General features: G+C 41.8%; 5 annotated features.

Moving 5' to 3' along the window:
- Window positions 38152-38692: an enhancer, noted in NCBI's record as "NANOG hESC enhancer chr10:29299789-29300329 (GRCh37/hg19 assembly coordinates)". NCBI's record gives its function as "activates a minimal SCP1, AML or CMV promoter by ChIP-STARR-seq in naive H9 embryonic stem cells {active_cell/tissue: H9 hESC(naive)}" and the evidence as "EXISTENCE:reporter gene assay evidence [ECO:0000049][PMID:30033119]".
- Window positions 57458-57752: a silencer, noted in NCBI's record as "tiled region #2956; HepG2 Repressive DNase matched - State 8:EnhW". NCBI's record gives its function as "represses a minimal TATA promoter and a strong SV40 promoter by Sharpr-MPRA in HepG2 cells {active_cell/tissue: HepG2}" and the evidence as "EXISTENCE:reporter gene assay evidence [ECO:0000049][PMID:27701403]".
- Window positions 57458-58696: a biological region, named in NCBI's record as "CDK7 strongly-dependent group 2 enhancer GRCh37_chr10:29279785-29280984".
- Window positions 57497-58696: an enhancer, noted in NCBI's record as "CDK7 strongly-dependent group 2 enhancer chr10:29279785-29280984 (GRCh37/hg19 assembly coordinates)". NCBI's record gives its function as "activates an origin of replication core promoter dependent on BRD2, BRD4, P300/CBP, MED14 and CDK7 cofactors, with strong dependence on CDK7, by STARR-seq in HCT116 cells {active_cell/tissue: HCT116}" and the evidence as "EXISTENCE:reporter gene assay evidence [ECO:0000049][PMID:35650434]".
- Window positions 63211-64410: an enhancer, noted in NCBI's record as "CDK7 strongly-dependent group 2 enhancer chr10:29274071-29275270 (GRCh37/hg19 assembly coordinates)". NCBI's record gives its function as "activates an origin of replication core promoter dependent on BRD2, BRD4, P300/CBP, MED14 and CDK7 cofactors, with strong dependence on CDK7, by STARR-seq in HCT116 cells {active_cell/tissue: HCT116}" and the evidence as "EXISTENCE:reporter gene assay evidence [ECO:0000049][PMID:35650434]".

Here is a 64694-nt window from a genome sequence, read left to right as displayed (position 1 = left end):
CCAGCAAAAAATGAAGTTTAAGGAATTTTAGAGAAATATTCTCAAAGGACCTCAAAAGACTTGAGCCACAAACAATGCTCTAAAGACACATTCTTCCTACCATTGACCAAACCAGTTGGTCAGAAAAATAATGGTCTTTTTCTTTTCACAGTTAAAGTTCAATGGTCTTTTTTTTTTCATAGTTAAAATGTGAAGCAAAGAAAGTGAGATACATGATAATAAAGGATTAGTCTATTCTAGAAGATTCTAGAAGATTCCAGAAAACTGAAACATCTGTACTGTAAAGGCCATTCCTTTTTTCTGACTTATTGAGATGCTTCAATTTACCAGGCTTAGGCTTAGTGCTGTTAGGACACAAAAAATGAATTAAAACATTCTATTTTCTCAAAGACCTTTTGTGGCAGAAAGGGAGGGAAGTAAATGGCTGGCTGGGGCTCTGAGATAGATGCTTTGATAGTGCAGCACAGAAGAAGATGTAGTTATTTCTACCAGATTACACAGCTTCCCCAAACACTGTTTCTTAACACTTTATGTGCCACAGACTTTGAGCCACTGGGGAAAGCCAGGACTTTTTCCCAGGAGATGCACTCACTTTCACATATAACCAAATTTTGCATACCATGGTGAGAAGTTCAAGAACTTCAACTTACAAATAGAACCTTGCTCTAAGCAGCTAGAAAAAGAACAAGCTTTTGGGTTTTTTGTTGGTTTGGTTTGGTTTGGTTCGGTTTTCTCCACACCCCCTAATTAGGTACAAGATCATGGCTAGAGCCATGTATTGCCTAACTGCAGAATTTTAGTTTGAGGATCATGGTATATAACCTCTTAGTATTTTCAGATTATACAGATAGGACAATGAGTCAGGGTATTGTATGTAGGGCATCTGACTTTCTAGAATACCCTGTTTTTCTTGATCTGGCCAGATTCTCATTGGCAAATATTCAAATACTATCTAAAACCAACCCCAAATCTAGATAAGGCAGTAGCTTCTAAGGTTATTCTTCTTCATGCACAGCTAGGAAGGGAAATAAATGCATTAATTTATTCAGCAACTACTAATTTAGAACGTACTATGTGCACGCTTCGTGCTAAGGGGTATAGTGAAGCATGAAACACAATCCCTGTCCTAAACGACTTCTAGCCGAGAAGGGAAAACAAACCAATAAGCCAATTGCTAAGGATGGATGAATGGATGTAACGAGAACACATACACAGAGGAGAGAGGCATCAAACAAGATATTAGGTTCAACTGACGTAACTGTTTCTTTTTCCCCAGGAAAATGTAAGAAAGTTCATCATGAGTTAAACCTTGAAATGTGAACCTGAAGTTAACCTATTCTTAGGGCATATGGAATTACATGGTGGTTAAAAACAAAGGAGGGGGGTTCTGGGATCACTTTCCTAAACCCAGATCCCAGGCCCACCACTGTGTGTGTGGCCTTGCAGAAGATACTTAACCACTCTGTGCCTCAGTTTTCTTATCTGCAAAATGAGGATGATAATAAAAGTGCTTGGCATATCCAGGTAAAAGTAGAAAGTTCATTCCATTATCAAATAGTTGCTGGTGTGGTTTGTGCAGAATATTTTAGTCTGTCAAATATTGTGCAAAATATCCAGATAATCAGCTGATACGTTTCGATCCCATCCAAAGGCTGGCATTGTATACTTGACCTTAATCCAACTGCAGAGTCAAGGACCGCTTGGAAAATTTGACAGATTAAAGACACTCTCTTCAAAAATGCACATATTTCTGGGGGTTCCTGACCCCTAAAGTCAGAGGAAGAACCTTCTTTTAAAATGGCTTTTGGCTGGGCGCGGTGGCTCATGCCTGTAATTCCAGCAATTTGGGAGGTCGAGGCGGGTGGATCACCTGAGGTCGGGAGTTCGAGACCAGCCTGATCAACATGGAGAAGCCCCGTCTCTACTAAAAATACAAAATTAACTGGGTGTGGTGGCGCATGTCTGTAGTCCCAGCTACTCGGGAGACTGAGGCAGTAGAATAGCTTGAACCTGGGAGGTTGCGGTGAGCCGAGATTGTGCCACTGCACTCCAGGCTGGGCAATGAGAGCAAAACTTTGTCTCAAAAAAACAAACACCACCACCAACAACAAAAGGCTTTTTCAGCCAGATGCATGGTTCATGCCTGTAATCCCAACAGTTTGAGAGCCCAGGATTGAGGATCCCTTGAGGCCAGGAGTTTGAGACCAGCCTAGGCAACATAGTGAGACCCTGTCTCTACAAAAATTTTAATTAAAAGAAAATTAAATGGCTTTTTTCTCATCATGACACTCCAAATATTGTCTTTTGGAATATATTGATTGATCTAGTTGTCTCAGTACTGTACTGTTCTAATTGTTTCTTATTTATTCTAATAGATATTGTCATTCTGTTTACCCATCACCAATAACTAATGTGAATATCACAATTTACAAATAAAAAGGAATAGTGTGGCTGGGCTCAGTGGCTCATGCCTGTAATCCCAGCACTTTTGGAGGCCGAGGTGGGTGGATCAATTGAGGCCAGGAGTTTGAGACCAGCCTGGGCAACATGGTGAAAACCCTGTCTCTACCAGAAATACAAAAAAAAAAAAGCTGAGCGTGGTGGTCCCAGCCATGACGGAGGCTGAGGCAGGAGAATTGCTTGAACTCGGAAGCTGGTGGTTGCAGTGAGCCGAGATCATGACACTGCACTCCAGCTTCTCCAGCTTAGGCAACAGAGCAAGACCCTGTCTCTAAAGAAAAAAAAAAAAAAAGGAATAGTACTAGGACACGTTGGTAAAGGTAGAAACGTACTTGACATGTTATCCCTATAAAAACTTTCAAAAATTAGACCACTGGAAAAAGTACTGAGTACTCTATCCACAAGTTTGCCTCAATTTTCAAAAATATTCATGCACAACTTCCCAAATATTATTTTTTAAACTGTATTCATTCACAAAGAGTTTGATTTTTCAGTGGCGTGCTCCGATTACACATAGTTGAGTACTCAATTTTTGATCATTTCAAGATGGTGGTAAGTTTTTATATCAGTTTGACAGACTAAAAACAACTTAATCAGAGTCATCAAAGAAGTCTATGAAGTCATTTTTTAATATATGAAGAATATCGGCAAAGTCTGTGCTGTATGACATTCCTGAATATTAACTCTCTAACTTGCCATACGGAAACTTTTCACAGTTTGATAAGATACAGATGACATTGACTCCTGAACAAATACACTGGTGATAACTTTGATAAAAGGAGGGTTAAAAAGGAACGTCTTATAATTTATATCTTGAGCAAATTAATGCAAACATCATTCATATCTTTTGTTTTTATATATGTTATCTTCTCCTTTTGAGGTCTCAAATAAAAAGTATTTCTTAGCTTATGGATCAGAGAATAATTCCTTTGGAGTTTCAACATTTATATATGAACTTCTATAGATTGCAAGCAGGAATAATCACGCATCAAAGTGTGTTGTTTGGGACATGCTTTTTTTATTCATTCAGTGTAAATATTACAAGCAAAATGTACATTTTAAGAGAGTGGTCTGAGCCTTTTTTCATGACAGAAACATTAAAATTTAAAAGTACACATAAGGTACATAAAAGTAGATGCTTCTGGGCGGGGCACAGTGGCTCACGCCTGTAATTCCAGCACCTTGGGAGGTCAAGACAGGAGGATCACTTGAGGCTAGGAGTTCAAGACTAGACTGGCCAACATGGCGAAACCCCATCTCTACTAAAAGTACAAAAAAAAATTATCCAGGCATGGTGGCACACACCGGTGGTCCCATCTACTGGGGAGGCTGGGACACAAGAATCACTTGAACCTGGGAGGCGGAGGTTACAGTAAGCTAAGATCGCACCACTGCACTCCATCCAACCTGGATGACAGAGCGAGACTCTGTCTCAAAAAAGAAAAGTAGATGCTTCTTTGAAACGTGTATTAATTATCAGTTTATTTCAGGATGGAAGATGAACTACAAAGTCCACAAGTCATACCTAAGTAGTGTCTTTATCAAACACTACTTTGCTCTCTCCTTCTTCTTCCTAATCCTTCTTTAGTAGTGCAAAATTTTATTTATTGTGTTGATTTTCCCTGTTTGGGGAAGGGCAAGATGGGATTTGTATTCAATGGCTGAGCCTCACCAAGAATTTGCTTTCAAAAGGCCAGTGCAACTTAAGCTGATTACAAATGCAGGTTCAAGGCCCCAAAATTTGGTCTTGTTGTCTTTATCAGACTTTTAAAATTTCTTTTGGTACATTTATTCTAAAAGAAGAGCCCACCACTCATTATCCAAAACAAAGACCAGATTGTATTTCTTGCTGCCAGGGAGAGCTGTACTTATGAGTTACAGTGCCTTTGAATAAAGCAAACTGGGATTCTAACACAGGGTTTTGGGAAGCATGGAGTTCAGAGATTGGCAAACTCTTGGAAATTGAAGTGTTGGGGGATTGGTTGATCTTTAGCTGTGAAAGCCTTTTTGATGGACTGAGGCTGTTCTGACTAGTGGACTTTCAGAAATATGAGTACTGAAGTGAAGTGTTAGTGATGATTGGTAAGAGTTTAAAAGCAATTTTGGAGATGACTTGTTCATAGATTGGGACTATGGCCAAAGAACAGTCAGTCTTTTCCTTTCTTGAATTTAGATGATATAATTCTTTATTCTTACTTTCTAGCTTTCACTTAAAATGTTACATGGTGTTTTCATATTGTCCCTTTTTGACAGCAAGATTAATGTTTTTAAATTTCTTGGTTTTTTGGGTTATTTTTAAGAGACAGGGTCTTACTCTATTGCCTAGGCTGGAGTGCAGTTGTGCGATCATAGCTCACTGCAGCCTCAAGCTCCTGGGCTCAAGCAGTCCTCCCACCTCAACCTCCAAGAGAGCTGAGACTACAGGCATACACCACCACACGCAGCTAATTTTTTTTTTAATTTTTGTGAGACGGGTCTTGCCAAGATGGGTCTTGAGCCCCTGGTCTCGAGAGATTCTCCTGCCTTGGCCTCCCAAAGTGCTAAGAATATAGGATTGCAGCCTTGAGCCACCACACCTGGCAAAAAAAAAAAAAAAAAAGAAAAAGAAAAAAGAAAATTACATGTAAATATCCAAACACAACAAAGGTAGAGAGAAAAATAGAGAAAATGGTATAATGAATTCTTGTGGCCCAGTCTTTCAATACATGTATGCTCTGTTCTACCTGCTTCATCCGAATCTCTTTTCCTGACACAACTTTGTTGTTTTATTTTAAATTAATCCCACTTATTATATAATTCTCATAAATATTTTCATATTTACCTTTCACAAATAAAGACTAAAACATATCCTTATAACACCATTGTCACACTCCACAAAATTAACAGTAGTTACTCAATAATGTCATACTCCGGTTTTCCTGGTTGTCTAAAAATATCTTTTTACAATTGATTTATTCAAATCATAATCCAAATAAAAATGCACATTGCTCAGCCTGTGCAACATGGTGAAACTCCGTCTGTACTAAAATTACAAAAAAGGGCATAGTGTTGCACACCTGTAGTCCCAGCTACTCAGGAGTGTGAGGTGTCAGGATCACTTGAACTCAGGAAGTCAAGGCTGCAGTGTGCCAAGATCACACCACTGCACCCCAGCCTTGGGAACGGGAAGGAAACCCCTGTCTTAAAAAATATACATATACACATTTCACTTGATCTTATGTCTGGTAAGTCTTTTTAAATCTATAATAGTCTCTCTTTCTTTTATTCCCATGCCATTTCTTTGTAGAAGAAACTGGATCATTTGTGCAATAGAAGTTTCCCTTTTCCTCATGGTATTGTTGCTCATGTTCTTCTACCCTCCATAATGTTGCTAACCTGTAAGTTAGATTCAAAGGCTTGGCTACATTGGGGTCAAAGTTTAGAAAAAAATGTCCCATAGATGGTGCTGGGCACTTCTTAATGCTTCACATCAGAATGCACATAATGGTTGGCTTTCCCAACTGTAGTGATGTTAGGATACATCAGTGGGTTCAGGTGCCAGCAAACCCATTTATTATGAAACTTGTCCCTTGATATTTCACTTAATGGCTTAGCTGTTATTGCTGATTGTTGGTTAGATCTATTATTTCATTACAGTTGCACAATTGTGATTTTTTAAAAATTCTATCAGCCCTTCTTCATTTGTTCACAGTAATTTTTCTCTAAGGAAGAAATGTCTTCTGTCAACTGTGTATTTGTTCTGAAATATAGCCCTTACAGGAAAGGCAAGATAAATATTCAATTTTTTTCTGATACAAATTTTAGAATAATAAATTACTGTCTTAACAACCTCCAAAGGTAATCAATGAGTTTCATTTTTAGAGTATTGTTATAACACATGGGTTCTTATATATTTGATATCTTTCCTTTTTTGCAGTCATTATTCTTCTTGGCTCTCTAATTATGCCGTCTTTGGCCAGTGAGAGCCCCTTCAAGTTGGCTCCTATGCACATTTTCTCCCATATCCTCTTGACACAATTCTAGTAGGTTTTGATAAATAATATAAGATGCACTGAGCACAAGTTGTATATTGCTAACCCCAGACAGAAAATCAACCTTTCCTCCTCCTAGGAAGAAATGGTTATTAGAGTTCATAATCTGGGCTCAAGAGGTGCTCATCATTACTGGGCTGTTCTTTTATTTGCAGTAATAATACTAACAAAATGACTAATCTGCTTTCTCCTGCAATTGATATGTAATAGTTTTACAACAATACTAATTCCTTATTCAGTTTAAGTCTAGTTGTATTGTATTTCTGCTACTTTAAATGTGGTGTATTCTCTATTACTTTTTCTAACTAGTTATGCATGTGTGTGTATACACATGTAACTTTGATTTCTGTAGGTGAATTTTATACCTTACCTATGTACTAAAGTTTTTAGAGTGGATTTTCCATTAATTCTTTTGGGTTTTCCAGATACATAATAATATCATCTACAAATAGGAATAGTTTTACCTCTTCCTCTTCAATTTGTGTCTCTAATTGCCTTCTGTTATCCAATTGCATTAGCTAATAACTTCAGCATAGAGTTAAATAGTAATGGAGAGAGTGGCCACTCTTGTCTTGTTACTGACTTAGTGGAAAAGCCTCTGGTGTTTCCCCACTAAGTAAGATGCAGGCTTTGGACTGACTTTTGTTTGTTTGTTTGTTTGTTTGTTTTGTTTTGTTCTGTTTTGTTTTTGAGATGGAATCTTGCTCTGTTGCCCAGGCTGGAGTGCAGTGGTGCTATCTTGGCTCACTGCAAGAGCTGAGGTATTAATATACATATTTCATCATGCTAAGAAATTTCTCTCAATTCTTATGTTTTAACATGGATGGTCGATAAATCTTGCCAAGCATGTTTTTAAAACATTATTGGAGATAATCATGTTACTTTTCTTCTTAGTTCTGTTCATATGATGAATTTCATTAGTTTACACTAAGATTTTGAGTCCTCTAGAAACAGCCACTTCTGAATATAAATCCCCTTGTCTTCATCTGGCAGAAACAGAAACGAAGAGGAAGGAGACATTTTTTTAGTTAGTCAGTATCAGTAATCACTCCTATTCTTTGGTAAGTTTCTGGCTTATTTCCTAGATTTGTAAGCAAAGAGAGCGTTATCTGGCTAGATGTAGCTCGATTATTATGACTGTGTGTGACATGCCATCTCCCGCACTGCTGCTCCCGCCCCTCCCTTTAGCATGTGCACAATCAGACTGCACATTTGAAAAGCAATGGCTTAAAATCCCTGTGTCTTAGGAGACCCATAACCAGTTAAAATGCCCTTCAGCCAGAGCTACAGTGCATATGTTAAGCCCCGTTTCTTACTGGAATACACAAGCAGATCCAAATTAAATGCAGACGTGTTTACGCTTGGGAACCCAATCCAATTCCAGAAGTGAGAGTGCAGCTTTATCAACCAAGCCACCCACTCTCCCAGGAAGATGGCAGGAATCAAAACCAGACTTTTCTGGTGTTATAATTTGACTTCTGTCAGCAGTGGCAACTATACTTTAAAAAATCAAGCTGCTGCTTATTTTCTTAGTCCCTAATGTCACACTCAAGGAGAACTCTGAGTCCAACAAGGTATCTCAGGTTCTGTTTCAAGTGAGAAAACGAAAATAAAAGGCCAAGTATTTCTGATGTCTGAGGTGATTTTATTTTTCATTGTCAGAAAGGAAAGCTTCTGTGAAACTTCTGGAAGGAGGAAGTAGCATTACCATATGGAGACTCTGTCGTCAATGACTTTGCTTCTCAGAAACCCTGTTAAGGGCAGGTACTATTGGTGTTAAGCCTAGTCTATCTTTAATCCCCAACAAGCCAAGAATGAAGATTAAAAGGTCAAACTTGAGCTATGGGCCTCCCTCACACATACTCTGAAATTAATGAAGATGACTCTGCAAAATGGGCAACGAGCTTTATAAATATCTTCCTCTTCTACATAAACACACACACAAACCCTCTGAGGCATGGAGAAAGGAAGTGACATCAACCCAATGCCAACCCTGAAGTTTTCCCACATCCTTTGTCAAAATGAAGTTCTGCCCTTTAATTGGCACTCTTTGTATTGTATTGGTACTCCATCAGAACCTCCACCGTCTCCATCAGCACCTTGACCATCTCAATCAGCACCTCCACCATCTCCGTCAGTACCTCCACCATCTCCATCACCACCTCCACCATCTCTATCAGTACCTCCACTATCCATATCAGGACCTCCTCCATCTCCATCAGCACCTCTACCATCTCCATCAGCACCTCCACCACCTCCATCAGCATCTCCTCCATCTCCATCAGCACCTTCACCATCTCCATGAGTACCCCCACCATCTCCATCAGAACCTCCACCATCTCCATCAGCACCTCCTCCACCTCCATCAACATCTCCACCATCTCCATCAGTACCTCCTCCATCTCCTTCAGTACCTCCTCCACCTCCATCAACCTCTCCACCATCTCCATCAGCACCTCCTTCATCTCCAACAGCACCTCCTCCACCTCCATCAGTACCTCCACCGTCTCCATCAGCACCTCCACCATCTCCAATAGTACCCCTATCATTTCCATCAGCACCTCCACCATCTCCATCAACACCTCCACTGTCTCCATCAGTGTCATTACCACTACCACCAACACCCTGCTCTTGTGCTTTCTCTTGCACCTTCCTTGAGAGACAGTTGTGGTGACCAGGGCTCTAGGGCTGAGTGGAATAACTGCCCAGGGGTCCAGATTGTCAGAAGGGGTAGAGCAATCACTATTCATTGAACTAAAATGACATTTCGGTCATTTCTAGAGCCACAGAGGTATATTCAGGATAAACCTTTTAAAAAAATTTGGGCTCCAGGCCCTGGGCTCTGGGTGACTTGTCACATTCTTTCACCCATAAATGGACTTTACTTTTACTGTCTATTCATATTATGCTTAACACAAATTCTTCATGTTGCCTTTTGACCCCACTGCCTCTTGTCGTGTGTTCTCTGGTGGAGATGGAGCCCAGCTGGTGCCTGGTATTCTGCACAAAGATCTCTGCATTAAAGATACTTTTCTTTGAATAGTAATGGATTGGCCTTCAAGTACTCTTTTCAAGGCTTCCAGCTTACAGATGCTCTCTAATAACAGTGATGAATGTGGCATCTCTGAAGCATTTTATGCATGTTTTGTTTCCCTGACTTCACACATAGGAATTTCTATCTTTCAAAACCTTTGTTGGGATGGGAGCCAAAGAGATTGGAGGAGAAATGCAAGGAACAAAAACGTGCCTCATTCCTTCCACAGAAGTGGTGAAGCTGACCTGCTTCATGGCAGAGCCCTCTGTGGTGCTGAGGCAATTGAACAAAAAAATCAATCAAACTGAGGCTGTTGCCTGAGAACAGTGTAGACAGTCCAAGTTTCCCAACACCCCACAAGCAAGGAGACGCATCAAGATCCATTGAGACACTTTCCCCTTTAACCATTCTCTTCTCCTTACCTTGCCTCCCTGTCTCCACATCCCCTTTCTCTACTTTGCCACCACTTCCCTCCCTCTCCCCTACCATACCCGTACCCCTGCCAATCTTCTTCTTTAGTTCTAGGAGACCCTGAGCCAGGAGCAGGACTAGGCAAGATTATGCCTATGCACTAGGGAAACAGATTATGGATTAGGCAACAAACTTCAATAGATTCTCCAAGGAATCCCATCTGAGTGATCTTACCTTTGGCAATGTTTTCATGTCAAGCATTAACATAATCCCTCATGTGAAGCTCCTCCACAAACGAAAAGCCCATTTTAAACACAAAACAGATGGGAAGTGTCTCAAAGTCAGATGAACCAGAAACTGAGGTTCACACATGGCTTATAAACTTCATTTCCCAAAGGATCATCCAAGAAGCTGATAAAACTAAGAGTCCCTGTCTGCCTGTGTTCCGCCTTCAGGCCTCGGTCACATTATCTTGCACCCAAAGGCATACGGTGGGTCCAGCATGGGAAAGCACGGCTACCAGAGCACAGAGGGATGAGGTCCCTTTACGGGGAGAGCAGCAGCCCAGGCCTGCAGCCCAAAGGGAAAGTGGCAGAATGAATTTGTAAAATTTCCTGAGGATTTTATTCTGATGGAGGAGGGTTTGAGGTTGTGTCTGTTTAAAGGGTAGATTTGAAGATGGCGGCCCTGTAGGGACTAGGATGAAAGACGGAAACCCACGTCTCTTCATCCAGAGATGCAGCATGATGCTCTGCCTTTCGCTAGCTGTGTAGCCCTCTCCAAGTTACTTAAGTGCTATGTGCTTGAGTTTTCTCATCTACAAAATGGGAACAAGCATACTACTTATTAATGCTGTGAAGATAAATATTAAGAGAATGAATATATACAAAATTCTTAGGACCATGCCTGGTAAATACTAAATACATAAATATCTCAATTTTGGACCACAGAGCAAGGGGTAGCTCTCTATGCAAAAGGAAATTTGAGGGATACATTTTTAACTTCTTAGCATTTCTTTTCTCAAACCATTTTTTTGAAAGGTGAAATAAAATTGATATCAAGTCCTTAGAATACACTGCAGAAAAGGAGAGAAAAAGGAAAATGCTCAGTACAGGAAATGTTGGAAAAGTAGTAGCTTACATTAGAGCTTTCCTACAATACATAATGTGGGACAGAGACGAGTTGGAGATTAAGGAAATCGGGGGATATAGCCTTTAAGGCCGCTTGCTCTCAAGTTAGCAGATGGAAAAAGGTCGCTGAAAGTATCATTTTGTTCAGTGCTATAAAAAGTGCCTGATATGGCAAGTAATAAACATTTGTAGAACTAGTGCACTTTTGACAATTTCCTCCTCCTCCTGTTATTCTTTTATGACCGGTTTGCCCTTCAAAAATAAGTGATGGCCAGGCGCAGTGGCTCACACTGCAATCCCAGCACTTTGGGAGGCCAAGGTGGGCGGATCACCTGAGGTCAGGAGTTCAAGATCAGCCTAGCCAACATGGTGAAACCACGTCTCTACAAAAACACAAACATTAGCCAGGCGTAGTGGCAGGTGCCTGTAGTCCCAGCTACTCGGGAGGCTGAAGCAGGAGAATTGCTTGAACCTGGGAGATGGAGGTTGCAGTGAGCCAAGATCGCGCCAGTGCACTCCAGCCTGGGTGACAGAGTGAGATGCCATCTCAAAAATAAATAAATAAATAAATAAATAAATAAATAAATAATGAGCTGTATAGTGAGCATGGCTAGAGGAAGAAGGATGGAGCTGTCACTGGTTTTTTTCCTGTCCCCAATCTCCAGCCCTCAGGTAAAACCACTCTCATCTCTCCCCTGGATTCTGCAGTAGCCTCTGTAAACTTAAAGTCCTAAACCCCCACTCTACCAACTGACTGGACCGCCAAGGGGACCCCAGAAAAAACTTTAAACTGAGTTCCCACCCATGATGGGATGGAAGTCAGACACGTCTCATTATACTCCCCTCGCTTTTGGAGTTTAGGCACTGACTAGCTGACCCCTGGTTCCACCAGCCATCTGGTGTGATTAGACAAGAGACTGATTTCGGTAACTTTCTCCTGATAAGAAACCCATGGACTGGTTCTGTCTGGTTTACAGAGTGTGCACTTGTGTGTCTTCATGTCCTGAAAAGACCTTTTGACATATAGGTCCTAATTGTAATACATTTAAATGTGAAGTCTCCACCCGAAAGTGAACATGGGTTGTATGTTACATGCACGTTTATTCAATACACACATGTCAGGGCCGCCTTCATGAATATTCATAACTCTTTCTGTAACCTGCTGAATATGTATGTTTACCCAACCTGTTCAGCGTAAAGCTCCTACCCAAATCCCTTTCTGTTTGAAGTGCCTGCAGTGGCCTTGGCCAGAGGCACGCCTCCCAGCCCTTACAGGCTATAACCCATATGAAGAAATAAAATCTCTCTCCTCTTCCAAATTTATAGATCTTGTAATTTTTTTTAAATTAACACCTCCTAACTGTTCTCTCTGTATCTATTCTGGTTCTTCTTAGTGCCTTCTCCACAGGGTAGCCAAGGCCATCTGTTCAAAACCCATATTTGTCATGTCACTTCACTACTTAAAACTCTTAGTAGTTTCCCTAATGTCATTAGCATAAAACTCTGAATCTTTAAAATATAAGTAAGGCCCTTGGAGATATCTGTCTAACTCTCCTGCTTCACTGCCTACTAAGCTCTCAGCTCTTCGAATGTGTGAAACTCTAACTTTTTTTGTTTTGAGACAAAGTCTCCCTCTGTTGCCCAGGCTGGAGTGCAGTGGCACTATCTCGGCTCACTGCAACCTCCGCCTCCCAGGTTCTAAGCGATTCTCCTGCCTCAGCCTCCCAAGTAGCTGGGATTACAGGTGCACACCACCACACCCAGCTAATTTAGTATTTTTATTAGAGATAGGATTTCGTCATGTTGGCCAGGTTGGTCAGGAACTCCTGACCTCAGGTGATCCACCTGGCTTGGCCTCCCAAAGTGCTGGAATTACAGGCGTGAGTCACCGTGCCCAGCCCCGAAGCTCTAACTTTAAGACCTTCCTGCTTCTGTTCCTTCTGCCAGAACACCTTTCCTTCTGTCTACCCTAGCTAACTCCTATTTTATTTTTATTTTATTTATTTGTTTATCAAACAGGGTCTCACTTTGTTGCCTAGGCTGGAGTACAGTGGCACAATCACAACTTACTACAGCCTCAACCTCCCAGGCTCAAGCAATTCTCCCAAGTAGCTGAGACTACAGGTGCACACCACCATGCCAGGATACATTTTTAAAAAAAATTTTTTGTAGCGATGAGGTCTCACTATATTGCCAAGACTGGTCTCGAACTCCTGAGCTCAAGTGATCCTCCCACCTCAGCCTTCCAAAGTGCTGGGATTATAGGTGTGAGCCATCATGCTCAGACTTTTATTGACTTAAGTATCTTCTACAGGGAAGCTTTCCACAATCTGCCACGTTTCGAGGTTAGATCTGTATTGTATTTTCTCAAAGAACCCTGGACATCTCCATTATTACGATTGTCACATGCATTAGCAATTTCTGTAAGAACTTCTCTAACGTGGCTTGGCCTCCACATGTGAGCTCTACCCCAGGCAGGGACTATGTCTATCTAGTTTCATGCTACATCTTTAGTACTTAGAAGAACCAGGGGTATGGTAGGCAGTCAATCAATAGTTGCTGAGTAAGCAATTAATGAATGAATTAACAAAAGAAAATGTGTGCCTGGCAACTCAAAAGACTTCTCATATTCAGAAAGTTGAGAATGGGAAAATCCAATGTCTTTAGATATAAAGCACTCACTTAACTAATTAAATCAATCAATTGGTAGACATAAATAATAATATGACATTTACCTATTACCTGTATAGATTTACTTCCCCTTTCCAGAGTTGTTTGTGGGTTCATCACAGGCAACTGACACTCATGATTCAGCAAACCAAGTACCATTTGTACATTCACCATGCTTCATGTTTGCAGATGCTTGAAAGACATGAGGAGATTGTTCTGGCTGCATAATTATTACAATTTTTTCTTTTTCTTTCTTTCTTTCTTTCTTTCTTTTTTTTTTTTTTTGAGACAGAATCTCACTCTGTCACCCAGGCTGGAGTGCAGTAGTGCCGTCTCAGTTCACTGGCAATTCTTATACCTCAGCCTCCCAAGTAGCTGGGATTACAGGCGTGCACCACCTCGCCCAGCTAATTTTTGTATTTTTAGTAAAAACAGGGTTTCACCATGTTGGCCAGGCTGGTCTCAAACTCCTGGCCTCAAGTGATCTGCCCACCTCAGCCTCCCAAATTGCTTTGATTACAGGCATGAGCCACCATGCCTGGCCACAATTTTTTCTATGTAAAATACATATCCATGAAAAGGAACTGATATCAAGATTCCATGCTCTTCAAAGCTAGTTTGCAAGAGGAAGGCCCAGGTTGCTTAGAAATTTGGGTTTAGTTACTGCCGACAATGAACGCTACGTCTCCAAAGCTTCAGTAAAGAAACCCAAACGCTGACCATCCTGGTCGCCTGGTACTGGCCGTGAAGTTTGCGTGTATGAACACAGAGACACATTTGGGGAAATGGCCTGCCTAGGGCTGGCCCGTGGAGGCTGCTTATGTTGTTATGAGACTCCTTCTGCCGGTTCCTCTCACACTGTGGCCCAGGCCATCAGAGAAACAGCCTTATTGCTATCTCCGTGCAGGACTGGAGGGAAACAGATCCATCCCCTTCTTGTTGAACACAGTAGTTCACCCCATGGCATCTCGTGCTGATTTATTTATTTATATAAATGTATGGGGTAGAAGTGCAATTCATTCCACGCATAGATTGCATCATAGTCAAGTCAGGGCTTTTAGAGTATTCAGCACCTGAACACCGTGCACTGTACTCATTAAGCAATTTTTCATCCCCCACTCCCCTTCCACACCCTCACTTTTCTGAGTCTTCATTGTCCATCCTTTTACTCTCTTCAACCATGTATAAACATTTTTTAGCACCCACTTATGAGTGAGAACATGCGATATTTGTCTTTCTGTGTCTGGCTTGTTTCATTTAAGATAGTGGCCTCCAGCTTCATCCATGCATTATTTCACTCTTTTTTTTTTTTTGGAGACAGAATCTTGCTCTGCCACCCAGGCTCGAGTGCAGTGGTGTGATCATAGCTCACTACAGCCTCAAACTCCTGGACCCAAGCAATCTTCCTACCTCAGCCTCCAGAGTAGCTGCGATTACAGGTGCAAACCACCAGGACTGGCCCTCAATTTTTTTTTAATGGTTGAATGGTATTCCATTATGTGTATATGCCACATTTTCTTTATCCAATCATCTGTCAATGAACACTTAGGCTGGTTCACTACCCTCTGCCCTTGTGAATAGTGCTACAATAAACATACAAGTGCAGGTATCTTTTGGATATATTGATTTATTTTCCTCTGGGTAGATACCTAGTGGTGGAATTGTTGGATTAAATGGTAATTCTATCTTTAGCTCTTTGAGAAATCTCTATATTGTTTTCCATAGAGATTGTACTAATTTACTTTCCCACCAACAGTGTATAAGAGTTCCCTTTTCTCCGCCTCCTTCCCAACATCTGTTATTTCTTGTCTTTTTAATAATTTAGGTGGTCCAGGCTGGCAACATAGACCCTGTCTCTACAAAAAAATGTTTTAGTTAGCCAGGCATGGTGTGCACATCTGTGGTCTCAGATACTTGGGAGGTTGAGGCAGGAGGATTGCTTGAACCTAGAAGTTTAAGGTTGCAGTGAGCTATGATCACACCACTGCACTCCAGCCTGAGCAAGAGTAAAACCCTGTCTCTTAAGTATATAAATAAATAATCTCGGTGGTGAGGAGCAAATATTCAAATCAGACTTTGCCTCTGTGGTTTTGCTTACAGGGTTTCACCTGGCCTCAGAGGCTGTGTCCTTCAGGAGTCCAAGCCCAGCTCCGTCCTCCTTTACACCCTCACTTCCCTTTCCACATGTGAAAATGAAGGGAAGGCAGCGACACACAAGCAGATAACTCATTGATTAGATCGTACCTGCTACCTGAGGGTAGAGACCATTGTGAGAGCTGATCTTTGAAGCCGCTGATGAAATCACAAGGAACTGGTGACATCAGTGAGGGTCCATTTCACCCACTGAGCACTCACTTTCACTTCGTGCTTTGGGTTTCAGGTTTACTTCCCTAGGAGCAATTGAGCTCCTGCCAAGGAGTTTTTTCACTGTTCATGCAAGGATCTTGTGAGAATGCATCCCACCACTTCCAGGAGCTCAGCAGAAAATATTATTTCCAGGGAATAGGTACTTATTTATGGATAGGACATACTCCATTTACACCAAATTAGAACACAAAATATTGCAGATGGATTTCTTTCCAAGATCTACTTGTATGAAAATCAAAGAAAAATGATAAATGAACAACTTGCTATGAGGGATGACTTCTACACGACAACTCTGGAATTGAAACAGACTTAACGCAAATGTCCCAGTTTTGGGGGCTTCCTGCGTCTACAGTTCCAGGTTTCTAACGGTGCCCTTGGGCACTGGAAATGCAAGGGCCTTCTGAATCATTAGGTAAGAGAAAAGTCATTTTCAATGGAAATTATACGGTATTTCACTTACTTGTAGTTCTCTGAAATTGGTCAGCGCTGTGTGGTATGGATAGGAATTCTCAATTAAGTAAAATATTTGAGTAACCAGAACATTCCATTGCCAGACCAACTTTGATAATCAAACAGGAGTTTGTCTTTCTATAGAGAGCACACTAGGCACAAAGCAAAGACTGAGCAAAATTATTGATTTATTTTAGACAGAAGGGTTATATCTCCAAGTATGATGTATATCAAATCAATTTGTAACTGCAGCCATTCAATACCTTTAAGTTCTTGCAGAGGTAGAAGAGCTTAGTTCTTACATTTCCTCGGTAAAATTGCCTTGATGTTCTGGAATGAGGTTTCTACAAATTTAATATATTGCTCCTGAAATAGCCTATTGAAAATGATGACTTGTTCTAATCTACTGCACTTTCTGATAGGGAATGCGATTAAGATCAGTCCAGCAAAGGTCAGTAAAAATGAATCGTATCTGTTCTCAAGGCATCTATGAGAAAGTTTTCAAAACCAGATAAGAATTTAATATCAGAAATTTTTGTCTGTCTAATCAAATCTAGATGCCCCAATGCTGCCTGGAATTTGTGCTATAGATTGTAATCTGCAGGTGGCTTATAAATGAGTCATGTGTCTTAAAAAGGAGTTCCTAAAATAGAAAAAAACTTTCTTTTTTTTCATAGTTCAAAGGTTCTTATCACAGACCTGTTTCTCAACAAAAATAATTGTATTTATTCTCATATTCTGTGAGTCAGAAATTCATCAGGCCTGGGCTAGACACTTCTTCTGTCGCAGGTGGCATTGACGGAGGATACTAGGTGGTCTTTAGCTGTCAGTGGGTTGACCTGGAGGGTATAAGATGGCTTCATGCATGTGACTGGTATCTCAGCAGGGGAGCCAGGAAGGCTGGCTCGGCTGGACCGGTCTCCTTCCCCACATAGTGTCCAGGCCTCTCTACGTGGTCTCTCCAGCAATAGTTGAGCTTCTTCTATGGCTGCTCAGGGCTGCGAGAAACAAAGTGGAAATTGCCAGGCCTTTCAAAACCCGCGTCTGAAAACTGGCATGGTGTCACTTCTCCAGTGTTCTATTTGTCAAAGAAGTCACAAGAAAAGTGAACAGAGACTCCACCACTCATGAAAAGTGTCAAGGAATTTTCAGCCATCTTTAACCTGCCTCAGGGTCATTGGAGGGAAAACATCCAGAATTAGAGTTTAAAGCTGTCCTCAGGCAACTGATGAGCAATATTCAAAGGGTCTTACAGCAGTAGAGTCCCTATGTAAGTGATTTTTAAAGTCTACATCTCCTTGCAACATGATTATTCAAAGTAGCTCTTTCTCCATTGCTTTGGGAGGCCAAAGTGGGAGGATCACCTGAGCCCAGGAGTTCGAGGCTGCAATGAGTGATGATCGCCCCACTGCACTCCAGCCTGGGTGACAGAGTGAGAACCTGTATTAAAAACAAAACAAAAAACAAAACAAACCAACGAAAAACACAGCTCTTTCATTTGGCAGCAATTGGATAGAAATTGAACTCCAAAATACAACCTATGAAAAGGAACCCTATGTTTGATGTCCTCATGTTCTTTTCCATTTGAAATAAGAACTTACATAGATATTCTCGTCTTTGAATATTGCTTCCTTAAGTATGTTAAGAATGCTCATAAAATTCACTGGAAAAAAAAATCCTATTTCTATATGTACACACTGGTCCAAGCTAAAATGTCTTTGGTTCACTTACTGTGCCAATTGCCTTTAAACTGAGGCCAGTTTTTCATTCTGGGTACAAAGGAAAAGGAGCTAACCCATAATTTGTAGCTTTCCCACCCAGAGTTGGAAGGGCCCCTGATGTATTACTATTGTATCAACTGCATTGCCAAGGCATGAAATGGTGAATTAGGACTCAAGTTTCAATTTAACATTGCTACTTCCTCCCTGTCTCTTTCCCTTTGACACTCTTCCAATGTTTGTTCCTATAATATAGCCTGGGTGTGTGTGTGTGTCTGAGAATTTCCTTTTTTAAAAAAATTCTTGCATAAGTCCAGGCCTAGAAACTTTTCAGATAAAGTAATCAAAGCAGATGAAAAGTCACATTTCTATTCTGCATCATAAACTTCACTGGGTGCCTAAGTCAGAGGTCCTTGCTTCAGACGCCTGACTCCAGAACATTGTCCTCTAAACACATGCTGGACCACAGAGCCCCAGCAGAGCCATGAATTAATAATATGGAAAAGGATTCTTCTCCTTATGGTAACTTCCTAATGGCTTTAAGTGTTTTTAGACCTTTAAATTCTTAACAACAACAACAAAAATGGGGTAGGGGAAGTAGAGGAGAAAAAAGAAACAAAGAAAGTAACTTTTAGCCAAAAATGTTAAGATCCATTGCAATTTGAAAATAAATCAGGGTAAATCATCTCTAAGATGAGAATGTAAAGTCTAAGCAAAATATATCACTTGGCTTGCAAAAATTGGGGGAACACACAGCATTTCAGCAACATATCTATTGCAAAAGCGAGGCTCCCTTGAAGAGAGAGAAAGAGTGTGTGTGTGTGTGTGTGTGTGTGTGTGTGTGTGTGTGTGTCTGTTTCTTTATGTTTAGGTTTCTGCAAAGGAGGAATCAGATCTGAATGGGGTTAACCACTGGTTTTCTGGGTGAGCAACAAATCAGCAAGGAGTAATTTACGTTCTGTGCATTTCCCCCTAAAACATGAATTCTGCAATGATTACCACAATCATTGTCCTGTGTCTAAGTGGCACAGAGACTGTATTCGGATCACAAGATGTGCAATATGCATGAAATGGAGTGATGACAACCTCAAAGGTGATGTGGAAATTGAGCCGCCTCAACACTTGCCCAGCAACCAGCAGGCAAAGAAATCCAGATTTGAGTCAGACTCACACAACTCTCCTGATCAGAACAGTAAAATTTCTGATGCATACCATCACCCACTCCTTCTTCTCTCCTACTCTGACATCAGTTTGCACTTTCTAATAAACAGTTAACCTTTGCATAGTAATCTAAGCATCTCACCTGTATTAATTCATTTAACTCTTGCAATAATCTATTGCAATGATTATCCATATCTTAGAGATGAGGAAACTGGACTTCAAGTCATTGAGGAAATGATCCAAGCTAACACAGCTATAAATGATAGATGTGGTAGCCAGCCTCCAAAAGGGTCTTCGATCATCTTTACATCCTCGTGTCTACGTCCTTGTATTGTCCCATCACACCCTGCATCAGGTTTGGTTCATGTGACCAATAGAATGTGGCAGAAGTGATGTGGAAAGCTCCACATGGCATGGAAATGGAGGTGTCTTATTAACAGCCAGCCCCACCTGCCCACCATGTGAGTGCACCACCTTGGAAGCTGATCCTCCAGCACCAGTTGGGCTTTGAGAGGACCACAGCCCTGAACAACATCTTGACTGCAGCTTCAGGAGAGACCAGGAAAAACAGCATTTGATAATGTTTAATGTTACCTTATGGCACTAAGTTCTGGGCAATTTATTACACAGCAATAGATAATGAATACAGTGTCTCTGGGATTCCAACTTGAATGAATTAACAGCAGCGTGCACACTCTTGACCACTGTGCTAAATGACCTCTCTTATACTAAATCTTATGGGAATTTTATTTGGCTTTTCTTTAATCCCCAGCCTCCTTAGATGTGATCTTTCATTAGCATGAAAAAGAAAATGGCACATAGTGGGGATGAGAAATTGAGGGAGAGGATGGTGACTGGCCACACCTCTCTTTCCCTACTGGACAATTATGTTTGATTAAGAACCGATATTAGGCATCCAAGATTGTCATTGTCCCTTAGGAGCTTATGATCTAACTAGAGAGACAAAGTCTTCATCAATCTAAAAGATAACCAAGACTTGATGTGTAAGTGTTGAAGGAGTGGTACCAGCACACGTAGTAAGCAAGGAGAGATCCCTGACCCCTAAGGCAGCCTGGGCTTGGGGAAAAGTGGGGTTCTGATATGGTTTGGCTCTGCATCCCCACCCGAATCTCAGATCAAAGTGTAATCCCCACATATCAAATTGGAGGAAGGGCCTAGGCGGGAGGTGATTGGTTCATGGGGGTGGATTTCCCCCTTGCTGCTCAAGTAATAGTGAGTTCTCAGAAATTCTGATGGTTTAAAGGTGTGTGGCACTTCCCCCTTCACTCTGTCTCTACTGCTCTGCCATGAAAAGATGTACTTGCTTCCTCTTTGCTTTCCAACATGATTTTAAGTTTCCTGAGGCCTGCCGGTCATGCTTCCTGAACAGCCTGTGGAACTGTGAGTCAATTAAACCTCTTTTCTTCATAAATTACTCAGCCTCAGGCAGTTCTTTGTAGCAGTGTGAAAACAGACTAATACAGCTTCCGTTGAGCATGAAAACAGAATGGGATTCTTCTCTCTCTTGCCAGCAGGAGAGAGCAGAGAAAGCAATGGTGGTGTGGTAGTGATGGATTGTGGGGGATACAAGTGAAGCTCAGTGCAGGAATATCCCAGGACCGTAGGGACCAGTCTTTCTGGAGCACTGGGTTACTGGAGCAATGCAGGGGAAGCAAGACCATGGCTCAGTGTGGCGGAGATCACAGGCTCTGTAGCCGACAGCTAGGTCTGCCCTGTACCAGCTTCCCTACTTCCTGGCCATGTGACCTTGGGGACAGTCACTTTACTTCTTGAGCTCCCAGTTTCCTTATCTATAAGCTACCTTCCTCACCGGGCTGTCATGAGGAATTTTTATCCATTAACAAATATGCGTGGAGCATCAACTATCTGCCCAGCATTGTTCTAGGCTCTTGGGATGTATCTGCAAAGAAAAACAGACCAGGCCGGGTGCGGTGACTCACGCCTGTAATCCCAACACTTTGGGAGGCTGAGCCAGGCAGATCTCCTGAGGTCAGGAGTTCAAGACCAGGCTGGCCAACATGGTGAAACCCCATCTCTACTAAAAAAAAAAAACACAAATTAGCCTGGCGTGGTGGCATGAGCCTGTAATCCCAGCTACTCGGGAGGCTGAGGCAGGAGAATCACTTGAACCCAGGAGGTGGAGGTTGCAGTGAGCCGAGATTGAGCCACTGCACTCCAGCCTGGGTGACAGAGCCAGACTCTGTCTCAAACAAAATAAAACAGACCAATAACCCTGTGGCTCGCCCAAGTACTAACATGACTTAACACATGGAAAGCACTTAGACCAGTGCCTGGAACAAAATGGACACTCAGTGTGTTTAATAAATCTTAGCTATTATTAAGACCAAACAAAGATTGGGGCTGGGTGGTGGGGAATGTTCATCATAACATATTTTCTAAATGAGTTAAATTATCAGTTTGTTGCCGGAGTCACCCAATAAAAGGAATAAACTAAGCTGCTAGATCTTTTTCCCAGGAACTATTCTGCTTTCTGACAAAGTAGGGGAAGAGAAATCTTAGCAGTGAGACACTCAGAGGGTAACTGGAAGCAAAAATGTCCCAACAGACCCCAGAGAGCCATGTGGGATGCTTTGCCGACTGAAGCACACAGGGAGAAACACTATCATTTTAGCAAATTACTGTTTTGTTTTTATTTAAAGAAAAAAACCCTCTGCTCTTCTGGCTGTGAATGAATCGCAGATACTAAGCGCAACCAGATTTCCCAAGTTCCATTATCTTTTCACTCAATAGCTTTGCCCCAAATAGAGCTCTTTGCTTTTACATGAACGTCTGCCAAGTTTTAAAACTCTTCTTTCTAAGAAATCTCACTCTAGAGGATATAGCATCTCCATTCTAGTCCAAAAGAGAGAAAACATGTATTTGAGAGACAGAGAAAGCTGGGTGGGAGCCAAATGGTAGAGGTGATTTCCTATAAAGTGAGGCTTCTGTTCAAATGCAGGATTACCTTTGTATTTGTATAGATCGGAGTTAACCAAACACTATGTCCTCTGAATATGAATTTTGATCTGGGAAACTTGAACCTGGTGTGTTCCTTAAAATATCTTTTTTGTCCTTCTTCCCTTCTTCATCCTCCTTCTCCTCCCTCCCTCCCTCCCTCTTTCTCTTCCCTCCCTCCCTACCTCCCTCCCTTCCTTCTTTCCTTCTTTCCTTTGTTCCTTCCTTCCTTCCTCCCTCCCTTTCTACCTTCTCTCCTGTCTTCCTTCCTTAATGAAAGCAGTCATTCTCCCTGCTCACCTCACCCTTGCAAGTCTTCTCAACTGTAAAGAGAGTAAGAATGTAGCCAGAAATTGAAAAGATTTAGCCAACAACATTATTGCAAAAAAGTCACAGAAATGTTTCTAGCCTGAGTGGATTCACTTGCATGTCTGTGCAAAGTTCAGGGACCCACACAAACATTTTCCTCTTTGTGTATTACAACTGCTACTGGAGCCAGAAATGTATCTGTGAAATAGAATAGAAAATAGAACTGAAAACATGACACACAGATATAAGGTTATGTTTCTCCCCCATGGCACCTTAAATTAAAGTCATTGTGGTAGGAGAAAGCAGAGAAGGAGGAGGAAGAGGAAAAAGCAAGCCACCCTGTCAATGATGTCAACAATGGGAGGGGGTCTGGTTAGTGACCCAGCTCCGTCAGTTTTGTCATCATAAAGCATCTGAATGAATACCTACGGCGGAGGAAGTCATCCCAGGGGCAGGATTCTGCGAGGGCGCTACAGCTGCTCCAGCAGATGGCTCTAGACTGGTCTTGTCGCTAATTGATACATCTTCCCGGGCCTAGGGGGTGACAAAGTAAATGCCTGGAATTCTTTACCCCATTCTACTTTTCCATTTGTAAGGGCTACGTGACGGTAGAACACCTACAGTGTTCTAAGGCAAGAGATTCCCTCTTAGATCCCCACTAAATTCCAGACATAGCTAAACAATCTACCAACTTGCACTCTTCCCAACAAGCCTCCAAGGCTGGTGTTATCTCGGTTTTGCAAGTGAGGAATCCACCTCCAAGAGGCTAAGTGCATCGCTCAGGGTCACACATTTTGTTGGTACAAAATCAAGATTGGAAACCAACCTTATCTGCTCTAAAGCCCATGGTCTTTTTCTTCACCACCTGTCTCAGTCCTCATGGTAGTGAAGAGCGTATGACCCGTCGTCCCACCAGCTTCCCTTTGAGCTAACTTTAGTTGGGTGGTTCTGCACACAGGGTTTTCTACAACAACCCTATGAGGCCTTAATTCCAAATATGGTCCTCATTTTAAACATAAGTCCTTGCCAGGCGCGGTGGCTCATGCCCATAATCCCTCTGCTTTGGGAGGCCACAGCGAGAGGACTGCTTGAGGCCAGGAGTTTTGAGACCATCCTGGGAAACATAGTGAGATCCCATCTCCACAAAAAATAAATAGAAAAATTAGCCAGGCATGGGGTGTGTACCTGCAGTACTAGCTATTTGGGAGGCTGAGGTGGGAGGATCATTTGAGCTCAGGAGGTCAAGCCTGCAGTGAGCCATGATCACACCACTGCACTCCAGCCTAGGAGACAGAACAAGGCCATGTCTCTAAAAACAAAAGCAAGATAAGTACTGCAGCTCCTAGGTGGTGGATGCCTACCACGTACTCATTCTGAAGCCACGCTTGTGCAACTGCACCACGTTGGTGAACAATAGCTTTGGCCGCCAAAGTGCTACTGCCACAGACCAGAGAATTTAGATTTGGGGCTGAGCTTCACCTCTCATCACAGAGGCTACTAGCACAGATTCACTTACCCAGTTATCTTTAGACAACTCCCCAAACAGCATTTCCTTCAACAAACAAGGCTTCAATGCAAACTTGTTTCCTCTCAGTATAAGGGAACTTGTAAAAGAAGAGCCTGCCAGTTGAAAACTAAAAAGTCCATATGTAGTGGAGTTTAGCTTTTTTTGGGGGGAGGTGGGGGAAGTCTGGATCTAACACCCAGGCTGGAGTAGAGTGGTGCAATCTTGCCTCAATGCAACCTAATTTTTGTATTATAGAGATGAGGTTTCACCATGTTGGCAAGGCTGGTTTTGAACTCCTGGCCTCAAGAGATCCGCCCGCCTCGGCCTCCCAAAGTGCTAGAATTGCAGACACAAGCCACCGTGCCTGGCCTAGACTGTAAATTTTTTTAAAAAGTTGTTTCTTTTTGCATAGATTACCTTTTTTTTTTTTTTTTTTTTTTTTTTGAGACAGGGTCTCACTCTGTCACCCAGGCTGGAGTGCAGTGGCACAATCTAGTCTCACTGCAACCTCCACTTCCCGGGCTCAGGGGACTCTCCAGCCTCAGCCTCCAGAGTAGCTGGGACTACAGGTGCATGCCATCACGGCTGGCTAAATTTTGTATTTTTAGTAGAGATGGGGTTTCGCCATGTTGCTCAGATAGGTCTCGAACTCCTGAGCTCAAAGCCTTCCACCTGCCTCAGCCTCCCAGAGTGCTGGGATTACAGGCGTGAACCACTGTGCCTGACCTAATTTCCCTTTTTTTTCCTAAGAGTTGCTCTTGTTTCTGTCCAGTTCCATGCTGGTCCTCCAGTCTTTCCTTTGATTCTGTGAGCTCCTCAGTATTCTTCTAACAAATGCCTTTTCTAAGCCAGGGTCAGTTTCTGTTGCTTACAAACTAAGAGCTCTGATGTTCTCTATGTTAAATACATAAATATAAATTATTATTTTACATTTATCCGGAATTCATTTAAGTATAAAATTAAATAATCTAAGCCCCATGATTTTTATGGGAAACAAAAAGACAGGACAGGAAACCACAAGAGTCTTGCTATTTTGCTTCTGTTTGTTTATTTAATGTAACTTGAGTATATAGAACAACTGTACATTTTTTCATATGACCACACTTTTAATATTTTCTATGATAAACGTCCCTTATGTTTATCATGCCCATCCACTAAAACTTTGTCTAGAAATAAATTTACAGTCATGATGTTAAGAAGGTCTCTGCAGATTCAACTCTACCTCCTACACTTTCCTTATGTTCATAGCTGGACAAAAAAAATATGAATTTTCATAACAATTACTCTTGTGTGAAATTCTCCTGAATTGAAGAAAAGCTGCGTCGTGTTCAATATTTTATTAGTAATCTACTGCCACAAAAATGCTGGGTAGCAAACATTCCAAAACCCAGTGGTGTAAAGTAATAAGCACTTGCTTAGCTCATGAGTCTATGGTCAGCTGGGCACTTTTTCAGGGCGTGGCTGGGCTTACTCAAACAATGACAGTCACCCAAAATTGGTTTGGCATCTCTGCCGATCTTGGCTGGGTTAATTCATATGTCTGATAGTAGGGAGCTGGCTGTCAGCTAGCCTAGGACAGCCTCAGCTGAGACAACTCAGGTGACCGGTCTCATTTTCAAGCATGGATATGTTCTCATGTGAAAAAGAAAGGAGACAGAACTGTGCAGGCACTTTTTCAAGAATCTACTTACCTCGAATCTGCTAATACCTCTTTAGCCAAAATTACAGGCCCAAACTCAGAACCCAACACTAGAGAACTATGTTCCATCTCTTGATGGGAAAAACTCCAAAGCACATCGCAAAGGGCATAGACACAGGATGGATTGGGGTCATTAATTCAATTCATCTACCACAAATAGAGAATAGTATTTTGTAGCTGGACGCAGTAGCTCATGCCTGAAATCTCAGCACTTTGGGAAGCCAAGGTGAGAGGATCATTTGAGACCAGGAGTTCAAGACCAGCCTGGGCAACAGAGTGAGACCTCGTCTCTAAAAAAAAAAAAATTAATTAATTAAATAAAAATTAAAAAGAATATACTATTTTGTATCCTTTATTTTTAAATAATTTGAAAAAGTGGTAGGCAGCCATACTCTTTGTAATATAGAACAAAACATTTTTACTCTTTGCAAAAGTTAAGCTCCAACAATATTAAATTTAGTATCTACTATGTACTCAGCAGTATAAAAGGGACTACAGATGATCTCAAAGAGGTATAATGCAGAGAAATAAATAATACTATAAACTCTTTGAATATTACATTGCTTCCAATTTCATCAAGTTAACAAAAACACAGTTGATATGAAGCTGTTCTGTTCTTTCAGAGCCAGGCTCTAAAGTCATAAGCAATTCAAATATCTCACAAAGGCCGGTTTCACAGCTTGGTATTTATTATTGCTCCCGGACAGAACGCGTCTCGGGAGAATACCACTGACCAGAGAACCCCTAGGTGGTAGGCGCTGCTGCTGGGCCCCATTATGGAGACAGAGAGCAGCAGCTTGAGGGATGTTTTCGGTGCTTAGACAAGCTCTTCTGCTTCCTCAAACAAACAGGTCACTTGCAGACTCAATCCTCATGAGCAAACACTGCCCTGGAGACCTTCAGATGCAACACGCAGATAAAGGACACAGGTGGCCCTAGATCCTTTCTGTGCAACCAGTCAGACCGTAAAACACAACACAGGCTGAAGCTCGGGGCCAGTGTCAAAATGGGGCTCAGACATGTGCGTGTGTGTGTGGCACGCGTGCACACATATCTCTGTGGTGGGGGTTAGAGAAAACAGCAAATTAAAAGAGAAATAAAATATTTAAACTATTTTCGACAGCAAAAAGAATTGAGCTGCCACATTCAGCGTTTTTAAGTCCCAAGAAAACATTCTTTCTAAGCTGCTTGGTGAGTGACGGTGGTGCTAGGACAGAGGATTTGTCTTAAATGCATGACCAAAAAAAAAAAAAAAAAAAAAAAAGACAACAGTGGCAAACGACATCTTTCAAGAGTATTGAGGCTTCCTGAACACATTGTTTTATGACAGTGGTTCATCTGCAGGCCTTCACAAAAGCAATCAAAAAGCTTTTTTTTTTTCTTTAAGTAGAACATTCATATTCTGCTCATCTAGTAACTGTTCAATAGAATATGCAATTTTACTACTAAAAATATCAAATTACTAATTGAAAAACAACAGTTTACAATTTAGGGATTTCCAAAGACCTCAGTAGTTTTGCACCCTAACAAAAGATACATTTCCTAAACTATATGAGGGGCCCTTCTGAGTCACTGTTTGGTTATTTGTAGTTTTTGCTGCATGAAGTAATAGAATGACAACTGAGTTCAGTCTAAAGATCGAGGCTGTCAGGTCTGCTGCGTCCCTCTTTAGGGGTACCCTATCTCCTCTCTGGAACCTAGGTTCCCCTCTGTTTAACTCCTGCATGCAAGTTTTTCTTTGCTAATATCCTGGCAGTTTGCACCAGAAAGTTTTTAGAGTGAACCAATATAATTAAGTGTATTTTTTCCAACATATGATGTTGCAACAAAAAGACCAGTGGTGGAACCATTTTCCTCAAACCATTTAACAGCCTCCAGGGAGGTAGGATTTCCTTTCAGAGTAAACTATATTTCAATTCATAGAATGTTTTTATTACCAAAATTGGACTAAGTAATTGACTGTTTTGGAATCGATTCCTCCATTGTCTCAATAACAATTAGCTAATGAAACATTGCATAGTAAAATGATAATCTGAAGAAATGCAGGTAAGAGTTCCTGTAGTCATTTGCTATAAAACCATCTTGCCTTCCCCAATTACTCTTTGACTGCTCAGGATATGATCAGTACATTGAAATCGATCCTAAAACTTGACATATTTACCAGCTTGCAAGTATACAGCAATGTTCACTGTAATGAAACAGGGCAGTAATGATGTTTTTATACTGCTTCATGGGTGCATTCTGAAACATTATTCACACAGAGACAGAATGCAAGCAGCACTAGAACCCCAAACAGTGCATTTCTTTCTCATGCAATCTATATACAATGAAGCTGAGCACATTTTCTTTTTCTTTAAGTTCTCAGCTTTGACTACTTTTTCTTTTTTTTTTTCTTGAGACTGAGTCTTGCTCTGTCGCCCAGGCTGGGCGCGATCTTGGCTCACTGCAAGCTCTGCCTCCTGGGTTCACGCCATTCTCCTGCCTCAGTGTCCTGAGTAGCTGGGGCTACAGGCGCCCACCACCACGCCTGGCTAATTTTTTTTTTTTTTTGTATTTTTAGTAGAGATGGGGTTTCACCGTGTTAGCCAGGATGGTCTCGATCTCCTGACCTCATGATCCTCCCGCCTCGGCCTCCCCAAGTGCTGAGATTACAGGCGTGAGCCACCGCACCTGGCCCATTCTTTTTTATTTCAACCATCATCCATTTGAAATATTTACTAGCACTGCTTGGTGCAAAATATCAAACTAACAAGAACTGAAAGACTGACTCTGCTCTTAGGAAGCATACAATATTGATAAGGAAATAAGACGTGAACACAAAAAACATAACTATCACTATGTACCAAATGTGGTCCACCATAGAGTCAGATTCGTGGTCCTGATTCTGTATTCTCTGGATCGCAGTAATCAGGGTCAGCTGGCCAGACCATCTAGGAAGAGGCCATTTGTGCAGAGATATGGGTAGAATCTAAATGGGGTTAACATATGCAAGAAAGGGAATGAAACATGCTATAAGCATTTCTTTTTTTTGAGAGGGAGTCTCGCTCTGTCGCTCTGCCAAGTGCAGTGGTGCGATCTTGACTCACTGCAAGCTCTACCTTCTGGTTCAGGCCATTCTCCTGCCTCAGGCTCCTGAGTAGCTGGGATTACAGGCGCCTGCCACCACGTCCAGCTAATTATATATACATATATATATATATATATATATATATATATATATATATATATACACACACACACACACACACACACATATATTTATAAATATATAATTTTTTTTTAGTAGAGATGGGGTTTCACCGTGTTAGCCAGGATGGTCTTGATCTCCTGACCTCGTGATCCGCCGGCCTCAGCCTCCCAAAGTGCTGGTGATTACAGGCGTGAGCCACCGTGCCCCGCCGCCATGAGCATTTCTAATTTTCTCAAAAGACAAATGTGCATTTCTAATTCCACCTGTGATTACAGCTATTATTTCTTTTCTTTTTACACTTGCTATTATCCACCTTTCCTAGATGCCTGTTTCTCTTGAATTTTATCTTCACACACTTTTCAGCTACCCTACCTTTGTCCCTGGGCACAAACTTGAGTTGTGGCTACACCAACTTGCCCCACTTTTCAACACTAGAAATAGTCATTAGCTGCTGTTTTTCCAGAAATGAAAAACCTGACAGAAAGACAGAAATGTGCCCATAAGAATCTTGTTTGTGGGCACCTCTTATAAATGCATGCTATTTGCTATTGATAAAAGCAGCATCAATAAATAAAACAGCTTCGTGAATGACCATTTATCTGGGAGAGTCATCCTTTTCTTTACTGTCCGAGAGGTGTGACACCAGTCAAAAACTAACATCATTTTGCTTAAAGCTCTAGGTGCTAGCCATGCAAAGTTGGTGCCAGTACGTCTGGTAGGTGGATTGACGCCACTTTCTATGGTCAGCTTGGCCACAGTGAACGAGCAATCTGTGCTGCCATTACATTGCCTTGAGCTATAAGAATGTTCTTTCTTTTAAAGTTAGGGGTATTTTTAGTCCTTTATTTATTCATTTGTTGTTGTTGTTGTTATACAGGTTCAGGATTCCCTATCTGAGATTCTTGTGACCAGAAGTGTTTGGGTTTTGGCTTTTGGGGATATTAGAATATTTGCACTGTACTTACCAGTTAAGCATCCCTCATGTGAAAATCCAAAGTCCAAAATGCTCCGATGACCATTTCCTTTGAGCATCATGTTGATGCTCAAAAAGTTTTGGATTTTGGAGCATTTCAGATTTTCAAATTAGGGATACTCAACATGTATCATTTATTTTTTAATTATCACATAGTAACTGTACATATTTATGGAGTACAGTGTGATGTTTCCATACGTGAATACATTGCATGATAATCAAATCAGGGTATTTGGCATATCCATCACCTCATACATTTATCATTTCTTTGTGGATAGAACATTCAAAATCCTCTCTTCTAGCTGTTTGGAAATAATACAGTGCAATATGGTGAACCATAGTCACCCTACTGTATAATAGAACACTAGAATTTATTCCTCCAATCTAACAGTAACTTTGTACCCATTGATTCATCTCTCCCTATCCTCACTTCCCCACTACCCTCCCCAGCCTCTGGTAACCACTATCCTACTCTCCTCTTCTATGAGATCAACTTCTTTAGATTCTACATATGAGTGAGCACATGTGGTATTCATCTTTCTGTGGCTTATTTTACTTAAGATAATGTCCTCCAGGTTCATCCATGCTGCCACAAATGACTGGATTTCATTCTTTCTTATAACTGAATAGTATTTCACTGTGTGTACGTACTATATTTTTTTATCCACTCATTGTTGATGGACACTTAGATTGATTTCATGTTTTGGCTGTTGGGAATAGTGCTGCAATAAACATAAGAGCACAGATATCTCTTCAGTGTTACTGATGTCATTTCCTTCAGATGTATGCCCAGAAGCAGAATTGCTGGATGATATGGTAATTATACTTTTAATTTTTTGAGGAACCTCCATACTGTTTTCCATAATGGCTGTACTAATTTACATTCCCACCAATAGTGTATAAGTGTTCCTCTTTCTTCATGCCAGCCTTTGTTACTTTTTGTCTTTTTGATAATAGCCATTCCAATTGAGGTGAAGTGATATCTCATTTGTGGTTCTGATTTCCATTTCTCTGATGATTTGTGATATTGAGCATTTTTCATGTAACTGTTGGCCATTTGTACATCTTCTTTCAAGAAATGTCTATTTGGGTCTTTTGCCCATTTTTTTTTTAAGATTATTTAGGTTGAGTTTTTTTTTCTTTTTGAGATGGAGTTTTGCTCTTGTTGCCCATGCTGGAATGCAACGGTGAGATCTCGGCTCACTGCAACCTCCACCGCCCAGGTTCAAGTAATTCTCCTGCCTCAGCCTCCCAAGTAGCTGGGATTACAGGCATGCACCACCACGCCCAGCTAATTTTGTATTTTTATTACAGACAGGGTTTCTCCATGTTAGTCAGGCTGGTCTCGAACTCCTGACCTCAGACGATCTGCCCGCCTTGGCCTCCCAAAGTGCTTTGATTACAGGTGTGAGCTACCACATCCGTGTTGTTTTTTGTTGGTTTTGGTTTGTTGTTATTGCTTGTCATTGAGTTGTTTGAATTCCTTATATATTCTGGAAATTAACCCCTTGTCAGATGCATAGTTTGCCAATATTTTCTTCCATTTTGTAGGTTGTCTTTTCACTCTGTTTCTTGTTTCTTTTGCTATACGGAAGCTCTTTGGTTTGACATAATCCCATTTGTCTATTTTTGGTTTTGTGGCCTGTGCTTTTGAGGTCTTACCCAAAAAATTCTTGACCAGATCAATGTCATAAAGTATTCCCCTGATGTTTTACTCTACAGTAGTAGTTTTATCATTTCAGCTTTTCCATTTAAGTCCTTCGTTCATTTTGAGTTGATTTTTGTATATGGGCTCTAGCTTCATTCTTCTGCATGTGGATATCATCTTCCCAGCAACATTTGTTGAAAAGACTATCCTTTCCCCAATGTGTGTTTGTGGCATTTTTGTCAGAAAACAGTTGGCTACAAATGTGTGAATTTATTTCTGGGCCCTCTTTTCTGTTCCATTGGTCTATGTGTCTGTTTCTATGCCAATACCATGCTATTTTGATGACTATAGCTCTGTAGTATATTTTGAAGTTCAGTGGTGTAATGCCTCCAGCTTTGTTCTTTTTGCTCAAAATTGCTTTGGCTATTCAGGGTCTTGTGTAGTTCCATATAAATTTTAGGATTTTTTTTTCTATTTCTGTGAAGAATGTCATTGGTATTTTGATAGGGTTGGGTTGATTCTGTAGATTCTTTGGGTAGTATGGACATTTTAATAATGTTAATTTTTACAATCTGTGAACACGGATATTTTTCTATTTGTGTCTTCTTTCATTTCTCTCATCAGCATTTTATAGTTTTCATTGTAGAGATCTTTCACTTTCTTGGTTAAACTTATTCCTAGGTATCTTTTTTGTAGCTGTTGTAAATGTATTTTTAATCTTAACCCCCCTCTAAGGAAGCAATTTATAATTGAAGACAATTCAGAGGTATTTTCCTTCTAGTCCTGCAAAACTCAATCTTAGGTTCTGTAAGCCTCTTGTAGGATACAGTCCACACCAAATAATATCTGAAGTTATCCATCTTAGTAGAGATATCACTTTGCTGAACCTCAAGACACAGATGTACTAAGGCTTAGCCACAGTGAACAGTTGCCCAGATCTTTCATCTAACTCCAAGGAGATTTTTATCCATCTCCTTTTGGCTGAGGAGGACTAACAACTCCCTTTACATTTCTAATCAGTTCCAGAGACATGGGGTCTTTGTTAGTGTTTTTTAAAAATATCGATCACTTTGAGCAATTGAGGAAATATTCATTACCAAGGCAACAAATATAAGTGCTCCTCTCGAAGCCAAAAATATTCCAAAGGTCTGTAGGCTGAAGTACATAAGGCTGTAGGTCTGCAGGCTGTTTTCATATATCAAATATACCAAAGGTCTGTAGGCTGTTTTCATTCAAAATTATGTAAAGCATCCTATCAATAAAATGCAGAACTGCACATGGGAATGACTGTCAATCCTGGTACATGTCGCACGTTATGAAATCTGCCAGTGGCCAAATAAAGACTGTGAAATGCTTTGAGCTTCTCAGAAGAAAGCCACTAAAATTACCAGGAGTAAATCGGGGACATTATGCAGTTAAAGGGGACTTTTTGTTTCCATAATGCTTTGCAGCTATGAACTGTTCTTCTCATATTGTGATCCTGGGTAGTAGCTCCACTTGGAGTTTCACTGCTTAAACAGAAGATAATAAAATTGGAGAACAAAATGACACCCCAAGGACATACATATGGTGAGTTCTATGTTAACACAAACCAGAGCTAAAAAAGGGGTCTGGGACTGGGAGGTACCAAAGAAGTTTGATTAATGTAGAAAGCCCACCTGCATAATTAAAGCAAACAAACTGAAGAAGCAAACAAACCCCCCACCACTTCACATCTATAGGATTGAACTTTGCCAGATTTTCATTTCACTTTGTGGTTGGTAGGAACTCAGATGGAGGCTCATCTTTTTAAAGCAAAAATCAAACACCCAGGAGAGTTATGTGACGTGCGAGGCTTAGCAGACAAGCAGTAGAGGTATACTTAAACACTTGCAGGCCTGGAAAGTCTAAGATGGAAAAAAAGGAAAGCAACACTGCGGGGCTTCTTGTCCTGCAGCTCTCATTGAACAGGCTGAGCAAAAACAAAACAAAACAAACAAAACAAAACAAAATCCCTGACCTGGAGGAAAAAGACTTTGGAGTGTTCAGGCAGGAGTCAGAGATGAACACGCACTTTGCTTGAGCTCTGCAGTGCCAAGTGGCCCCAAGGAAATTAGGGTCAGGAGGAAAGATATCTCTGACTCTGGAGTTTAGACTGTAATGCCAGCTCTCTGTAGGCCTGGGAGGCAGGGGGCTGAGCAGAGACAGAAGAATGGTCACTGAACCCACAATCCCTTTCCCTTTATTTCCCAACATCTTTTCTGTGTTATACCCAAAGCCATAAAGAAATGGGTCCTTCACTAGCCAAACTATGACCTGAGACTTATTTTCATTCTTAGTGAGTTAGCTTAAGATTGATAGCCAACATTTCCTCTGTGTAAGCAGCACATTCCATAACAAATCCAAGAATAGCAAAACAACAATACAACATCCTTTGGGTGGGAATAGATGACAAAAGTACTTTTGTAAACTTGAGAAAAAAACTTGAAAAACATGATTGTCATCATATTAAAAAGAAAAAGAAAGAGAAAAAAACTCCTGTAATGTTCATATAATCTAAATTTCTAAATTTTAAAATATAAACAAATACATTAGAGGGGAAGTTCCTCAAATTGATAAAAAACATCTACAAACATCTATATCTAATATACTTACTTGTGAAAAACTGAATGCTTCCCCCTGAGACCAGGAGAAGGCAAGGATATCCACTCTCATCACTTCTTCTCAACATAGTGCTGGAAGTTCTAGTCATACAACAAGGCAAGAAAAAGAAGTGAAAGGGATACAGATTAGAAAGAAAAAAAAACTACCTCTATTTTCGGAGGAAATGATTACATAAAAATCCCAAAGAATCTACTACCAAAAAAACTCCTAGAACTAATAAATGAGATCAGCAAGCTTACAAGATACAAGATAAACATACAAAATGTAATTGCTATCAATGAATGCAATGAATATGCAGACATGGAAATTAAAAATACAGTAACATTTACAATTGCTCAAAAATGAAATACCTAGGTATAAATCTAACAAAACTTGTATGGGACTTTGTATGCTGAAACTACAAAATGCTGATGAAGGACATCAAGTAAGACCTAAGTAAATGGAGATATATATACTATGTCCATGGATTGGAAGTAATGAATATAGTAAAGATGTCAATTCTGCCCAAATTGATATACAAGTCTAATGCAATTTCTATCAAAATTCCTGCAAAATTTTTTGTAGATATAGACAAAATTATTATAAAATTCCTGTGGGAAGGTAAAGGAACTAAAACAGCCAAAACAATTTTGGAAAAGAAGAAAAAAGGCAGAGGAATCTATCTATTCAATTTCAGGACTTACTATAGAGCTACAGTAATTAAGACTGTGTGTATTGGTGGAAGGACAGACACATAAATCAAAGGAACTGAGTTAACAACCCAGAAAAAGAACGATTCAAATATAACCAACTAATTTTTGATGAAGGTGCAAAAACAATTCATTGGAGCAAGAACCACTTTTTTTCAACAAATTGAAAAACAAAGCAATTGGACATCCATAGGCAAAAACTGAACCCTAAACCTAAGTCTCACATTTTATACAAAAATTAACTCAAAATGGATCATAGATTTAAATTTGAAGTGTAAAACTGTAAACTTTTAGGAAAAAATCTTCAGGGCCTAGGGCTAAACAAAGAGTTGGACTTGACACATAATGCATGATCTATCAAATTAAAAGTTGATAAATTTCTCTGCATCTAAACTAAAAACTCTTGCTCCATGAAAGACTCTATTACAAAGATAAAATGGCAAGCTACAGAGTGGTAGAAAGTATTTACAAACCACACGTCTGGCAAAGCACGAGTATCTAGAATACACAAAGAATTTTTAAAACTCAACAGTAGAAAAGCAAACCATCCGGCCAGGTGTGGTGGCTCATGCCTGTAATCCCAGCACTTTGGGAGGCCAAGGCAGGTGGGTCACTAGGTCAGGAGATAGAGACCATCCTGGTGAAACTCCGTCTCTACTAAAAATAAAAAAAAAGTAAAAAAATTTAAAAAATTAAAAAAAATTAGCCGGGCATGGTGGTGGGCACCTGTAGTCCCAGCTACTCGGGAGGCTGAGGCAGGAGAATGGCATGAACCCAGGAGGTGGAGCTTGCAGTGAGCCGAGATCCTACCACTGCACTCCAGCCTGGGCGACAAAGCAAGACTCCATCTCAAAAAAAAAAGTAAACCATCCAATTACAACATGGCAAAACATATACACAGACATTTCACTACATAATATATAAAGCTGGAAAACAGGCCAATGAAAAGATGTTCAACAGTATTAGCCATTAGGGAAATACAAACTAAAACCACAGTGAGCTATCACTATACTCCAATCAGAATGGTTAAAAATTTTAAAAAGTGACACCACCAAATGCTGGCAAGGATGCAGGAAAACCGCATCACTCATACATTGCTGGTGGGAATGTAAACTCATATGGCCACTCTGGAAAACAGCGTGGTAGTTTCTTAACCATCTAAACAAGTAACTACCACACAACCCAGTAACTGCATTCTGGGCATTTATCCCAGAGAAATGAAGACTTGAGTGCACACAAAAGCCTGTGCACAAATGTTTATAGCAGCTTTATTCATAATAACCAAAAACTAGCAAGAACCCAGATAACCTTCAGTGGATGAGTGACTAAACAATCCGGGATACATTCATACTATGAAATACTACTGAGCAATAAAAAGAAATGTGCTGGCCACGTGCGGTGGCTCACGCCTGTAATCCCAGCAATTTGGGAGGCCGAGATGGGTGGGACACCTGAGGTCAGGAGTTCGAAATCAGCCTGACCAACATGGTGAAACCCCATCTCTACTAAAAATACAAAAAATTAGCTGGGCGTGATTGTGCACACCTGTAGTCTCAGCTACTCAGGAGGCTGAGGCAGGAGAATCACATGAAGCTGGGAGGCAGAGGTTGCAGTGAGCCAAGATCGTGCCATTGCACTCCAGCCTGGATGACAGAGCAAAACTCCATCTCAAAAAAAAAAAAAAAAAAAGAAAAAAAAAAGGAATGTGCTGTTGATACACACTGCAACCTGGATGAATCTGGAGAATCATGCTGACTGGCATAGATCAGTCCTAAAAAATTACATACTGAATGATTCCATTTATATAACATTCTAGAAAGGACAAAATTATGGAACTGGAAAACACATTTGTGGTTGTTGGGGGTTAAGGCAAATGGGATCTCACTGAACTACTGCTTAAACTGCATGTGAATCTACAATTGTCTCAAAATGAAAAGTTTAATTTAAAAAACTGTCACGGAAGAAAAACCTCTCTGTGAAGCTTACAGCACTATCTCCTTTCCCAATTATCTTCAAAACTATAAGTTGCATTTTGGGGACAGAGTGTTCATCAAGATAAATTTGTTAATAGCATTCTATTAACAAATTTAATAGCATTGAACTTTTGTTTAAAGGAACAGTCTTTTCCAACTGCAAATACATTGTCCTTGCTCCTAAACAGTTCTTTTATTTATTTATTTATTTATTTATTTTTATTTTATTTTATTTTTGAGGCAGGGTCTCAATCAGTCACCCAGGCTGGAGAGCAGTGGCACGATCATGGCTCACTGCAGCCTCAACTTCCCGGGCTCAAGCAATCCTCCTGCCTCAGTCTCACAGGTAGCTGGGACTGCAAGCATGCCACCACGTCGGGCTAATTTTTGTATTTTTTGTAGAGACAGGGTTTCACCTTGCTGCCCAGGCTGGTCTTGAATTCTTGGGCTCAAACTCTCTGCCTGCCTCAAGCATCTCAAAGTACTGGTATTACGTGAGTCACTGAACCTGGCCTCTTAAACATTTCTTTAGGTGAATTTTGAAATGATACACTTCAAAATGAGTTGTATCTGACAATGATTGAAATAACATTTTTTTAATCATAGGGAAAAAAGAAACAACAGTTATCCTCCAAGCAAGTTAGTTTTAATAGGAAATGTGCAAATATTAAGTAGTGTGCTCTTGGCACGACATTTTACATTAATTCTTCATTTTATGTATGTAGGAATTTGCATACCAGAGTTTTACCCTGGAAGCGTTGCCAAAATTTCCTTCTTGTCTGAGGTCCAAAGTTTCTGGCTGGAATTTTATAACAAAACATGCATTGTTTCCACTGGGGTTTATACCAGAAATAATTAGGTAAAATGGTGGTATAATAAAAACAATGCAGCTTTTGTAAATCATTGTTGCTAAACTTCACAACTTGCAGTGTTTGAAGAACTGAACTAAGTTAGCTGCTGCCGATTACCAGGAGAAACCACGACTGACATATAAGCACCTTTATTTGGTTTGATTACCAGTTTTAGAAACCTGTGACCCAAAACACTGTCGATTCTCCACATTTAATTTTTTATTTACTATCCTCCCTGGAGTAGATCTGAGGGTTAACAAAATGCTTGCAAAGCACTTTCAGGTGATCAAAGGAAAGTACCTAAGTAAAATTCCACTTAGCCAGAATAACAACAAATCAGTTAAAATTAAAAATTTAAATACATATACACGTGTTGCTTAACGACAGACACATTCTGAGAACGTCATCATTAGGTGATTTTGTCATTGTGGGAACATCATAAAGTGCACGTCTGTAAACCTGGATGGCGCAGCCTACTCCACGCCTAGGCTACACGGTGTAGCCTATTGTTACCAGGCTACAAACCTTTACAGCGGGTGATTATACTGAATACTGTAGGCAATTAGAACACAATGGTAAGTATTTGCATTTCTAAACATAGAAAAGTTGCAGTAAAAGTATGAAAAAAGATGAATAGACTGGACATGGTGGCTCACGCCTATAATCCCAGCATTTTGGGAGGCCGAGGTGGGCAGATCACATGAGGTCAGGAGTTCAAGACCAGCCTGACCAACATGGAGAAACCGCGTCTCTACTAAAAAAAAAAAAAAAAATGGAAATTAGCGGGTGTGGTGGCGCATGCCTGTAATCCCAGCTACTCGGGAGGCAGAGGCAGGAGAATCGCTTGAACCTGGGAGGCGGAGGTTGCGGCGAGCCGAGATCACACCATTGCACTCCAGCCTGGGCAACAAGAGCGAAACTCCATCTCAAAAAATAAAAATAAAAAAAGATAAATAATGGTCCACCTATATAGGACACTTAAACATGAATGCAGGTTGCAGGACTGGAAGTCACTCTGGGTGAGCCAGTGAATGAGTGAATGTGAAGGCCTCGGACATTCCTGTACATGACTGTAGATTTCATAAACACAGCACACTTAGGCTACGCTAAGGGTATTTTTAAAAATTTCTCTTTCTTCAGCAATACATTAACCTTAGCATCACACAAGCACACGAGTAATGCATTGCACTTTGACATTATGACAGCTATGATCACTAGGGGATAGGAATTTTCAGCTCTGTTATAATCTTATGGGACCACCCTAGCATATCTATCTATTACCAAAATGTCATTATGCAGCATGATTGCATATAATTTAAAAATAAATGATGCTTAAAAATTTTATAAATATGAAACATCTTCAGAACAGCTGAATTTTTTAAAAGATTAACTTTAGATTATCTTATGATATTTTACTTTTTTGAAAATTGGTTACCCAAATTTATTGTCTAATTTGGTGCTACTCAAAGTATGGCCCATGGACTGGCAGTATCAGCATCGAGAAGCTTCCTAGAAATGAAAACCCTTGGGTGAAACTATTGAATCAGATTCAGAGCAACCGAATAAGAATCCACGAAGGCCCAAGACTCTGGGTTTCATCAATTCCTCCAGGTGATTTTTATGCACGCTGAAGTTTGAGAATTAGTAATATTAGATCAGTGCTGCTCAAAAGCAATGTACAAGCTAAGGACTGAATTGTTTCCCACTCCCAAATTGATATGTGTAAGCCCTATTCTCCAAGGGGACATCTGGAGACAAGGTCTTTAGGAACTAATTAAGGTCAAATGAAGTCAGAAGAGTGGGGACCTAATCCAATAAGACTATGGCCTTATAAGAAGAGGAAAAGAGAGAGAAATCTCTCTCTCTCTCTCTCTCTCTGCCATGTGAGGGCACAGTCAGAAGGTGAACTTCTCCAAGCCAGGGAGAGGGCCCTCCCCAGCCCCTGACCATGCTAGCACCCTTATCTTGAAGTTCCAGCCTACAGAAGTGTGAGAAGATAAATGTCTGCTGTCTGAGCCACCCGGTCTATGGTATTTTGTTATGACACCCTGAGCAGATCATTACAGTACATGAGAACCATCTAGGGACCTGGTTAAAACAGATTATTGGCCAGGTGCGGTGACTCACGCCAGTAATCTCAACACTTTGGGAGGCCAAGGCGGGCGGATCACAAGGTCAAGAGATGGAGACCATCCTGGCCAACATGGGGAAACCCCATCTCTACTAAAAATACAAAAATTAGCTGGCGTGGTCGTGCGTGCCTGTAGTTCCAGCTATTCAGGAGGCTGAGGCAGGAGAATCGCTTGAACCCAGGAGGCAGAGGTTGCAGTGAGCCAAAAGCACGCCCTTGCACTCCAGCCTGGCAACAGTGCAAGACTCTGTCTCAAAAAAAATAAAAACAAGAAAAACAAACAAACAAACAAAAAACCAGATTCTTATATTCTTATTCAGTAAGTCAGGGGATGGGGTGGACCTCCCAGGCATTGCCATTTTCCCAGTCTGAGTCCATGAACCAGGAAAATGGCATTGCCTAGGGGACTTTCCATTTCACCTAGAACCAAATTCAAACTGTTCATTTGACCTTCAAGGCCCCACAGATCAGGAGCTCACCATCTCTCTGACTTCATCTTGTCCCACCCTCTCTCTCACCACACTTCGGCTTTCCACCCTCCTGTCTTCTCCCCAAAAAGGCTGGGCTTCCTTTCCTGTTCTTCCTGCCTCAAAACCTTGGCACTTGCCTTGTCTTCTGCCTCTGCCCCTCGCTCTTTGAATGATGGGTCCCTTCTCATTGTTCTTGCTCAGCCCCAATATCTCCTCAGAAAGAACACAACCACCTTGTATAAAGGGACACATCTCCTGTCCCAGATCTGCCACCCCTCCCTCAGCCTTTCCTAGCCTTTGTCTCGATCAGAAACAATTTGGTACTATTATAAATGGTCTGTTATCTGTCTCCTCCACAAGAATGCAGCCTCCACAAAAGCAAACTCTTGTCTCTCTTGTTCATCTAAAAATATTTGTTGGTTGAATAAATTAGGTGATAATCTAACTCCTCATAAGGGTGAAATATTGTAATAATAGGAATACTCCATTCCCTCATTTGTGGGTAAATGAAGACATCAGATTCATGTGCTGGGTGTTTACTGAAGTCCTTATCTTGCCTGGCCCCTGGTTTCGGGCTCCCTGCTGTTCTCTCCCTCATAACCCTTGTTTGTATCTGAGCCAGGTCTGAGCAGGGGAGAACAGACATCCAGAGCTTCAAGGACATCAATTGCTAGATCATGACATCAGTTTTGAAACTGGCCAGGGAAGAGTGCTGGGCCCCACTGCAGCCCCTCAATCAGTCTTCCTCCCCCACTGTCATGACTGAAACTTGCCCCAGCTTTTCAACTTAGCACCATGTCTTCCTGCCTCTAAGCCAAGCCCCGATTCCAGCGTGTGGGGCTGGTGCTTGGACACACTGTCTGCTTTGTGCTCCTGGCCTCCCATGGGATGCTAAATTCCGCCCCCACTGGCTCCTGCCTCAAGAACTACTTGTGGTCCTGCCATGAATGAAAGAATAAATGAATAGATTGCACAGAAACAAGATGCGGTCAGCTCACACCAACTCACTAGAGCCCATGGCACGCATCTCTTTCCACTTGCACATTCAGTGACTTCCTTCACAGTGGGGGCTTGCAATACTCCACACTGGGAGTATTTATACCACGGAAATCAGCAAATGCTTCAAACCAGGACTATGCTTCCCCAGAGACCCAGTTGTTAAACATTTACCAGCACCCCACTGGCTGAAGTCCATCTAACGTGAAAAAGCTTCTGCTCTCTAGAGGCCTCCTGCTGCTCTGCAGAACGATCCAGAGGAATGTATCACGGGGAGGCCTCCATCCATCCCCCACCACCCAGGCCTGCATTACCTTGGGCAACTGCCCGCTCAAATTTCTGTTCCTGATTCCTGCAGCCAGGTTATTTAACCGCACTCCTCGCCCCTTGAATCCTCGCACCGTACGCGCTTGCCTTAGTTCACGCTGCCCTCACAAAATACCTTAGACTGGATAATTTATAATAATAGAAATTTATTTTGCACAGTTCTGGAGGCTGGGAAGTCCAAGAGCAAGGCACTGGCAGGTTCAGTGTCTGGTAAGGGCTTGCCTTCTGCTTCCATGCCGAGCTCTCAGGTGGCTGAAGACATGAGTGCTGTGTCAGCCTATACCAAAACAGCAAAAAGGCCCAACAGGCTTCCTTGAGCTTTATGAGGGCACTAATTCCACTCAGGAGGACAGAGCCCTCATGATCAAATCCTAAAACCTCCATCTCCTAACACAATTGCATTTGGTGGGTTTTTCCTTTCTTTCTTTTTTTAAATTTTTTTTTTATTTGATACGGGGTCTCGCTCTGTTGCCCAGGCTGGAGTGCAGTAGCACAATCATAGCTCACTGCAGACTCAATCTCCCAGGCTCAAGTGATCCTCCCACCTCAGCCTCCCAAGTAACTGGGACTACAGGCACACACCACCATGCCCAGCTAATTTTTTAAATTTTTAGTACAGACAGGGGTCTCACTATGTTGCCCAGGCTGGCCTTGAACTCCAGGCTTTAAGCAATCTTTCCACCTCGTCCTCCCAAAGCACTGGAATTACAGGTGTGAGCCATCGTGCTTGGCCAGGATTATGTTATAACATAAATTTTGGAGAGACACAAACATTCATGCCACAGCAGCACCCCACAGATAACCAGGTCTCATTGGCTTTGAGTCTTTAAACCGCATCACAAATTCTGACAAATGTGCTGGGTACTCTACAAGATACTAAGAGAGACACAAAGACCAGCAAAACCCTCAGTGCTTAAACACAACACAATATAATTTCAAGGATACAAAAAAGAAAATCATTAGAGTTAATGTTCACTCTCTTTCCTCCAAAATTCTTTTCAAGATACTTTTCTAACTTTTCACAAACCATAAATAAACAGTTTAGATCACTGATATTATCAAAGGTACTGGCACAGGTATGCAGTCTGTCGACCAGAAAAGAGAAAATGTCTCCAGGTGTCAGAAGGGGAGGCCCAAGTATCACATATTAATTACACACCACTTGGAGACACTCTTTATTCCTGTCCAGTTACATTGAGACCTCTGGTTACCAACTAAGGGAGGGGAAGAGTGATGATCAATAGCATCTAAGGGGCTTTTCATTTTTGTTTATTTATGTATTTATTTTTGAGACAGGGTCTTGCACTTTTGCCCTGGCTGGAGTGCAGTGGCGCGATCTCAGCTCACTGAAGCCTCAATCTCCCAGGCCCAAGCAATCCTCCCACCTCAGCCTCCCAAGTAGCTGGGACTACAGACGCACACCATGAGCCATGGTGCCCAGCCAAAGGGGCTTTTTAGTACTCTGGGCAAGCCTATCTCCTGGTGGCTACTCCCTTTCTTTGTGAAAAGCTGCTGCTTTAAGATATTGCATTGTTTATTCTACATGCGTTTATCTCTTATTTCCACAATTGGATTGTAGGTTCCTTAAAGACAGAGATAGCAGCTTACACATTTTTTTACTTTTTTCGGGCTTCAGCAATGTTGATAACATTAAAATTGGACGGGTGCGGTGGCTCACACCTGTAATCCCAGCACTCTGGGAGGCCGAGCTGGGCGGATCACGAGGTCAGGAGATGGAGACCATCCTGGCCAACGCGGTGAAACGCCGTCTCCACTAAAAATACAAAAAATTAGCCAGCCATAGTGGCGGGCACCTGTAGTCCCAGCTTCTCGGGAGGCTGAAGCAGGAGAATGGCGTGAACCCAGGAGGCAGAGCTTGCAGTGAGCCGAGATTACGCCACTGCACTCCAGCCTGGGTGACAGAGCGAGAGTCCATCTCAAAAAAAAAAAAAAAAGCATTAAAATTAAAATTGTCTATATGTCAAAAAAGAAAAAATAACTTTAAATACATTTTGGTTTTTTAGAGACAGGGTCTCACTCTGTCACCCAGGCTGGAGTGTAGTATAAATACAATTTAAAGGCAGATGACAACATGTTAAATTTATTTGCAACATATCACATCGATAATATAGTCTTAAGACCTCTTATAAGTAATTGGAAAAAAAATGCTTCAGGCACATGCTGCTATAAAGACACACGCACACGTATGTTTATTGCGGCATTATTCACAATAGCAAAGACGTGGAACCAACCCAAATGTCCAACAATGATAGACTGGATTAAGAAAATGTGGCACATATACACCACGGAATACTATGCAGCCATAAAAAATGATGAGTTCATGTCCTTTGTAGGGACATGGATGAAACTGGAAATCATCATTCTCAGTAAACTATCGCAAGAACAAAAAACCAAACACCGCATATTCTCACTCATAGGTGGGAATTGAACAATGAGAACACATGGACACAGGAAGGGGAACATCACACTCTGAGGCCTGTTGTGGGGTGGGGGGAGGGGGGAGGGATAGCATTGGGAGATATACCTAATGCTAGATGACGAATTAGTGGGTGCAGCGCACCAGCATGGCACATGTATACATATGTAACTAACCTGCACATTGTAAACATGTACCCTAAAACTTAAAGTATAATAATAATAAATTAATTTAAAAAAAATGCTTCAGGAGAAGAGCAAAAGGTAAAATTTACAAAAAATATACAAATGGCCAATAAATATTTGAAAATCTGGTGAGCCCTACAAACGTTACCGAAAGGATGCAGCAATGAGATGCCTACTAAATTGATTTAAGTTTTAAAAAAATGATTATACCCTTTGTAGTTGATCTTTGGGGAAATAGATACTATCTTACATTTCTGGGAGAAGTATACATCGGTGTGGTATTGCTAAAAAAGATAACTTGGAAACAGCATAAATAGGGGACAACAGGAAATCAATTAATTAATTGGATTATGTAACATATATGGAATGAAATATAATAAAACCATTAAAAATATTGTTATAGAAAAATATTTAATGGCACAGAAAATGAAATGAGCTATTAGTAATAAAGTGTACTATCAACAAAAAAAAAACATGAGCTATTAATAATAAATAATTGAAGGCCAGGTGCAGTGGCTCATGCCTGTAATCCCAGCAATTTGGGAGGCTGAGGTGGGTGGATCACCTGAGATCAGGAGTTCGAGACCAGCCTGGCCAACATGGTGAAACTCTGTCTCTACTAAAAATACAAAAAAATTAGCCAGGGGTGGTGGTGCATGCCTGTAATCCCAGCTACCCAGAAGGGTGAGGCAGAAGAATCGCTTGAACCCAGGAGGTGGAGGTTGCAGTGAGCCGAGATCGCGCCACTGCACTCCAGCCTGGGCAACAAGAGAGAAACTCTGTCTCAATAATAATAATAATAAATAATTGTAGGAAAAAGTACAGTTATGCATTACTTAATGACAGATATATTCTGAGAAATGCATTGTTAGATGATTCCTTCATTGTGCAAATGAAATATGTCATCTAGGTTTGTGTGTAATAATAATAAATTGTGCTATTAATAATAATAAATGAGCTATGAATAATACATAACTGTAAGAAAAAATACAATTGTACATTAGTTAATGTCAGAGATACATTTGAGAAATGCATTGTTAGATGATTCCCTCATTGTGCAAATAAAATATACCATCTAGGTTTGTGTGTACTTAACAAAAACCTAGATAGCAGAGCCTACCGCACACCCAGGCTATACGGTACAGCCTTTTGCTTCTAGGCTATATACCTGTGTAGCATGCTACAGTACTGGATACTCTAGGCAACTGGAGCACAATGGTAAGTATCTGTGTATCTAAACGTATCTAAACACAGAAAGGTAATGCATCACACATTAACACGACTACGTGATAGGAATTTTCCAGCTCCATTACAATCTTATGGAACCACCATCATACATACAGTCCGTTGTTGACCAGAAAGAACATTGTCATGCAGGGCATGACTGTATAGAAATATACGTAAATTTCATAAAAGATATATTGCCTTTGTGATCGGAACAAAAGCCAAGTGTTTCATATTTTTCATGTTTAAAATAAAAACAGGCCGCGCACAGTGGCGCACAGTGGCTCACGCATGTAATCCCAGCACTTTGGGAGGCCGAGGCAGGTGGATAATGAGGTCAGGAGTTTCGAGACCAGCCTGACCAACATGGTGAAACCCTGTCTCTACTAAAAATAAAAAAATTATCCAGGCATGGTAGCGCACGCCTGTAATCCCAGCTACTCAGGAGGCTGAGGCGGGAGAATCACTTGAACCTGGGAGGCGGAGGTTGTGGTGAGCCGAGATCGCGCCACTGGACTCCAGCCTGGGCGACAGAGCAGACTCTGTCTCAAAATAAAATATAAAATAAAATAAAATAAAATAAAATAAAATAAAATAAAATAAAATAAAATAAAATAAAATAAAATAAAATAAAATAAAATAAATAAAATAAAATAAATAAATAAATAAAATAAAATAAATAAAATAAAATAAAATATAAAATAAAATAAAATAATAAAATAAAAAAATAAAATAAAATAAAATAAAATAAAATATAAAATAAAATAAGATAAAATAAGATAAAATAAAATAAATAAAATAAAATAAATAAATAAAATAAAAACAGTGTATTATATTTGTGGATCTTTCATGAGGCCTTTTTTTGGAAACAGAAAATAACAAAGTCTCCTCTTTCAGTACTTTAGTACTAATTAGGAATAATTCTTCAGGCAATGAGTGGCAATTTTCTTGGGTGACTTGTATCAATAGGCAGATAAACTATATTACCTGCCAGTAGATCAGAAAATGCCTTTGACCAAGGAGGCAAGTTCTCAGTCATGGTGGCATGGCAGTCATAAAAGTACCCATTAGAGTCTGCCAGTCTTTGGCCTTGGATTTAGTTATAGAAAACATTCTCTGGGGTGTTGAGTAAAGGGTCTTAGGTCAGGGAAGGGAAAATGTGCACAAGAAAAGGGAAAGGTGGAGGCCGTGTGGCTATCAGCGTGGCCCCTGCCGCCCGCATGAGAGCTGACATTCTCCGTCCTCTGCACCTCTACATGAAGAAGGCAAGCACTGAAGACCTCAAGCAGCACCAGTCACCGGGAATGGCTTGCTAGAAAGTTCTTATGCTCATTGTACATGAGCCTGCTTAGAAAGATGCTTCCTCGGGCAGCTAGGCTGTAACTGACATGATGTGTTTCTGCGCTGCCAATTCGAGAGCTCAGCCTGAGTGTTCAGCCGCAGGATCTGGAACGTGTTGAGTCCATGCGGTCCCAGCTTCCTCGGCGCAGCTGCCCAAGGATGCTGGAAGGGCTGAGAGGGTGCTTTCATGTTGGTTTAGATTTTACTTGCTCAGAGCCTGGAAGCATGAGTTTAGCTACATTCCTGAAAGCACTGACATCTTTTTCCCAGCCCCGCCTAAAAAGAGAGCCCGTCTGCCTTTCTCCCCACCCAAAGTCCCCTTCGCCTGCCACGCCAGAGACTGAACCTGGACTCTAACTCTATGATGTTTCTCCATAGAGCTGCAGAGTCCGCACCTGGTAATCTGCTCATTTTAACCTGCCTAACCACCTACTTAACCAAACTGAGGATGCCTCAGTTCATCTGAGAGCCTAAATTGAAGTGTGTGCGGAAACCAGGCATGCGCACGTCCATCCTCAAAGTGTAGCAACATCTTGTTGACCCACATCCCAGGACCTGAAACTAAGCTGAAAAAAATCTCTAGGAGCAAATGCCAAATGTGGAAAACAGCCTCATTCCCTTGCATTGTGTGCTTCTGGTGATGGGAGCAGTCAGAATCTACAGTGAAAACCGCTCTCCTCAGTGCTACTGATATGGGGAAATTAGGCTAAGGCAGGAGGACTGCTTGAGGCGAGGAGTTCAAGACCAGTCTGAGCAACATAGTGAGTCCCCATATCTACAAAAAAATAATAAATTAGTAAATTAGTTGGGTATGGTGGTGCGGGCCTGTAGTCTCAGCTACTCAGGGCACTGAGGCTAGAGGATTGCTTGAGCCCAGGAGTTCAAGGCTGCAGTGAGCCAGCATGGTACCACTGCACTCTGCCTGGGTGGAAATTTAATTAACAAGTAAATAAAATAAAATAAAATACTGAGGGTCTGGAGGGACCAGAGGCATGTTTTTTTCCTACTTCCCTCCTAATGTTGGCACCTTCCTTCTGCTATCCCTGAAAATATGATGCAGCCTCTCATTTGCAGAGCTCTACTAACTGTGTGCTCATCACCTTTCAAAGTGGCTCTGTCCACAGGCAGCTCTGATGGTTTGAAAGGGCGCCTCTCTGTTTAATTGAAATCTGGCTTTCCAAATCTCACCCACTGCTTCTAGCTCTGCCTTCCTGGAAGACTGAAAGGTAGAAAATCAAATTTCCATTCATGGTATTAATTATAATATTGGTGTGGCTTTAGAGATGGCAAAGGTAAGAAAATACAGAAGTGATAGAGCAATTGCAAGATGACCCACTGAAAATCCTTATCAAGCTGTTTGGAAGCAAATGCTCACAGCTGATAAATAACTGGGAGGTGGCCATGAGAACTGGGCATTGACCGTAAGGTAAAGAATTGAAAACCTCACTAATCATCAGAAAGATGTAAATTAAAACCACAAGGAGGTATCACCTCACATCAGTCAGAATGGCTACTATTAAAAAGTCAAAAAATGACAGATGTTGGTGAGGTTTTGGAGGAAAGGGAATGTGTATACACTGTTGGTGGGAATGTAAATTAGTTACCCCTGTGGAAAGCAGTTTTGATATTTCTAAAAGAACTAAAAACAGAACTATCATTCAACCCAGCAATCTCAGGAAAATAAATTGTTCTATCAAAAAGAAACATGCACACGTATGTTCATTGCAGCACTATTGACAATAGCAAAGACATGGAATCAACTTAGATGCCCATCAATGGTGGACTGAATAGAGAAAATGTGGTACATATACACCATGGAATACTATGCAGCCATAAAAATGAATAAAATCATGTCCTTTGCAGCAACATGGATGCAGCTAGAGGCCATAATCCTAAGTGAATTAACACAGGAACAGAAATTAAATACTGCGTGTTCTCACTTAAAAGTGGGAGATAAATCTTGGGTTCACACAGAGATAAATATGGGAACTCCACAAGGGGGGGTGGGGGGCAAGGGCTGAAAACCTTCCTTTGGGGTACTGTGCTCGCTATCCGGGTGACAGGAGCAATAAAAGCCCAAACCTCAGTGTCACACAATATGCCCACATAACAAACGTGCACGTGTACCCCTGAATTTAAATTAAAATGGCAATTAAAAAAAGAAACCTACAACGCTCTAAGCAAGTTGCATTGCTTTGCTCAGCAGCCATTCCTTAGGATGGAAAGGCCCATAAAAAATTCATTAGTATAAATATTGTTTTCAGACTTTTTCCTCTCAAACAGTAGAAACATTATGGCTTGTAAATGTTAACATGATTAATGAACTATTACAAGGAGGTATGTATGTCACTGCCTCACATTTACTGCCTCAAAGTTATTTCTAAAAATAAATGTGAACAGACGGGTTACTTATCCACATTGACTTCATCTTACACTTCTTATAGGTACGGAGGAAAAACAATAGAGAGAAACCCACAAATGCTAGAGAAAGCTGCATTTCTGCCTGGAGAGAATGCAGCCATCAACTGGGTGAGAGCAAGACAGTTTGGTTCCTTCCTTCTTTGATAACTTTTGCTAAAGGTCAAGGTGATCATTTCTGTATTTCTGACTAGTCTTCAAAACAAAACTACACAGAGGTCAAGGAAGCTCTAGCCAAGACTGATCTCTTTATTTCCAGGGCTTATGACTCCAGTTCCTTAGAAAATTCAAGAGAAGAATGGAGGCAAGTAAGTAGGTGTGATGGTTAATACTGAGTGTCAACTTGATTGGATTGAAGGATGCAAAGTGTTGTTCCTGGGTGTGTGTGAGGGTGTTGCCAAAGGAGATTAACATTTGAGTCAGTTGACTGGGAGAGGCAGACCCACCCTCAATCTGGGTGGGCACAATCTAATCAGCTGCCAGTGCAGCTAGGATAAAAGTGGGCAGAAGAACGTGGGAAGACTAGACTGGTTTAGTCTTCAGGCCTCCATCTTTCTCCCCTGCTGGATGCTTTCTGCCCTTGAACATCGGACTCCAAGTTCTTCAGCTTTGGGGCTCGGCCTGGCTTCCTTGCTCCTCAGCTTGCAGGCGGCCTGTTGTGGGACCTCACCTCGTGATTGTGTGGGTCAATACTCCCTAATAAACTCCCCTTTATATATACATCTATCCTATTAGTTCTGTCCCTCTAGAGAACCCTAATACAGTAGGGTACACCCTGGCTTCGCTTTGGCTGCATTTTCAAGGTTCAAAAAGTAGCTAAAAGAAAATTAACCTCCTTAGGGAAAGGAAAAGGCTCAGAGGTTTCTGTGAGTGTAGACTAGTAGAAGGCATTCTAGCAGCACTCACATTTTTGTTATAACCCATGTAAACTGTAAATGAGGTTCTTCTAATCCAGTATTTTGTGGTGAAATCATGTATCCAGCCTTAGCAGCGGCATGAAGCCTTCAGGGCTGGAAAGTTGTTTATTATTATCTTAGCGCCTTCATTATTACATCTGCAAACCTTGGAGCTTAGTGTTTGTATGCAAATAGCCCCACCATTACATTGTTTTTTTTCTTTTTCTCCTTTAACAACTTTGCAAGCTCTTTAAGGATGCAGCCGACTATAGACGCCTGTGTGCCCAGGGCAAGAATAATGTTTCCCAGAGAGTGGACAATCAATAAATATTTGTAGAGTGAACAAATTCTTTTTTTTTTTTTTTTTGCCGAATGTCCCACATTTATTTACATATGAAATGTGTTTCATGCAGTTATGATGGATGGAGTGCATAACACCTGACAGCAGCAAGACCTTTTGAGGAACCGAACGTTGACTACAGTATATCATGCAAGTATCTATGTATACACAAAAGAATTCCTTTTCTTAAAAAAAAAAGAAATACAAAACATGTTCAGGATAAATACAAGATATAAAATGCGAAAGAAAACACAAAACAAAACAAAAAAATAGAACTCTCTCAGAGAACTGTAAACGGAAGGGACAAAAGAGTACCTCTGCGGCATTTTAATAAAGCAGAACTACCGACGTTAAATATACTTCTTGAAATGGCTGAACTAAACCCTGGTGGCTCAGTGCTTAAGGTAACGGCCAATTGCAATACACAGGCAGCTGCACTGATAAGTCGGTGGTTGAAGTCGTGCATCCTGACTCTAAGTACCAGAACGTTTGGCAGTAGCACCCACAACAGGAAACGCCAACTCTTTTGACAGCAAAGGGTTAAGTCAACTGATTTTTTGTCAAGAGCCAGAGAAATGCTTGATATTCTTAGTTGTGTTTCTGTAATAGTTAATAAATTACATGACAAAAACCTGACTATATAAATCTATTGGTCTAACTACGTATTTGTAACTTTTATAGTAGTCCAGCCCTCTCGTTACTTTCCCTCCTTGTGCTCTTAAAGCCAGTCTTGCAGATGTGCCGAGAAAACAAGTCCCATTTTTTTTCTTTAGAATAGCCTTCCCCATTCCTCAAAATGGAACTGAGGAAATCAGCATTCCTTATTAGATTCCTGGCTTCAGTTTTTATTCACGGCTGGGAAAGGAGCGACCGGCAAGACTGCTTTAAACACTCTTCGGCGTGGCCTGAAGACAAAGGCACGCCCACACTGGAGTGCAGTTGTCTCAAATGTGAACTCTGAGTGAACAAATTCTTGAGGAAGGGAGCATTTACACAATGCAGTTATGGGAAGGGAGATCTACAAATGCTTTCAAATGAAATGTGTACTTGCAAATTCTTCTTGAGTGAACAAACATGTACAAGGCCACAGTGCTCCCAAGATGTACAGCTCCCAGGGACCTCATTCTCATAGACTATAAATGATTAGCCCTCCTTATTTTTTTTTTTAAGTCTTAATGGGTTGAAATGAGAAGAAAATGGAGAATTGTTTTCATTTCTCAGTAGAGAAGTCCTTTGGCCACTACAACTGTAACAACAACGCACTCAAGTTGCTCAATCTATGCCTTTGTTTCATGAAATATCAAAGCAAATATCTGTTTCTAGAAATCTCTAGGGCTTAGTAGAAAAGATGATCGCTGAAGATCCAGAAACTATTGACTTTGCCAGAGCACAGTATATTCACTGGGCAACCATTGTCAATACTTGAAAATGCACACAGGCGGAAAATATTAAAGGGTGACATGATTTCAGCAAGTTTCTTTTAGAGTCAACACAAAGAGGCAATGGAAACAATGCAGGAAAGAATCAATGCAGGACAGTGTCTCCAAGTAGATTACAGACAAAGGGCACCTGTTTGGGAACTGAGACTCGCAACCTGTAGGAACACAACCTCAACCAGGCTGCATGGACGGATTGAAACAAAGCACAATAGACCCATCTGAGGAAAGGTAAGTGGCCGCATGCAGAGGGTATCCAGAAATGAACCTTGCTTAGCAAGGGACAGAAATAACATAGGCAAGCCTGAGTCACCTCTTACTCAGATAAAATAAGCATCCCATTAAGAGGTGACTATGTAGACCTTCAGGCTTGCCTATGCTATTTGTATCTCTTGCTACGCTAGGTTCATTTTTGGAGAGTTTGTGCATGTGGCCACTTACCTTTGCAAAGATGGGTCTGTTGTGCTTTGTTTCAGTACATCCATGCAGCCTGATTGAGGTTGTGTTCCTCAGATAAAATAAGCATCCCAGGGCTGGGTGTGGTGGCTCATGCCTATAATCCCAGCGCTTTAGGAGGCCGAGACAGGTGGATCACCTGAGGTCAGGAGTTCGAGACCAGCCTGGCCAACATGGTGAAAACTCGTCTCTACAAAAATACAAAAATTAGCTGGGCGTGGTGGCAGGCACCTGTAATCTCAGCTACTTGGGAGGCTGAGGCAGGAGAATCGCTTGAACCTGAAGGTGGAAGTTGCAGTGAGCCGAGATTTCGCCATTGCCCTCTTGCCTGGGTGACAAAGAGAGGCTCGGTCTCAAAAAAAAAAAAAAAGCATCCCAGGCCTCACTCATGCTTCTTAAAACCACCATGAATATAGACTATTCATCCAAAGAAAAGAAATTATAACACACGAAAAACCACATGAAAGTCACTCATAGAGAAAACAAGTATCTTTGAGATGAAACAAGAAGAGAATGCAAAGAATGTAGTAGGAGCATGAAATGGAATCGTTTTACCAAAAAGATAGAATAATGTCTTTGAAGAGTTTTACAACAAACTGCAAAACATTTTCCTCTTTCTAGTTAGGGGCTTGTCAAAGTATCTGATAAGAACTACCTGGAGTTTCAACTGAAGAATTCCCCCAAGTTGCTAAAGCTAGGACCTTCTTGTGAGACAGTCTTCACCAAATACTCCACATAAAACATGCAGAACACACAAGTGCAAAGGGAAGTGAAGTCAATGTACTTTTTAGAAATGGAAATATGCTAATTAGCCAATTTCTATTTCAACAAACCTCTTATGCTTAGACTCAGAGTAAGAAATGTCAATAGGAATGGTCCCACCTTTGTATCTGATTACACGACAAAGCCAGCAATATATTTAGAATCTTAGGCTTCTAAAGCTGAAAGGAAACTTAGAAAGCAACTCGGGCATTGTTGCAAAGAGTTTTGCTTTAATTTTCATATTCTGCAGAGTACAGAATGGCTTCAGTTGTTTGTCCAGGAATACAGTCTGCGGTTCTCCAGCCCAAGTCCTTCCCACCACAAGGCAGCAGGACTTTGTAGTATGCTTGTGTCACCCCAGCTGCAGGTTGCTCCATCTCATGAAGCAGCTTAAGAAAGTAATCTATCTATATTTGCAAGCTCACTAAATCAAGAAATAAATCAACCTGTGGAAAGGTAGAGAAGTGGGTCTCAATCTATGTGAAACCTTTGTTTTCGTAAGTCCAAGAAGACGATAAAATCTAGTATGGTGGTCATCACTCAAGAATGAAGGCTGATGAGAGATGGTTTCCCAGAACTGCTTTTGTTGAGATTTTCTTTCTCCTCAGTTCCCTTCGTACTTTTCAGATCCTTTTGTGAAATAAAGATTTTCCGCAATGGCTTAACATTGAGGTTTCTGTATCTGAAAATCATAGGAACTTTTTTTCACAGTATTTGAATATTTATTTCAGATTGGATCTTTCCATGTCCTGTACACCAGAAGGGAGGGAGTGGTGGAAAAAATGTAAATATTGAAGAAGCATGGGAAATAATTGATAAATCGAGATTCCAGGAAGATAGAAGGACAAAGCATCGAAACACAAATTGTAGCAATTCCACTCCTAGGTCTGTACCCAAAGAACAAAAGACTGCTACTCACACGAATGCAGACAGATGAATGCAGCACCATTCACAATAAGCAAAAGGTGGGATCAGCCAAATGTCCATTGATGGATGAATGGATAAATCAACTGTGGTACAGTACATGGTTTCTTTTCTCGCATTTATTAAAAATCAGATATCTGTTTGCTTGTTTAGCTGAATCTCCCCATAGCCAACAGGATTCTTGAGGGCAATACCTTTACCATTTTAATTATCAACTACTTACTCAGCACTGAACACTTATGGGTACTCACTAACATTGTGTTAGTTCCTTTGGTGATTGTAGTCATTCCTATTTCACAATCAACAGGAGAGAGACAAAAAAGCACTACTTGGGCCGGGTGCGGTGACTCACACCTGTAATCCGAGCACTTTGGGAGGTTGGGGCAGGAGGATTGCTTGAGGTCAGGAGTTTGAGACCAGCCCGGCCAACATGGTGAAACCCTGTCTCTACTAAAAAAAATACAAAAACTAGCCAGGCGTGGTGGTGGGCACCTGTAATCCCAGCTACTCAGGAGGCTGAGGCAGGAGAATTGCTTGAACCCAGGAGGCAGAGGTTGCAGTAAGCCAAGATCGAGCCACTGCACTCCAGCCTGGACAACAGAGCAAGACTCTCTCTGAAAAAAATTTAAAAAAATAAAAAAGCCTTCCTTGGTGTGGAAGGGTAGTGAAGAGGGCAGTCAAAGGAATTAACCAAAAAGTATGAGGAAGGAGGAAGATTAAGGGGATATGTACAGAGAGATGAGAAAAGGTAGAATTCATCAAAAGCTGAGTGATAAAGACAGAGGAAAAGTTAGCGGACCCCCAAATCAGCATCTGCCTACTCCCTGCCTGAACGCTCAGGGGTCCTCCCTTGGGAACCCTGTGGACAGCAGAAGAGCTCTCTATGACCTGGCCTGGGGGCCTTGATCACTTCCATGCCCTCAGTTGCAATATCCCACTTTCCTCTACAGAAGGGCTCTCATAGGCCTCTTGACTTTTCCTCTCTGCCTGGAAATTCCCTTGCTCACTTTGCCCTTGGCCAACTCATAAGGTTCCTCCATCTCTTGGCACCCACACTGACCCTCCATGAAGCCCCACTGGTCCTCCCCAGGACACACTTAGGGTCTCTTTCCCAGGCCTGATCCAAGTTGTATAGAGTCTGAAGTATGAAAGAAAAGAATCCAGAATTACAAATGAAAAATTAGGCATGAAAATGAACATTTATTTAGAATGAGTATAAAATCATAACATATCACAATAACATCTGACAAATTCCACAGATATTACAAAATCCACAGAAATAGTGACTGCCTCATATGCCTCTAGAATAGTTCTCTTTCCTCTACTTTTTAGCTGCAAACGCTGATCTCTTCTTCATAAAACAATTTTCTACCTTTTTTTTCTATACAGAGGATTAAAAAAGATCCACTCTCTTTGCTCTAACACTTTATGGTGATTTGCTTTAGCCTATAGATTGTTTGAAAACATGTCTTCCAGCTTCAAAACTCAGTAGTGATGTCATTGAAGACTGGGTCGGATGCGGTGGCTCACACCTGTAATCCCAGCACTTTGGGAGGCTGAGGTGGGCGGATCACCTGAGGTCAGGAGTTCGAGACCAGCCTGGCCAACATGGTGAAACCCCATCTCTACTAAAAATACAAAAATTAGCCGAGCGTGGTGGCAGGCACCTGTAATCCCAGCTACTTGGGAGGCTGAGGCAGGGGAATTGCTTGAACTTAGGAGGCAGAGGCTGCAGTGAGCCAAAATCGTGCCATTGCACTCCAACCTGGGGGACAAGAGTGAGACTTCGTCTCAAAAAAAAAAAAAAGTGTTGAAAACTGCTCCCACATCTGCAGAAGCCTCTCTCAAGTTTTCCCACAACCAAATCCTCTGCTTACAAAGTGACACGTCTGATAATTTGAAGAACATTCCGCAGACTAGCTTCTGGCTCCATCTATCTAAATCACGTTTCTCCTCCATTGTTCACCTAGCTCTGGTGTCCGGAGCTAGCAGACATGTTTAAATTGTGATGTAGCCTCTGATCATGAAGCTTTATGTCACAGCGTTGCTGAGTCAGAAAGGTGGGTGATAGAAGTATTTCTGGAAGCTGCTCCTACACAAGGAAGCCTGACAATAGCTTAACTATGAACCCATAAAAATATCTCACTAAACCCAGGGGCCGGGCATGGTGGCTCATGCCTGTATTCCCAGCACTTTGAGAGGCTGAGGTGGGCCGATCATCTGAGGTCAAGAGTTCGAGACCAGCCTGACCAACATGGAGAAACCCCGTCTCTACTAAAAATACAAAATTCGCCGGGTGTGGTGGCGCATGCCTGTAATCCTAGCTACTCGGGAGGCTGAGGCAGGAGAATCACTTGAACTCGGGAGGGGCAGGTTGCAGAGAGCTGAGATCGCGCCATTGCACTCCAGCCTGGGCAACAAGAGCAAAACTCCATCTCAAAAAAAGAAAAAAAAAAAACAAACAACAACAACAACAACAAAAAACCTCACTAAACCCAAATGAATTCTATCCCCAACTCAACCCTCCCTAAGCCAGTTCCAAAGACAACTTTTCCTGCTTCCATGTCCCCCAATAACAGGAGAAATATGACAGTAAGTGTTAGTGCAGAAGACAAGTGTAATCTTAACTGATTCCTTCAAAATGGGTTACTCCTGTAAATTTTATAAAAATCTATGACCATAGGCCAGGGATGGTGGCTAAGACCTATAATTCCAGCAATTTGGGAGGCTGAGGAGGAAGGATCACTTGAGGCCAGGAGTTTGAGACCAGTCTTGGCAACATAGCAAAACCCAGTCTGTACAAAAAATACAAAAATTAGCCAGGTGTGGTGGTGTGTACCTGTTATCCCAGCTACTCCGGAGGCTGAAACGAGAGGATCGCTTGACCCCAGGAGTTTGAGGCTGCAGTGAGCTGTGATCGCTACCGCACTCCAGCCTGGGTGACAGACCAAGACCCTGTCTGAAAAAAATATGTGTGTGTGTGTGTGTGTGTGTGTGTGTGTGTGTGTGTGTGTGTTATATGCACATGTGATATGGCCTCAGAAGGGGACCATGCAAATGAGAAGGCCCTGAAGTTGTGGCCTTCTTAGCTTCAATATCAACATGCCTTAGGTTCCTTTCCTGCTCCTCCCCCATGCTCTTGTACATACTTTTGTTATGACACAGTCATTGTGTAATTATAATCACTTGTTTGTCTGTTTCCTCACAGAATTGTGACCCCATGAAGGCAGGAACCCTATTTGTTCTATTGGTATCTCCAGCATCTAGCAAGATGCCTTGTGCATAGTAGTTAACCAATAAAAAGTGGTTGAATAAATGAATGAAGCACATTCATACTGAAGGTAAAGGTGTGTGATCAGAGAATCTCTCTCCGCAATGGCCACCAGGAGGAGCTGTTGGATGGCTCTGGATGGTTGGTGGGTGGGGTGGGGAAGAAAGGGGTAGAGAGAGAGTATGCAATTGGTAATTCTTCAAAAGGATACTTGAAATCAGGTTTGTGTAGTTCTGGACACAAGAAAGGCAACATGGGCCTTGTACCATCAAGCAATGGAAGTTGGAAAAAAAAAGAAAAAACAATCATCTCTGCTTTGGGGAATCACTGAATTGGCAAACCACCCCCATTTCCAACTTTTCTATGACCTGAGCCTTTGATGACAGCTAACATCAAATTGGGAGTATTCTGGAAACACCACGCCCAGGTCTGCGCCTTATATTTATAGAGCTTTTAGCACAAAGGCATTTTCTTCAAAGCACTTTAAGAGCTGGGCACACCCTGTCACACACATGAGCTCCATGAAAGGAATTGCAGCTTCACAGCAGCCCTGAGGCCTGAGCTGGCGAACAGGAATGCTTTGGAATACACTCCCTGGCCACAGGCGAGCAGCCCAGTTTGAAACTAGTGGGAAGAATGACATCAGGTGGGACCAGCCAAATCCCTGCTGAGGGGCCCGACCTGTATTTCTGCAAGAAAACCTTCGTCTTGATGATCATTGACCATGTACTAGACCCATACTTTATCTCCTTTAATCCTAACATTACCCCTATTGTGCAAATGAAGAAACTCCGAGGCAAAGAGAGGCAAAATAACTGACTTCAGGACCATCACCAGTAAGAGCCAAAGCTCTTTAACCTTGGTTAAAGCTCATCCCTCTCTACAATCATGTGCCTTTTGCTGCCGTTCTAATACATGATCTAAATGTATCAGAGAGAGGCTGACTCTAAGATCAGATGAGCCCAACATGGTTCTGGGTTGACTGTATTGCTTGACTTTGAGACCACCGTGACGGCCTTGGCATCATTCAAAAGCAGGCCCAAGTCCAGGAGTGGTGGCTCACACCTGTAGTCCCAGCATTTTGGGAAGCCAAGGTGGGAGGGTGGCTTCAGTCCAGAAGTTCAAGACCAGCCTGGGCAACACAACCCTTTCTCTATAAAAAATACAAAAACTAGCTGGGCATTGTGGCACGTGCCTGTAGTCCCAGTTACTTGAGAGGCTAAGGTGGGAGGATCACCTGAACCTGGGGAGATCAAGGCTGCAGTGAGCCGTGATCATGCCACTGCACTCCAGCCTGCAAAAACAGTGAGACCCTATCTCAGAAAAAACAAACAATCAAACAAACAACAACAACAACAATAAAAAACAAAAGCAGGGCCAAAAGAAGGAGGCCATCAAAGCCCACATTTTAGTCCATCAGTCAAGCCTTCTGGGGTCCCCATGAATCCCTGTTCTGGTTGTGGAGGGGATGATGTGTGTCATGTGTTGTCACAGCCAACCACAGCAAGAAGGGCTACAATTCCTTGTTGTCATTTTCCCCAACTTCAGTCCCCTCACTGAGAAAAACCAAGGCAAATCACTTCCAAGAGGCCAGCCCAACAGGATAGCACTAATTCCCCTAGTTACAAATGTCTCACACCCAGAAAGCCTCTTGTGCACATTGGGATTCTGGAAAAATGTCAAAACACCACATACAGTCTCTTTACCTGGAAAACAAGAGTATCCAAGTCAGGGCATTCATGGTGCCACCAGAGCAGTCTCCAATACCATGTATAGTTCCCAACACAATTCAATTTACCATGGAAACCTCGGTCATTTTCCTCCAGTAATTCCTCCTCTTAGAAAGAGCACAGATTCAAGTTCCAGCTCTGCCTCCTACTAGCCGTCTGACCTGGCAAGTTTCTTAACTTTGTCATCTGTAAAGTTCAGATAATATTGCTTACCTCACAGATGGTTATGCAAATGAGTGAAACAAATGACAGAAAGGTTAGGTCCATCAGATGATAATGATATTTAAATCTGTTTTCACTACTCTTAGTAACATTATCTTGGGCCAGGTCTCTAGTCCTGCATCAGTGATTTGTCTTTTGTTTTTGTTGTTGCTTTTTGGAGACAGAGTCTTGCTCGGTTGCCCAGTCTGGAGTGCCGTGACATGCTCACTGCACACTGCAGCTTCAACCACCCAGGCTCAAGCGATCCTCCTACTTCAGCCTCTCAAGTAGCTGGGGCTGCGGGCATGCACCACCATGCCCAGCTAATTTTTGTAGACAGGGCTTCACCATGTTGCCCAGGCTGGTCACGAACTCCTGAGCTCAAGTGATCCACCCATGTCAGCCCTCCAAAGTGCTGGGATTACAGGCATGAGCCACCGTGCCCAGCCCCTGATATGCCTTTATTGAGCACCTAATGTGTATGGACTCTGTCTATGAACTTACAGTAAAGTCAGAGACATTGAGGAACAGGTTAGTGTGAGACTGTGTATATGAAATAAAAAGAATTGGAAAACAGGAAGACCAGATAAATAAAATAGAAGGAAAGTTCCACTAGAGAGGTGAGACTTTAGCTGGGCTTCCAGGTGTAGTATTTCAGTAGGATAAACTTACCAGACTAGGGAAGAAGGTGTATGTTGGGAATTGCGGGGAGGCTTCAGGCCTGGTGAGTTCTTCAGAAGATGGGGACTTTTGTTCATTCAGAGTGAAACGGCCAGTGAGCATTTATAAAGTGTTGACCACTACTGATTTGTAGTGTTTGGTGATTTCTGTGGTGTTCATACTTCCACCATAGCTGATTTCCACCAATAAAGCTGAAAACAGGCAGGCCATGGTGGCTCACACTGGTAATCCCAGTGCTTTGGGACGCCGAGGTGGGAGGACTGCTTGAGCCCGGGAGTTCAAGACCAGCCTGGGCAACATAGTGAGATCCCATTTCTACAAAATACAAAATAAAAAGTAATCAGGCATGGTGGCATGCACCTGTGGTGCTAGCTACCTGAAAGGCTGAGGCGGGAGGATCACTTGAACCCGGGAGTTTGAGGCTGTAGTGAGCCATGATTGTACCACTGCACTCTAACAGCCTGGAGACAGAGCAAGACCTTATCTCCAAATAAATAAATAGATCAATAAAAAGAATAAAAGCAGAGTTGGGGAGAGATGTGCAGCAGCCTGGCATCGTACAGTATTCCTACCATGTGAATACAATACAGATCAACGGCCTCCGTAAAATGGAGTAAAATCAGGAAGCGTTGACTTCTAAATATTTATTACCTTGGTTTTTAATATAATTTAATAATAAGTTTATATTGTTTAATTTTTAGTAATGGTTGCATTTAACAACTAACTTGCAGAATTCCTGGAAACTTCATATTCGGCTCAGGTGATTTAACAAGCTGGCTCTGGCACACCAGTGGGGCAGCTGCAAAAATCCAGGAAAGAGATGCTCATGGCATGCACCAGGATGTGAGTTGGGAGGTGATGAAAAAAGGAAGGATTTGGGATATGTGTGTGTGTGTGTGTGTGTGTGTGTGTGTGTGTGTGTGTTTTGTTTTTTGAGACAGAGTCTTGCTCTGTTGCCCAGGCTGGAGTGCAGTGGTGCAATCTCAGCTCACTGCAACCTCCGCCTCCCGGGTTCAAGCAATTCTCGTGCCTCAGCCTCCAGAGTAGCTGGCGTTACAGCTGCCCACCACCACGCCCGGCTAATTTTTGTATTTTTAGTAGAAATGGGATTTTGTTATGTTGGCCAGGCTGGTCTCAAACTCCTGACCTCAAGTGATCCGCCCACCTCGGCCTCCCAAATCACTGGGATTACAGGCATGAGCCACCGTGCCCGGCCAGATTTTGGATATGTTATGAAGATAGAGCAGGGAGGATTTGCTGGTAGCCTGCATTTGGGATGGGGAGGAGGAGAGAGCTCAAAGGTGACTCACGGGGTTTTATTTTGTCTCACTCCCTGTCTTGGCTCCCCACGTCTCGTGGCGAACGAGCTTCTCTTTTCCTTCATGTGTGTCAAATCCTCCTTCTTCCTAAAATTAGCTCCAGCTCTACACTACAGGAGGCTTTGTGTCGTTTTCCTTTATATAAGAAAGGTTTTGAAAAAATTCTTGCTTTCCACCAAGGCATGTTTCTAAAACTATTTTTTTATTTGTGTAAAACAACATCCTTATTTTATTTAAATACATATGGGAGAAGAAAGAGAGATGTGAGGGGAAAGAAAGTGAAGGGGAAAAGGAGAAGTAGGAAGAAGAAGGGGAAGAGGAGAAGGAAGGAGAAAGGAGGAGAAGGAGGAAAGGGAAGAGGATGACGAGGAAAAAAGGAAGAGGAGGAGGAAAGACATACTGGAAGGGAGGGAAAGCAGACATTCCCTGGTGGCCCAGGACAGCAGCCAGGATGTATAAGCTCCAAGCCAGGAATGGGCCCTTTCACACTGGGCTCTATATTCTCATACATAATTTAAATCCGTTACAACAACGACGTATTGGTATTTGAATAATAAAAATCTATGGCCGGGCATGGTGGCTCACGCCTGTAATCCCAGCACTTTGGGAGGCCGAGGCAGGCAGATCACCTGAGATCAGGAGTTTGAGACCAGCCTGGGCAACATGGGGAAACCCCATCTCTTACTAAAAATATAAAAAATTAGCCAGGTGTGGGGGCAGGTGCCTGTAGTCCCAGCTACTTGGGAGACTGAGGCATGAGAATTGCTTGAACCCGGGAGGCGGAGGTTGTGGTGAGCCGAGATCATGCCACTGCACTCCAGTCTGAGCGACAGAGCAAGACTCTGTCTGAAATTTAAAAAACAAAAACCAAAAAACTAAAGAAACAGTGGGAGTCAAAAATAAAATATATTGTCACTAAATTCAGCTTTAAAGGAGGGAGAGATAAAGTCTTCTGAGGAGGAGGAGGGCCTGGCAGTGAAAGATGGGTCAGCAATGGTCCCTGAGCAGGCAGCATGGTGTCAGGTGTCAGGCATGGGACAGGAAGTTGGAAGACCCAAGTTCTACTCCAAAAGTCTCCCAGGCCGGAGAAACCTGGATCAACCCTTTAACAGTCTCTGCTTTGGGTGAGGAAATGCTCCTACGTAAAGTGGGAATAAAAATGCCACTTCCAGCAGGGCATGGTGTTGTGTACCTATAGTCCCAGCACTTTGGGAGGCTGATGCGGGAGGATCACTTGAGCTCAGGAGTTTGAAACCAGCCTGGGCAACAGAGCAAGACCATGTCTTAAAAAAAAAAAAAAAAAAAACCACTTTCATGCCTCAGATCATTGTATTGTGATGAGGATCACACGAGAGGACAAAAATAAAAATTGTGGAAGTCTTTTGAGAAGGATTTTGCACTTTACGCACATGAGCTTTTATGATAAATTGCTCGGGAGGTTGCCAAGAATTCATACAAAGAAACATGAACATCTTTCTAAGAAACTGGAAAATCCCAATGATAGTTCTTCATGTAATAGGGGTAGGACTGTTCCTCAGACTGGATGGAACCACCTAGACACGTCAGTGGCCTTCGGATAAGTCTTGAATCAATGTGATCTTTAGTCATTCTGACTCAGCGGACTTGACTTGGTACTTGACACACATGATGGAAAATAATTAGAGGGGACTTACCCATGGTCTAATGGGGAAAAGGAAGCTAAAATGATAATTTGAAGCTGGAAAACATTGATTGGCTTCCTCTCCCTTTCCAAAGCCTCCTCCCCAGAGCTCACTTCTTGGAGGACTGGATGGCAGGTGGAGATGGTGAACGGGGTCCTGGCCTACCTGGCAGAGCACTTAAATGGTCAGGGAGCATCAGCCCCCTTTGCTGGAGTCAGTCGAGTGTCCTTCAGCTCTGAGCGCTGCTGTGGGTTTTGAGCAGCCACGTGGCTCTCAGACGAGACATCTATTGACAACCTCAAAGGGCTCCTGCACTGATCAATAACAGCATGCCTCCCCTGCCTTCAGCTAAAAGCTAAAGAGACGGGCTGGTGCATATATGATCACTAGAATTTAATTATATATCACATTGATTTTTAATTAGAACTGTAGTGAGGACCTCCTCTATTAAAAAAAAATTCCAACTGGCAAATGGGTTTTACTCAATTTATCAAATAACTTGAAATGCACTGCTCCTTCTCACTTTTAAGCCTCTTGATGAGAAGGAAACCTGCTACGCAACCCCTGTCACGAGGGTGAAGACCTTGAAACCTGCTAGCATGTCTCGAACATTTTTATTCAAGTTCTGTGTTTTGGCATGTAAGCCAGACACCCAGAGGAGCAATGACAAGAGGCTTCCGTGTTATTTATAACTAAGTCCAATTAACACTGGAAAAGGTCCCATTGGCTCTGATCCTGTCTAATCTCTTTGAGAAGTAGGTCCAGTGACACAGCCTGGCTCTACAATCAGATCTAGCACCACACAGCTTGCCTCATCTGACCCCTGTTTTCCTGCAGAGCTAGGATGCCTCAAAGCTCTCCATGCACTTTCGCTTGGTTTTTCAAGGCTGCAAGGCAAGAGCTTTGCAAGCTGGAGGTAGACTACAGATCCAGAGCCACAACTTCATCCTTAGTAAAGGCCCTATCGGTGCTCACATTTGCAGAGAGTGCCTGAGAAACATGGGCGTTGTCCTCCAGAATCACCAGGTTTCTCTTCAAAGTTGCTCTGGGACCTAATGGAGTCACACAAGCTGGCTAGTTGCTCACTGTGCAAGGAAGAAGAGGCTCAGATGTCAGCACCAGTCAATACTGCTGACCAAGGCACATCCAGTCACACAGCGTAGCCAGGATTCCCTCCAGTGAGGAGCCTAATGGATGTGATCTATAGTCACAATAATATTAGTGTTACCTACATCCCAGGCACTGCACAAAACTCTTTGCACAGTTTGTCTTCTTTATCCGTAGTTCAGAACTGTGAGATGGATCTTCATTTTGCAAATAAGAAAACTATGACTTAGGCCGGGCGCAGTGGCTCACGCCTGTAATCCCAGCACTTTAGGAGGCCAAGGCAGGTGGATCACCTGAGGTTGAGAGTTTCAGACCAGCCTGACCAACACGGTGAAACTCTGTCTCTACTAAAAATACAAAATTAGCAGGGCGTGGTGGCGCATGCCTGTAATCCCAGCTACTCAGAAGGCTGAGGCAGGAGAATTGCTTGAACCCGGGAGGCAGAGGTTGCGGTGAGCCGAGATGGCGCCATTGCACTCCAGCCTGGGTGG

The sequence above is a fragment of the Homo sapiens genome, chromosome 10, assembly GCF_000001405.40.
Source record: "Homo sapiens chromosome 10, GRCh38.p14 Primary Assembly".
Lineage (NCBI taxonomy): Eukaryota > Metazoa > Chordata > Mammalia > Primates > Hominidae > Homo > Homo sapiens.
Note: the sequence above shows the minus strand (reverse complement) of the source record. Positions and strands in the feature narration are given on the sequence as shown.